General features: G+C 46.4%; 1 protein-coding gene across 1 annotated transcript; it reads right to left on the reverse strand.

The window, feature by feature from the left end:
• Window positions 1-13040: 13040 nt before the first annotated feature.
• TGM3 (transglutaminase 3) lies at window positions 13041-59113 on the reverse strand. Its single transcript, XM_011943363.1, has 13 exons — window positions 59011-59113; window positions 44987-45160; window positions 44394-44633; window positions 43691-43809; window positions 41767-41895; window positions 37570-37747; window positions 37330-37465; window positions 28121-28224; window positions 26016-26261; window positions 22062-22370; window positions 18808-18965; window positions 14133-14266; window positions 13041-13689 (listed from the first exon to the last, which is right to left on the reverse strand). Exons 1-13 carry the CDS (start codon window positions 59015-59017, stop codon window positions 13542-13544), a joined length of 2082 nt encoding a protein of 693 aa, XP_011798753.1. The 5' UTR covers window positions 59018-59113; the 3' UTR covers window positions 13041-13541.
• Window positions 59114-71829: the final 12716 nt, after the last annotated feature.

Below are 71829 nucleotides of genomic sequence, written 5' to 3' on the forward strand. Positions count from 1 at the left end.
TCCCTTAAATCCCTTGATTAATAAGTGTTTTCATCCTTTGCTAAGGGGCTCTGTGTGTGTGTGTTGGGGCACACCTGCATCACTTGGCGGTTCTACAATTTCTGCTTTAGACTTTACTTCCTGCTTGCATAAGACCTCAAGGCCAAATACATGTGAAATAGTGAGGCTTTCTCGAGGCTTCACACAAGCCTGCTGACAAAACAGCCTTCTAGATGCTCAGGAATATGTCAGATCTTTCCAATGTGGATATTTCACTTCTCACATCTTTCTTTAAGTTTTTGGCCAGGCTCTTGTTTGACTAAATTGGTATCACCACTCCAGGCAGCTGTGAGGTTAAACAGGTGCTGCTGATTGTTTTTGAAAAACACTTTGGGGCTAGGACTTTTCCTCCAGGGCAAGTCAGATCATATAAAAACAACACCTTTCCAGGGAACTGCAAGATGGATCAAATAATGACAATGTTCTGGCGATGGGACTACATGAGGAGCTTCAAACCTGATCTGCCCCATCTGGTGGCTGCAAGTTACTGGTTTTTAAAGATACGGGTGATTGTGAGGTTTCTGGGTTATAAAGCTACAGAGAAGAGGGAAGGGGGAGGGAAACAGGTCAAATTACAAAGTCACAGATCCTGGTGTTTTTATTGAGATTTTGCAATTTTTCTTGAATGAATGCTCCTCAGATTATTATAAGTTTGGTTAATTTTGAGTTCTATAAAACTGATTTTGACAATTTTCATCAGCATTTTCATTGCTTTTGAAGAGGTCCTTATTGCTGAATTTCCAACTCCAGAATATGCATTGTATGTATGTATGTGTGTATTTTCTGTTATGGAAAATTTCAAATACATACACAAATAGAATAGGATAATAAAGTCCCATGTACCCATCAAGACAGGTTCAACAAATTTTAACATATGGCTGGTTTTGTTTCATTTTTTTGTAGCCTGCATCCCAAGAAAGCAGAGGCTCAAGTGAAGATGTAGATACTTTATTAAGGAGGGCTTTCCTAGAGAAAGAGCCAATACTAGGGTGTTATTGAGCTAGCCATTGCTAAGTGCAAATTGTTGCCTTTTTTTTTTTTGAGATGGAGTCTCACTCTGTCACCCAGGCTGGAGTGCAGTGGCGTGATCTCGGCTCACTGCAACCTTCGCCTCCCAGGTTCGAGTGATTCTCCTGCCTCAGCCTCCTGAGTATCTGGGACTACAGGCATGCGCCACCACACCTGGCTATTATTATTATTATTATTTGTATTTCTAGTAGAGATAGGGTTTCACCACGTTGGCCAGACTGGTCTCGAACTCCCAACCCCAAGTGATCTACCTGTCTTGACCGCCCAAAGTGCTGAGATTACAGGTGTGAGCCATTGTGCCCAGCCTCCCAACTCATTGCCTTTGAGAAGTCATTATAAGCTGCTTTTCAGGGCTGTGTGCTTCTGTGAAAAAGGTGGAAGAACGTATCCATTGAGCCCTCTTTAATGAAAGGATCATCATGAAGGGTATTAACTCCTCTATACTTCCAGTTTCAAGTGTGTGGATGCTTAGGTGGCTCCTTGGCATCAGAAGGAAAGTCACAGACAGGGAACAAGAGTCCAAAGTACCGGTGCAAAGGGACATGCTGTCACGTGCCAACACCAGTTCCTGCAGCAGCGACTGGCACAAGTGACAGGTGAGGTGAAGAGATTGCAGGGCCTGATACACATCTGTATGTTACCCCAGCTCCCTGTCCCCGCCTCCCATGTTGGATTAGGATCTGCATTTATAACAAGCTTCCCAGCTGCGTTCAATGTACTCTGGAGGGCGCTTATCTCACTCTTGACGCAATTCTTGATGCACGAGGCACGTTGAAATCACTGGGTTCCTGAGTCTGGCATTCACTAGTTGTCAAATTCTGGAGGCTGGTTTGTAGTAACTAGGGCTCCCTCTGCTGGTTACAATTAAGATTTCAGCAGGCTGTCTTCAGCCCACAGCTATCCATGCCTACCCCTGTGATTCTCCAGAAAAGGGGGGGCCTCTGCTGTGCTCTAGGCAGATCCACAGATCCCTCAATCTAAGGATCTCGCTCAGCTCTGACTAGACCACTTCTGACCAAAGAAAAATCCAAATCTCACCTCTTTCAAAAGTCCTCTCAATTACCTCCAGTCAGAATGAATTGTACTCTCAAATCCTGGTGCTGTGGGGTGGCAGTAAGGAACCACTTTGACAGAGATGATGCTTTAGCCAATGCGTGGCCCTTACTGAGCACTTACTATCTGCCAGGTGCTATTCTGAGTGTTCGACATATATTAACTCACTCATCATCATGAGTCTATAAGGTGAGCACCATTATTATCTGTCTTGTACAAATGAGGAAACTGAGGTGCAGAGAGTTTAAGTAATTTCCCCAAAGTCACACAGCCAGTTAAGGGGCAGAGCCAGGATCCCTAGGCTGTCTGGTGCAATAAATATTATTTGTATTATGACTGTGCCCACCGAGGCACTGTTAGGGCCTTGACATCCATGATCACATTTAACTTTGCAGATGAGAAGCTGGGACTCAGAGAAGAAGAGGAAGACATTGCGGCTGACCTGGGTCTGCCTGTGCCCCTGCTCAACAAGTCTGCCCAGTGAGCCTCCTGCATCAGACGCATCTGTATGCCATAAAAATGCATATTCCTCGTGAGTCTCAGCCCGTGAGCTTTGGGAGGAATTGTGAGAATCTGCATGTTAATAAGCACCCCCAGTTGATCCTGATTCACACAGAAGTTTGAGAAACCTTACCACCCTGGCCATCCCCGTCCATTAGAGCACATTCTACCAGTCACCTTAGATAAAAGCTACTCGAGCGTGGATCTCTTTCTCTTTATAATGGTTAAAAATGCCTTCTCTGCAAGTAACAGAATCTTTGACAACAGTGGCTTAAAATCCTAAAGATCTTGGCCGGGTGCGGTGGCTCAAGCCTGTAATCCCAGCACTTTGGGAGGCCGAGACGGGTGGATCACGAGGTCAGGAGATTGAGACGATCCTGGCTAACACGGTGAAACCCCGTCTCTACTAAAAAATACAAAAAACTAGCTGGGTGAGGTGGCGGGTGCCTGTAGTCCCAGCTACTCGGGAGGCTGAGGCAGGAGAATGGTGTAAGCCCAGGAGGCGGAGCTTGCAGTGAGCTGAGATCCAGCCACTGCACTCCGGCCTGGGCAACACAGCGAGACTCTGTCTCAAAAAAAAAAAAAAAAAAAAAATCCTAAAGATCTTTATTTGCTTAGTTCACACAATGTCCAGAATTTGACAGTCTCAAGACTGGTGCAGCAGCTCAGCAATGGTGCCAAAGGGCCTCATTCCTTCAATGTCTGTGTTTCACTATCCTTGACACTTGGCTGTTTTCTGTGCTTGTTGCTTCATTGCCACAAGGTGGTTGCTGCAGATCCAGGCATCTTATCTAAACAGTTACTTCCCCAGATTTTGTTGCAGCGAGGGCATGGTCACGTGACAGGCTTAGCCTAGCAGATGTTCTCACCCGGAATTTTTACCTGGGAGCTGGTGTCAAGAAGAGGGCACAGTGGGGGCTCCATTTTGGGGGACAATGGTGATGGCCCTGGTGGCCAAAATGGATTCTCCTGCCACCTTTTTCTTAGGTCAAGCAATGATGTCGTTACCTGATGGGTTTTGTCATGCAATTTTGGCTGTAGTGCCTGGCTTCATGGTCACTCTTTGCTCCTGCATGTTTTCTAAGCATGATTCCCTAATATTCCCAGCTAGTCTGTGAGTTTCCTGATGTCCTTTCAATATTTTCTCCTCTCCTTGACTCAGCCAGTGAATGTCCATTGTTCCAGACAGACTTACCAGGCTTGGATCTTTCAGGTCTCAGCTGAAACAATTCCACAGAAACGTCCCCAGGGCTCAGAGGAGAGTTGCCTGTTATTCCCGTAACAAAACCTGTGTCTTTCCTTCATCACACTTATCACAGCCTGTCAGTATTTTGTTCGATTACTTGCTTTCTGGCTCCCCACTGGGATAGACGCTCCATGGAGTGATGGACCACTGTCTTCTTGTGTGGATAGCATAGAGCCTGACACACAATAGGTGTTCAAAATGGTTGCGGTTGAGTAGATGAATGGATACATGAATGGCTGAAGAGGGCTTGTTTTGAGATGGGGCTGACCTGGGAGTCACCAGATGGGCAGATAAGCCCCTTGCTTCAGGTCACATTCCTTCTCCAGAGTCACATGGAGACTCCAGTTCTGTTCTTTTGCCATTGTTGATCACAAGAAGGCATCATGAAGAGAAAACCCTATTCTTAAGCAGGGTCACAAGGGTTGTCCCTGCCCTGGGTGGGGAGGGTGCCCGCCACCGCAACAAACACCCACTAGCCAAGCATACCAGGGAATAATAATAAAATAATAATTAGACATAGACTATAACTGGCTCTAATGCTTGTGCATAATGCCTAGTTAGACACTGGTAACCCTGGAAATAACGGGGGGGGGGGCATTAATGATACCAGGGAGTTTTTCACCAGGCTGACCTGTGTTGGGGCTTATTCCAGTTACTGTTGTTGCATAACACACTATCCCTAAATGTAGTGGTGAAGAATATTCATTTATTATTCTTATGGGTGACGATTTCCGGCAAGGGCACAGTGGGGATGGCTTGTCTCTGCTCCACGCTGTCTGGGCCTCAGCTTGAAGACTTGAGGGCTGAGGATAACTGTTAGTGTCTGGCGCTTGTGTTACCTGGAAGCTTAGTTACTCACACGATTGGTAGCTGATTAGCTGATTTGTTGGCTGAATGCCCACATAAGGCATTTCCATGTGATCTGGACTTCCTTATAACATGGTGCCTAGGTTCCAAGGGTGAGCGCTGGTGCAGGTCGGGGCAGGTCGGGGGAGAGAGAGAGAGAGCGCGAGAGAGAGAGGGAGAGAGAGAGGCAGAAGCCATATTGCCTTTATAATTGATCAGAAGTCACATAGGATCGCTGCCACTAAACTCTACCAGTCAAGGCAGTCTCAAAGGACCCATATTCCAAGGGAGAAATTAGACTCCGCCTTTTGATTGAGACAGGAAGAGCGTATAGAATTAGAAATACCACTGTGGCCATTTTGGGAAAATATGATCTGTTACAGACCCCCTGCCCACCCACCCCGCACTGCTCTAACCCACTAAATTGGGATTAATTCCAGCCAGTCGAGGTCAGGCTCTTCCCGATCCCTTCCACCTGCCTCTCAGCCTCATGTCACTCTGGTTCATTAACACATGTTTCCTTCTCATATTTCTCCCCCTGCCTGAATTTGAGGAAATCGTGACGTTCCTCAAGGCCAGCTCTTATGAGAAGTCCTCCCTGATTGTTCCAGCCTCCCAGCTGGGCCTTAGGGCTTCTTTTCCCTCTGAAACCTGCTTTTCCTTCCAGGACTGGTGTGGAGTTCTGAGCACCCGGGACTTTATCAAAGAAGATGCAGCTGTGGCTTTCTGGGCTGAGGCCAGGATTGCAGCACAGTGATTACGGAGTCAGACACAGAGAGGTGACCGAAGAGGGGCCAGAGTGAGCCTGGAGAGGAGGGAAGGAGCTTTCCACATCAGAGTTCCCTAGGGCCCACCTCATGGAGGAAGAGCAACAGAGCTGTGCCCCATGACACCTGGAGTCCCTGAATTGCTCAGGCGAAAAAGCACTGGTGTCAGTTGCATGCTTCCTTCCTTCACAGCCCACAGCCAGTCCCTTATCACATCTTGTGGGCTCTGCCTTCTCCACTTCCCACCCACCCATCGCTACCAACGTGGACCACACCACCGTCATCTCTTACCTGGGTGGTTACAACAACCTCCTCCATGGACTCTCTGCAGCAGCCAGAGGGTTTCCTTTAGAACACAAGTCATATCCTGTCACTTCTTTGCTCAAAACCTTCCTGGCCTTCCCATCTCAATCACAATAGAAGCCCAAGTCCTTACAACGGCTTACAGGGCTCCACAGGATCTGTGTTCCCCTCCAGTTACCCTTACCCTTACTTTTTCACTGCAGGACCACTGCCTCCTTTATCTTCTGCATACATACCAGGGGTACTCCCAACTGGCTTTGCTCCCCTGCTCCAGAATCTGCTCCTTCAGATGTTCACATGGCTGTCCCTCATCATTCATGTCAAATTTCTACCCAAATACCACCTGTCAGAGAGCCTGGCCTGCCCAATCCTGCCCCCGACATACTCCCATCCTGACTTTTATTCATCAGTGTACCAATCATTACTTGAATTTATATTTTAATTTGATTATCCATCTTATCATGTATCTCCCCCTACCTTCTCCCACTTCCATCCCACTGTCCACCTTCCCACCCCCTTGATGATAAACTTTCAGAAAGCACTAATCATCTGTGCTGAATCCCCAGAACCTGGTCACAGGAGGGGCTCATTAATCACCTGTAATTCAATGAAATCTTGGTCATATAATTTAATGGTCTGGTGCCCTTGGGAAGTCACATATTGTAAAATCAGATGAGGTGGGTTGCCAGTGTCAAACACAAGATACCAAAACCTTTTTATACAGTTATCCTACCTACCCCTACATGTATTTCATGATTAAACAGAAAGCTGGTCCTTCAGGCCGAAGCACTGGCCATCAGATGATTTTACAAATACCCGTAATTCCCCCATCTAGCTGTAGGAGGTGCCCTACTCTCATTCCTAAGGGTTAAGAAATATTGGGCGGGGCATACTTCATACTGACAACAGGCATGTCCTCTGGGGGTAGGAGTGAAAGAGGAGTGGGGAAGGGGGAACTGACTATTTTTTCACTCTCTTACTGGCTTACATATTTAAGGAATTTTTATAATGGGAATATATTTGTATAAAAATAGTTTAATGCATCTATATACTTTTAAATTTTTTTAGAGAAAGCAAATTTATGACAGAATGGCCAGAAAGTCTGACTATATAAGTAATATTACTTAATTTTGTTCCAGATTGAACCCCCTTGATTACATCTTCTGAGGCACACTAAAACTGCAGGTTTATTCCATGAAAGAGGCACAGATCATCCAAGGCACTGTGTGAGAATGATGGAGTTGCTGCATAACACTCCACTTTCATTGCAGTTTTGCACAGCACAACCAATTATGCCCTGAGGAGGGACAACACATTGAACTTCTCATGTTAAGGTCACTGAACTTATAATGTATTGTAATGTGACATCAATACATCATTTTATGTGTATTTATGTATATTCCACCTGTAGACTGGCAACCATTGACACATAAACAAATGATTTCAATAAAGTATGGCAAGTGATTATAAAGGTATGTGAAGACTAGTATGAGAGCAAGGAGTGGAGAGAATTTGCTCTAAGCCTCAGCTTCCCCATTGGTACCAGTGTGTAATAATTCCACCTTTGAAGGTTGCTGGGAGGAGAAATGACATAATGTCAGGGGGAGTCCCTGGTACTAACATTCACTGTAATGGGACATGTTGAATTCAGCTCTTTGAGGCTGGCTTCCCCAGGCAAGTGTGATCAAGGTTGGGAGGAGGAGTGGTCTAGAGCAAGAAGTAGGACAGGTGAAGAGGCTGCTTCTGGGAATAGGGATGCTCATCAGCATAGGAATGAGAGAGCCAATAAACTAAGCAGTTGCAGGAAAGGAGGTTGGGAGGAGGTGTCCAAGAATGCCTCCCCAGGGCTGGGTACCACAGCACAGACACACTTCCTTGTTTCTGCTTCATTTTTCCTCTGTATCTCTTTGTAAGCCTGTGATGGGATTTATCAGTGGATACCTCTTTAGAATTTGTGTAGGTAGTACTGCGTAACATACAGATTAGGCACTAGAGCCAGCCTACCTGGGTACGAATCCCAGCTCTGTCATTTATTTACTATTTTGTGATCTAAGTAACTCTCAAAATCTCTGCTTCCTCATTTGTAAAATGGGGATAATATTCGTACTTTCCTCAAAGAGTTGTTGGAAGGATTAAATAGATACTTACGATAACCTTAGAATAGTGACTAGCATATTGTACGCTCTCAATGAATGTTAAATATTAAAATTCAATCAGTCATTTCATTCATTCATTCATTCATTCATTCATTCATTCATTCCCCATTTCATTTAATTTTTGGCTCTTTTATGAATTCTTATGGGTACTTATCTACACCAGGCACTAGGCTAAGTGAGGAGAATGTAGGGCTAAATAAGACATGGTTTTTGCCCGTGAAAAGCACATAGTCTAGGACAGGGGAGGAGAGATGCAGGCCACATGACCTTAAGCCAAAGTGGTCTAGAAAGACATGCGCCAAAGTGGTCCAAAAAGACAATGAAGGGAAGGCATAGAGAGAAAAAAAGAGACCTAGTGTGCTTGGATGCAGCGATGTGGGAGGAAGATGGGGAAGGTTTTGCAGAAGAGGAAACATTTGAACTGAGTGCTGGAGAGTGAATAAACATTTTCATGGAGCTAATTAATATAATATAATACAATAATGAATAATATCCTATGCTGCATAACAAGCCACGTGAAAATGTGGTGACAAAACAGCAACCAGTGCTGTGGCCGGGAATTTGTGTTAGGCTCAGCTGGGGAGTTTTCTACTGAACTACACTCCAAACTTGAATTTTAAAACAGATATGGGGATACTCTGGATATCTATTTCTTCCTCAATGGGTTTTGATAGTTTGTGTCTTTCCAGGAATTTGTTAATTTTATCTAAGTTGTCAAACTTTTTTTTTTTTTTTGAGACCGGGTCTGGTTCTGTTACCCAGGTTAGAGTGCATTGGCCCGATCTCAGCTCACTGCAACTTCTGCCTCCTGGGCTCAAACCATCCTCTCACCTCAGCCTTCCGAATAGCTGGGACTACGGGTGTGTGCCACTGTGCTTGCTATTTTTTTTTTTTTTTTGGTACAGACAAGCCTAGGCCATGTTGCCTAGGCTGGTCTCAAACTCCTGAGCTGAAGTGATCCTCCAGCCTTGGCCTCCCAAGATTACAGGCATGAGCCACCACACCCAGCTAAGTTGTCAATCTTTTTTGCATTAAGTTTGTCCATAATACTTCTAAATTATTCTTCAAATAGCTATTGGGTCTCTTATTCCTGATGTTAGTAATTTGTGTCTTTTTTATTTTTTGCTGATCAGTCTGGCTAGAGACTTATCAATGTTATTCATGTTTCCAAAGAACCTACTTTTAGTTACACTGAATTACTATTTTGTTTCTCTATTTTCTGCTTTATTGATTTATGCTGTTTGGTATTTCCTTTTCCATTTACTTTAGATTTTAGGTCTTCTTTCCCTTCCCTTCCCTTCCCTTCCCTCCCCTCTCCTCCCCTCCCCTCCCTATCTCTCTTTCTCTCTTTTTCTCTCTCTCTTTCTTTTTTTTTGATGGAGTTTTGCTCTTGTTGCCCAGGCTGGAGTGCAATGGCACAATCTTGGCTCACCACAACCTCCGCCTCCTGGGTTCAAACGATTCTCCTGCCTCAGCCTCCCGAGTAGCTGGGATTACAGGCGCCCGCCACCATGCTAAATTTGTATTTGTAAAAATACAAATAATTTTGTATTTTTAGTAGAGATGGGGTTTCTCCATGTTGGTCAGGCTGGTCTCGAACTCCTGACCTCAGGTAATCCGCTGGCCTTGGCCTCCCAAAGTGCTGGGATTACAGGCGTGAGCCACCGCACCCAGCCTGGTTTAATTTCTTCTCTTTTTAGCTGCCTAAGGTGGAAGGTGAGTTCATTGATTTTTTTTCTTTGTTTCTAATATAGACATTTTAGTGCTATAAACTTTCCTTCCACAGCATTTTTATGTGCTGTGTTTTTAGTTTAAAATACTTTGTAATTCTCTTTTAAAATTTCTCCTTTGATCCATAGGTTATTCAGAAGTCTTTTCTTTAGTTTCCAAATGTTTGGAGACTTTCCAGATATATTTATGTTATTGTCATCTAATTTAATTTCTTTGCCTTCAAAGAACATTGACACTATTTATAATTTTTATTCTTGATGGACTGATTCTTTTATCATTCAAAAATATTCTTTATCTTTAGTAACAATCTTTGGCTAGTTTGTTAAATATTTGGATAGCCACTCCAGCTTTGTTATGGTTACCTTTTGTGTGGTATATAACTTGTATTCTTTTACATTTAACCAATTTCAACTCGGTACTCAAATTTGATTTTTTGTAGCAGTATATAGTTGGGTCTTGCTTTTTATCCAATCTGATAATAGTTGCCTTTTAATTGGGTGTTTGGGCAATTTACGTTGAATGTGATTATTAGTATGGTTGGGTTTAATCTACCATATTGCTACTTATTTTAAAATCTGTCTCAACTATTCTTTGTCCCCTTTTCTCCTTTTCTGTCTTCTTTTTCTATTAATTGAGTATTCTTTACTATTACATTGTGTTTACGTTGTTGGTTTATTACTGATAACTGGGTTTTCTTGTTTTCTTTTTTATTTTTTAGATGGGGTCTCACTCTGTTGTTCAGGCTGGAGTGCAGTGATACTATCTCAGCTCACTACACCCTCCATCTTCCATATTCAAGAGATTTTCCCCTCAACCTCCCAAGTAGCTGGGATTACAGGCATGCACCACCACACCCAGCTAATTCTTGTATTTTTAGCAGAGACAGGGTTTTGCCATGTTGGCCAGGCTGGTCTCGAACTCCTGACCTCATGTCCTCCACCTGTTTCAGGCTCCTGAAGTGCTGGGATTACAGACATAAGCCACCATGCCCAGCCTGTTTTCTTTTCTTTTCTTTCTCTTTCTTTTTTGAAACAGGGTCTCACTCTGTCAAACAGGCTGAAGTGCAGTGGCACCATCTCGGCTCAACGCAACTTCTACCTCTCAAGTTCAAGTGATTCCCCTGCCTCAGCCTCCTGAGTAGCTGGGACTACAGGCACATGCCACCATGCCTGACTGATTTTTTTTTTTTTTTTTTGTAGAAATGGGGGTCTCACCATATTGGGCAGGCTGGTCTTGAACTCTTGGCCTCAAGTGATCTACCCATCTTGGCCTCCCAAAGTGCTGGGATTACAGGTGTGAGCCACCGCGCTGGCCTTCTTTTCTTTTACTGGTTTCTTTAGGTTTATAATATAGATTTTTAACTTGTCACAGTCTGTCTTCAATTAATATTTTATTACTTCATGTATTATATAAGAAATTTACATCAATGTATTTTTTTCCTTCCTGGCTATTGTGTTATTCTTTTCATACATTTTACTTCTACAATGTTGCTATTATTTTTGCTTTAAATGTAGAGGATGCCACCACTGAATTTCTTAGTGATGTTGATGCCCCTGTCACTACTCATTTCTGACGGCCTCGGTGAATGGTGGGTGGGTCCTCTGGACCCTCTGAGGGAAATAATCCTTTGGAAGATGTCTCCTAGCCCCTCATAATATGTCAACCTCAGCATGCCCATTTCCCTGAGCCTTTTAATTTTTTCCTCTATCATGCACCATAGCAAATCAGCCCCTTCAACTGTACTTAGCGTAAGTCATCACTTCTTCCAGATGTTTGGAGCCACTAAAGCCAGTTTGCACCAGCTCTTGGTATCCTCACCTGGGTGTTAAATCTTGTATCACAAAAGAATGGCCCCAAGTCAATAAAGTTTTCATTGTTTAGGCTAATGTTACAGCTTCCTTGATAAAGCACCCTCAAATCCACTGCCAGAGTTCTCCCATGATCCTGCTGTCTCATGATGGCTGGTTTTTCAGATCCTTTAGACTACAGTCCCTTTATTTCTTTGTCGGATATGGCACATCCCCAACTGAGTTATGCTGCAACTTAACGGGACTTATCAGCCTGGAGGCCAAGAGAAGAGGCAGAAATAAATCCTGAGTAGGGCTCCTGCTGCAGGGGAGAGATTTCTTCAGTGTCTTCCCATATGGGGCAGGAGGTGGGGAGAGAAGTTACTGGATCTTAATAGGAAGGAGGCCAGGCCTGCCTATGGGCTCTGAAGGTCCAGAGGACTTTGGAAGTCAAAATGTTTGAGGGTATCCACCCAGATGTACCCAATCCATATTGCCTGGGATAATATGGGATGAGGATGGGTTCATGGCAGCCGGATGGTGAGTGATTCAACCCCAAATCCCTAATTTACTGACTGTTTTTTTTTTTTTTTTTAAAAAGAGATGGTGTCTCGCCGTGTCATTCGAGCTGAAGTACAATGACACAACCATAGTTCACTGCAGCCTTGAACTCCTGGCTCAGGCAACAAGCAGTACAGAAAGCCTGCATTTAAACGCCGGCGACACAGAGACCATCACTGGCGGCATTACATCAGCACCAGTGAAACAGACGACTGCCACTTTTCTTCTACTCTCTCTGTTCCAACTCTGAGGGATCAAGCAACTTCCCAGGTCAAGGAAGGAAGGGAAGGAAGGTGAGAGATGGACAGTGCCTCCTCTGCAGGCCTGAGTAAGGCCTGCGCTGCCCCCAGGGGAGAAGCTTTGAGCTGGATGTGAGGTTGAGGTTTCTATTTAGATTCTGCTGGTCTCCTGAGTTCAGAAAATGAGGCAGAGTTGTCAAAATGGTATTAGTCAGCACAAGCGACAGAAAAGCTAATGGGATCTGTTTGAGGTTATTTTAAGGGACAAAGGCTGAGGAACCATCAGAGTGTGTATAAAGGCAGAGAAGGTTCAGGTTGAGTTAACAGCGCTGTGGCTGGCAGAAGGACACATTTGCTCCTGGCTGCAAGGGGAGTGTGGAGCCCCGTGTGAGCAGAGTCTGGGCCACCCCTGGAACCAGCTCTGCCAGAGGGTTCCAGCAAACACTGTGAAGTCCCCTCTCACTCTGATGCATGTAGAGAGATCTGAAAAGTTTGCCCAGCCACACAGAGAATGTTTGAAGCCTTCTGTGACCAGAAGCTACCTCCCAAGGCAGCCTCATCTATTTTTTGACATCATGTTAGAAAGTTTTCTTAAACTGGCTTGAAATGTTTCCCTGTTTTTGCACCTACAGCCTTGCAGATCAAGCCCACTCCCTTTGGACATTGAAACACAGAGAACGTGGCTTCCTCAAGTTTATTCTCTGCTCCAGAAGGTCACGGCCACAGCCTCCTCTCTCCTTCACCACCTTAGGTGCAACAGCAGTCAGGTAGAGTCGCTGCTATGTGATCGCACTTATTCAACATTTATTTTGAGTTAGGGTGTGGGTGCTGGGGCAGCTGGCTAAACCATCCCCTGCCCTCTGTGGTGGCCTGAGAGAGGAGCAGGAATGCCCTGTGCAGGTTGGGGATCAGCAAACAGTCTAGACCAGCTTTTCTCCTGTATCCCATTTGGAGAGTCCCTGGGTCGGGGGGGGGCCAGTCCATCCTGCAGCATTGAAGGGCGTGAGGGATGAGCAGGGCTGTGGGGCCCACAGAGCAGGCAGCCCTGGGGAGAAGTGGCCAGGGAATGTGCAAAAGTAATCAAGTCATGGGACAGGGTGGACCCAGCCTTGGGGAGAGGGGAGAGGGGAAGGGGATGTGCTGGAGCCTGGAGGTCCATGTCTGGCAGCCTTGGGAGACGAGAGCGTTTCCCAGGCTGGACAGCATGGGCAGGGAGTTCATTCCATGGTGAGCTCTCCCTGCTCCGTGTTATCCCAGTTTGTACAGGAGGCCACCAGCGCCCTTCATTCGACTACGTCGACGGACAGTATGGCCTTGATTGCATGGAACTTGTTGCAGGAGAAGTCGGCGAGCAGTTGCTTGGTGCCACTCCGGGTGGGCAGGATCTCAAAACGGACCCGGGACCGCTCCTTGGGACGTAGGGTCGGCACACTGATGGGGAGTGCATGGATCAGCGTTGATATGAGACACACAGACCTTGGGTTGGATGGGCCTTCTGCAACCTCCTGTCCTGTTCTGATGGAGGCTGGGCAAGGCCACTGCTTCTTTAGCTCCCTCTAGCTGTCCTCCGGGTTACGGGGCCCCTCCAGCCCCGGGACACTTCAGCACAGGAAGAGGGAGAGGGGTCCCATGATCTCCCAAATATTCTAAGCCCTGAAGACCAGCTCTTAGCTCTGGTGACCTGGACTTCTCAGGAGTTCAAGTTTGGTGAACCCCCAAACCAAATGCAAACACAGATTCTAGAGTTCCAAGGCCCCCAAAAGAGTAAAGAACCCAAGGTCAGAGGGAGTCTGTCTGTCCCACCCAGAGGATCTGGAGGGTCCCCCCCGCCCCCTCCCACCCTCCTGCACCGGCCACTCAGGCCCAGGACTCACTCAATCTTCAGGTTACCCAACAGCAGGCCGCTTCCCTCCACCATCAGCACACAGTCCCTCACTGGCTCATCCAGTGGATTGGAGAAGAGCATCTGCACGTTCACAGGCTTCTGCACACGAGCCTCATCCAGCACCTACAGAGGAGAGGGACTGCTGAGTCAGGACTCCAGCTGCTCAGCCCCTGCCTGCACCTTGGTGAGGGCTGGGCAGGGTGACTGAGTGAAGGGGGTGATGTCACTGAGGACGAAGGAAGGGGAGACCATTTAGCCCTCCTAGGTGCCAGGCATATTCTGTCTGATGCCCCCTGCCATCCAGTACACAGGGTGGTCCTAGGACATTATCCCATGCTGTGGATGAGAACCTCAGCTTTGAGGAGGAAGGGGCCCTCTGCAGCAGCCAATAGCACTGTGGCTTCCCTGTCCTGACTCCAGTTCAGCCCCTGCTTCCCAGGACAGCCCAACTCCACTGTGGGCTCTGTGAGGGTCAGGACATTTTTCATGCTGAATTTATTTTTTTCAGGGACAGGGTCTTGCTATGTTGCCCAGGCTGGCCTCAAACTCCTGGCCTCAAGCGATCCTCCTGCCTTGGCCTCCCAAAGCACTGGGATTACAGATGTGAGTCACCGTGCCCAGCCACATGCTGGATTTAATATTACTTTCCTTGGTTTTCCTGCTTATGGGTCCTGTTTCTTCCCTTAAAGCTTGAAACTCCCTCCCTGGGAGGCCCCACAGGTGTTGAAAAGGGCAGCCCCAGGCCCTGCAGCTGCTCATACCCTGGCTCACACTGTGATTCCTTAAACTCTTTTCCATGGGTTGGGTTCCCCCAACTCAACCCAGGCTACTGTCCTCTGCTGATGCTCCAGTCTACCAATGTCCTTCTAAACTTCTAGAGCCCAGAGGTTCCCTGTGCACTATTTATAATCTGAGCAGAGTTCTAGTACCACACTGTCCTTGCTCAGGGATCAGAACAGGTGAAGGCTGGGTTTGGGGTCAGAAAAGCAATTTGGACTATTTATTCAGACCAAAAGATGAAAGCTGTTGTGTTTCTGCCAAGAAACAGCCATAATTCATTCTGAGGAGACAAGTCATCTCTTTGGGCCTCAACTTCCTCATCTGGTAAAGAAGGACAATCATTTCTCCCCTCCCAGAAGGGGCCAAATGAGATCAAGGATGGGGAAGAAAGCATTTTGGAAATAGAAATAGAAATTGTATGGCTATGGGATTTCTTCTTCTTTTGAGAATGACTGGAGGTTGCTGGTTTTTTGTTGTTGTTGTTGGGTTTTGTTTTTCTTGTCAGTAATCCTCAGAGCAACCATTTTACAGTGACAGAGCTGAGGTTCGGGCTGATTCAATAACCTGAAAAATTCACACACTAGGAAATAGCAGAGCCCAGCTGGATCTAAAGCCTTTGCTCTTTCTGATAGGTCTGTGACACCTCCCAGTAATTTGTGAATAATTGAAGCATTTTAGACACCATGGTCTACATTATCATCTCTTCCATGAAACTCATTTAAATGTATGACATAATTTGAAGAGTGCAGCATAATTGTATGCTACTGGGTTATAACAAAGCTATACAGATGTTGCCACATTTTTCATGTTGATATTTAATTTGAGATTTCCGTGCATTTTTTTCTTTTTTTAATGCTGCTTACCACTTTCTTGTATTGACCCAAATCTGTAAATGTACCCAGAGGACATGATAAAAGCCACCAAAAACCTCAGTTCGATAGTCACAGATGATGAGTCAATTGGGAGGACATCACCCTTTGGAAACAATGTTCAGATTGTTTTTGGCCTGGTTTCGTGGTCTAAGGTCCTCAATGCTAATTGCCAGCCAGTACCAGGTTAGATAATGGGGTTTTACACAAATTATTATCTTTTCGTACAAATCACCTTCTCCAGTTTAAAAATCTGTGCTCTGCTCTGAGTGAGCTATGCACTGATCATTCAATAGAGACAAGAATGTCTTGATTTTCTGAATGCTTAGGTGGAGGAAAGAATGTGTCTCGAAGAAGGAAGATCAGGAGTCATTTAAAAAGATTAAACTTTTAAAAAGAGTTAGTGATGGCACATTTCTAGCCCATATATATTCTGATTTCCTTTCTAAAGATATTGTAGTATCTTTAAAGATAAGTAGACTTGCCATGGAAATCTGGAGGATGTACAGCAAAAGTGTTGAATAAAAGATGATGCTGGAAGAAGGTTTGAGGACATCGGATAAGGGAATATAATGGGAATACACTGGGGAAAAGCACTATTTTTTTTTTTTTTTGTCTGAGTCTCTCTCTGTCACCCAGGCTGGAGTGCAATGGTGCAATCTCAGCTCACTGCAACCTCTGCCTCTCAGGTTCGAGCAATTCTCCTGCCTCGGCCTCCCAAGTAGCTGGGATTACCGGTGCCTGCCACCATGCCTGGCTAATTTTTTATATTTTTAGTAGAGACGGGGTTTTGCCATGTTGGCCAGGCTGGTCTTGAACTCCTGATCTCAGATGATCCACCCGCCTCGGCCTCCCAAAGTGCTGGGATTACAGGAGTGAGCCACCGTGCCTGGCCAAAAACTAACTTCTTTTAAACACTGATCACTTTAGTACAGAATGTTTTCATAACTGAACTGGCAGCCACCCAGTATCATTTTCTGGACTCAGGAGTTGGAATGGGCACTCTGCTGTCCACCATGTCTAGAGAGATAGGGAGTATTTCTCAGAAATGTCTTGTGAAGCAGGAGAAGCTGTCACACGCAGGGCACAAGCCTGGACTGGCAATGAAACCTCTCGCCTGTGCAGGGAAGAATGCAAGTCCAGAGCCAAGGGGCTCTGTTCCACTCCTGCCCTGAGGAAGGGGCTATTTCTCTTTTACAAATAGTGGCTATCCACTAAGACATTGTGCCAAGGGAGACAGTGATGAACTCAGAACAGAGGTAACGCCTGCCCTTGTGGAGTTTACGGTTGGGTAGGGGTTCACAACCAAATAATTGCACAAAGACAGATAATATTCCAGCTGGGACAAATGCCTTGAAGGTAAAGGACAGAAGGTTCTGAGGGTGTATAACTGAGACCAAGCCTAATTTCGGAGCTCAGGGAAGTCTTCCCTGAGGAAATGACACTCTGCAAAGGAAGTAATTGATTGTCCCAATGACAGTTGGAGCAACTGAGACTCAGATTAAGGGACTTGCTCAGTGTCACCACTGATCAATGGAGGGGTTTAAATACAATGCCAGATCCATTTGGTTACATGGCCCAAGGCCTGAACGACTGCCCCTCTCAGCCCCTAGACTGGCTGCCCAGTCACTGGCTCTCTAGCCCCTAATGTAGGGGACCAACTCCCCCATCCTGAAGCACAGTCCAAAGTAACCAGGACAGTAAAGGGGTGCAATTGCAGGCCAGTTGTGTGGGAGAACCAGGCCCCGCATCAGAGCCAGCATCCTAGATCCCCCTGCCCTCTCTGAGGTCAGGAACCCCTTCGGGCAGCTTACAGCTTAAGGAGGGATGGGCCAGGGCAGCCATGATTATCTGGCTCCTCCTGGTTTCTGGGGCTTGGGAAACCTGTGGCACTGTGATTGTATAGAGAACGGCAATTTCTAGCCAGACGGCAGGGTTTGGGGGGAGCAGATGGTGGGCACAGCAGATGAGAGAGGGCAGGGCCTGGCACATGAGGCTCTTGGTTGGACCCCAAGGGAAACCCTCATGTTCTCTGTCCATTTGTCTGCCTGTCCTTGTCCAGCCTTTTACCCTTCAGACCTATACTGCCTGGCTCCAGCGCTCTCCACCTAGGGCTGGGGGATCAGGCACAGGGGCTCCAGGGTGAGGGACAGGCTTGGAGTCAGCACAGGTGCTCCTGCTGATGCTGAGGAAGAGACAGAGTGGCACGAGGGGCCTCCCACAGACCTGCAAGCCCCACCTTCCTGGGCTCCTGAGAAGGAGCTTGAGGGTGAATGCTGCAAACCAAAGGAAGCCCTATGAGCAGAGAAAGAAAGAGGGGTCTTTGTTCTCAGCCACTTTGAAGATGCTGTTGCTGGCTGGTGATGTATCAGGACAGCTTGGAGGGGCATGGGCTGGGAGTCCCAGGGCCTGAGGCCTAGCCTTGACTCTGGCAGTAGCCAGCTGTTCCCTTCTCTCTGGGCCTTGGTTTACTCGTGTGAAGTGAAAGTGCAGCATGTGACTAGGCTCCTAAGAGTCCATGATTCTGCAACTCCAGGGTCTAGATGGTGGAGAGATGCTGTGGCTCAGGCCTGTTTCTGACAGGGGGCTGGGCTGTGGCCCTGACACATCAGCTGGCTGTGTGCGGGACCCACACCCGTGCCTCTCTGTGATTCCCAAGCCTGGCATGGCCCAGAAAACAGCAGATGCTCAGTAGCTGAGTGAGAGGGGAATGAACTGAAAAGAGTCCCTCCAGACCCCTCCTCAGCTGATGTCCCCAGTGGTTCTGAACTAGAATCCGAGAAGCAGCCAGGCAAATGCACCTGTTTATCCCACCAGACAGGGAGCAGGAACATGGGCCTGAGTGGGAGCTCTTGGCTATTTGGCAGAGGCTGGACCCAAGCTGGGCCCAGTTCTCTGCCCCTCCCAGCAAGAAAAAACTCTCCTTTGCAGTCTGGGAGAACTGTGGCTCACAGGGACGGTGGGGCTCCTGGGAGCTGGGCTGGCTGGGGGCAGAACCCCTTCCCACCCCGTTACCTCCAGGGTCAAGGTGGGGTTGTCCAGGATGATGTCCCGCTCCACCACCACCCCACGTTCATCTGGGACCTTGCACACGGCTGTGATCCGGATCATGTTGTCGGACTTCAGGTACTTTTCATACTGAGAGTACAAGATCTTTACAGGATGCTCTGCCTCTGGAAGGAGAAGTCGGGGATCCAAGTGAGGAGGAGTGGGGATGGCTTCTGAACCTTCCTCAGAACTGACGCCAAGCCAAGGCAGGGTGAGCTGGCAGGAGGATCTGCAGCCCCGGGCTTGACTGAGCCCTCCTTGGGCCAGGTCCTGTGGGAAGCCTCCCCATGGTCAGAGTGGGCTCCAGAGCAGGGGCCAAGGAGGCCCCAGGACTCCGTCTGGCTGGGCAGATTCCCAGGAGGATGGGCTCATAGGGGCTAAAGATACTGCTGCTTCCTCCCCACCCAAAATGTTGGAGGGCAAGTGTCCTTTTTTAATTTTTTTAATTATTTGTAGAGATGGGGTCTCCCTATGTTTTCCGGGCTGGTCTCAAACTCCTGGGCTCAACTGATCCTCCCGCTTTGGCCTCCCAAAGTGTTGGGATTACAGACATGTGCACTGCGCCCAGCCACAAATGTCCTTCTGAGGGGCAGTGGAAGAATACAAATGCCACCTGATTGCCAACAACAGTAGCAATCATGACAGTAACACAATAATAGGTAGGAAGGAAAGCCAGGGTATTGGCTAAACAAACACTTAGGATCCTCCCCGTCATCTAATAACCTGGGGTTCTACTGTCACAGCATCCCTTTCATTCCTCATGCTCTCTCCTGCTTCTAAATCATCCACTCACCAGCCAGACAAAGCTTTAGAAAGCTGTTTTCTGTTTTGTTTTTTTCTAAATCACTATTCTTCCATGTCACATATCACTTCAAAATTTCTCCGTGGCTCCTCATTGCCTTAGATAAAGTTCAGACCCCTCAACCTGGCCCTGAATCACCTGTCCCTGAAAAGAACCTTCCACACTTCTTGTCCTGCAGACAAAACAGGCACCTTTTTGCCCCCATATTTTGACTCACATGGTTCCCTCAGATGGAAATGCCTCCCCTGGCTTCTCTCCATGCATCTGGCTCCTTCCCCATGCTTTAAGTCCTCTCTTCTGACCCCTGTGGGCTGTGGGGCCCTCTTCCTACCCTGACGGGCTTAGGTGCTCCCTTCCCTCAGGCTTTCATGCTGGCTGGCCTGGGGGTGCCCCAGCACCCACAGTGTTACACACTCTTGTAGGTAAGACTGTAAGGAGGAAGTTGCCCCTGCTTTTAGCACTGGAGGAATTTGCCATCCCTGCCCCAAATGTGGAGAGGACAGGCCCTTGCATCAGCTGGTCCAACCCTCACCATCAGTGACCACCGAGGTTCAGAAAAGGAGGGAGACTTAACCAGGGTCATGCAGCAACTACTTGGCAGATGACCAGACTCTAAGACCACTATACCTGCCTTCTCTCTTTTTTCCATTCCATTCTGCAAAACGATTTTTTTAAACCATTTCCATCCTGTGAATTTTTTTTTTTTTTTGACTTCCAAAATTAGCTCTTTTGGCCAGGCATTGTGGCTCATGTCTGTAATCCCAGCACTTTGGAAAGCTAAGGTGGGAAAATTGCTTGAGGCCAGGAGTTTGAGACCAGCCTGGGCAACATAGTGAGATCCTATCTCTACAAAAAGCTTTAAAAGTTAGCTGGGCATAATGGCATGCCTATAGTCCTAGCTACTTGGGACTACAGCTGCTTGGGAGGTTGAGGCAGAAGGATTGCTGGAACCCAGAGTTTGAGGCTGCAGTGAGCTACGATCACTTCAGCCTGGGAGACAGAGCAAGACCCTGTATAAAAACAAAACAGACAAACAAAACAAACAAACAAAAACAAACAAGCAAATAAAAAAAGCCCTTTCTTTGAGTTTCTAAGGTCAATAACAGCCAGGCAGTTCCTTTTGATATTGAAAAGATTTCTGCTAAAATTCTGCGAGAAGATGGATTGCTAGGGGATGCTGCCTTCTGACAAGCGTGTGACACCTCTCAGTTTCTCTGGAGACAGAATTCTTTCAAGATGGGCAGTATAATTAATCAGTTTCTATTAGCTCCTTATGTGAAGCAAATAACTACCCCACCCTGCTAATCTGGTTTGTAAGTCCAAACTTTTCATAACAGCTTGAAGGATTTTACCAATGTGGGCACACCTGCATTCTAATCCTTCCACAGCACAACCTTTATCTGCTCCACCTTGTTCCCTTCCCATCCCTGCTACCCAAGGGCCAGGAGTCACTTCCTCCCAAATGATCAGACTTCTTTTTTTTTTTGAGACGGAGTCTCGCTCTGTCGCCCAGGCTGGAGTGCAGTGGCGCGATCTCAGCTCCGCCTCCCGGGTTCACGCCATTCTCCTGCCTCAGCCTCCTGAGTAGCTGGGACTACAGGCGCCCACCACTGCGCCCGGCTAATTTTTTGTATTTTTAGTAGAGACAGGATTTCACCGTGGTCTCAATCTCCTGACCTTGTGATCTGCCTGCCTTGGCCTCCCAAAGTGGCTGGGATTACAGGCGTGAGCCACCGTGCCCGGCCAATGATCAGACTTCTAAGAAAACCTGTCACTGTTGTCAGGATTCCAGAAGATCCACTCACCCCGTGGCAGCCGTGGGAGAGCCCTGGGCCAAGGTTTAGGGCCCCGTGGTCATTGCCACCCTCCCGAGGTCAAACTAGGAAAGCGATTTGTTGTGGGGGTGGGGGTGGGGGTGAGGTGGGTAACAGCAAAACAACATAGAAAACAGGGGGTGGCTCTGGACTCAGTATCAGGAAACCCAGGACCAAGACCCGGCACTACCGCTACTATCCATGAGACTGTATCTCTGAAGCAAGTCACAGATCTCTCCCAGCCTCACTTTCTGCCTCTATAAGATGGATACTGAAAATCTGCCCTTTTTTAGAAGGTCAAACCGTGTGAGGTGGGTGTATAATTGTAAGGGATATTGTCCATAGCTATGAACTGCCAAAGCCTCCCTCCTTCCTCCCTTGGGGCGTAAAAGGATTTTGGTTGGCATCACCCTGACATTTGGTTGGCATCACTCTGTTCATAGAGACAGCAACTTCCAAAGCATCAAGACATGGCTTAACCAGAGGGGCTGCTCACTACTCCATTCTTAGCTAACTAACCTGGAGCCCAGCAGACACCCGGCAGCCCCAGAAGGCCATTGGCCACCCCGCATTCGTGGATCCCCTCCAACTGCAGGATGCATTACCTTCCTCAGGGTCCAGGGACATTGTGGCAGAGTCCTTCCACACCTCATGTACAAGTGTGCCGTTGTAGACAATGGTCCAGGCTGTCATGTTCACTGTCACTGTCTTCGAATCGCTGCTCAGGTTTTTGAGCAGTAGGACCAGGTTGACTTCTTTGCCCACTGCCAGCATGCCAGTGACCTTGAACTTCCCGCTGATGCTGGACTCCTGTTCCTCTGCTTCCAAACCCATTGAAGACGTTGCGCCAAATGACGCACTGGGTTTAAGTTTCCCCAAAGCCTTTTGGAACACTTGTCTTTCCTGGTCAGAGCCTGTGTGGTGGGAAAAGACAGAAACACGCTAGGGATGTGGTGGCAACCTGGGCAAAGGACAGTGTACTGCCCGGACAGGTGGCCTAGGACTGGTGCTGGCTCCATTGCTGTCCTAGCAGGCATTCGACTTTCACAGGTCTCCAGCTCACCTGTCTTAACCGGAGACTCACAGACCAGTTGGTCTCTGGCGCTTTTCCAATCAGCTCTAAATTTCCCAAAATCTGTAGAAAAGCTGTATCAGCACCTGCACACAATTACTATGTGGCTTGATCATTTGCTTGTGTGAATTAGGTTAGATTTCATTTTTTTCTGATAAAATGTCTTTTGTGAGACTTAAAAAACAGATAATTTCAAAATAAATCATAAGAACTGAGCTGAAAAAGATTAGAATACATTCATAAGCCAAAAAACGAGGTGATGATTTAAACTGACCTCATTAAAAAAATTTTTTTTGGTAAACCATGTTCTTCTGCCTTGTTTCTAAAGGTGCTTTGAGAGTCAAGGAGTGACATTTTGATCTGTGCTGGTTGACAAGGACTTCCCATGGTCGGTATGGTTCCGAGTTATGACTAGTTGAAATTGTCAAGAGATTTCAGTTTTCAAAACTGCAAGGGCTGGATAAAAATATGGGTTTTCTGACTCTGACTCAGGCTATGGGTGCTGCTGAGTGTGATGGCATAAGGAGCCCACAGAGAATGACAGGGATGTACCTGAAAATGGCTCTCAGGGCACACAGAGCTGAGTAACTGACTGCAAGCCTCTGAGCCAGGGCTGACTGAGCAGTTCACAAAAAGCTTGACCTGAAGATAGATCTAGGAGAAGGTGTTGACCTTCCAGGAACACAGGCAGAGGTACACAAGGAAGAGTGACCATGTTGACATCTGCAGACCATACTTATGGTCTCCCACCTTCCCCAACAACCTGTGAAATACTTAAGGTGCTGGATGACTTCCTTTTCTTTTTTTTCTCTTTTCTTTTCTTTCTTTTTCTTTTTCTTTTCTTTTCTTTTCTTTTTTTTTTTTTTTGTGGCAGGGTCTCACTCTGTCACCCAAGCTGTAGTGCAGTGGCATGATCTCAACTCACTGCAGCCTCCACCTCTCCACCTCCTGGGCTCAAGAGATTCTCCTGCCTCAGCCTCCCAAGTAGCTGGGATTACAGGCACTCGCCACCAAGCCCAGCTAATTTTTGCATTTTTGGTAGAGACAGGGTTTCACCATGTTGGCCAGGCTGGTCTCAAACTCCTGACCTCAGGTGATTTGCTCACCTTGGCCTCTCAAAGTGCTGGGATTACAGGCATGAGCCATTCCCCCGGCCAGATGACTTACTGTAAGCATTTTACAATACAGCAAGCCCCCTCCCATAAATTACAAGTGATTTGCAGAGACTTCAGAGGCCAACTCATCCATGCCCATCAAGTTAAGGCCCTAAGAAGAGACACAACTTGTCCAGACCACTCTGAGATGGACTGGGCCAGTCACCTGCAGAGGCAGAGACGGGGCCAGTTCCCTGGTGTCTGGACCTCTGGTCTAAGTTTTCTCCCACACACCCTGCTAAAAAGGAGGCAGGCAGCCAGATTACCTAAGCTGATAGTTTCTGGTGGGCTGGGTTCCTTTTGATGCCTTCCCATCCTCTAGTCCAGTTGTAAGTCCAACCCAGAGCTGAAGGCAGTGCACGGATCTGAGCCTTCTGTGCCTGGGACCTTGAAGCAGGTGTGTTTGCACAATGAGGCCTGGAGCCTCGATGCCTATATAGGTCACCTGCTGGGCTTACTCAAGGCTAAGCTTCCTCCTGTTGTTTTCTCCCTTTGCTGTTGCTGTTGCATCAATACGTAGCAACCTATTTTATGGGCTTTTCCTCCCTGGGGCCCTCAGAGAGAAGCTAGAATCATTGGGTAAGAAGATCTGGGCAACATCAGGCAGGGTGATCTATACCGTCATGTAAGGGCTGAGGCATTGCTAGGAGTCCTGCAGGGACCCCCTCCCCTGCCCCCACAATGGACCTACCCATTCTCCATTGTTTAGGAGGTTTGGCTGAGACAGCCAGAGATCAAGGTGTGGGGGTAAGGTAAGGAACCCCCCAGGATCATACAGTCATGTAAGCAGCACCTGCAAAATAGTCACCTTGGGAAGTCATTGTTCCAGTGAGGCTATAGAGGTTCAAATTGATAAATAGCAGTGGTGCTATGACTAGATGCCAGGCACTGCACTTGGCACTTTGTATACCTTAGCTCATTTAAATCCTGCTAAAGACAGGCATTGCTCTTCTCATTCTTCAGGTGAGGAAGCCAGGGCTCAGAGATCAGAGGAAACTTGCTCGAGGCCACACAATTATGGCTGGTAGGGCTGGAGTTCACCTTCCACCCCCGAGTTTTTACTCCCTGGCCCCCTACGCTTGTTTCTACGTCATAACATTGTTGAAAATACTTGTCCTACATCTCCACACCCCCAGCCCATCTGCAGCGTCCTCTGTTGCATCCCCAAGGCCCAGCATGAAGCAAGCACTCAGTAGGGGCTCAGAATATGTTTATTGACTGAGCGAAGGTCTACCTGAGCTCAATCTTCGGAATGACCTGCAGAGGAAGACTGGGGCCAAATTGAGGCCACCAATCTCATAACCCTAAAATTGTGCCTCCAAATGTTCACAAATACCAGCACCCACTTGGACTTGAAGTCAGACCCCATCGCCTGCGCTCAGCTTTCCTTTTTTGTAAACTCGGCCAACACCAATAGCCAACAGTCACTTAGAGATTCAGGGCTTACTTTAGAGGGTACTGTGTGCACATTTATGAGAATGCTTTTCTTGACCCCTCAGAACGAACTGTGAGGATCAATGGAATGAACCATTTCAAAGCATTTTAGAAAGAGTGAAATGTTGACCCCATTAAGGAGTGACTGTGGCCTGCAAGAGCAAGCACTAAATTACTTTCGGCTGTTTCTAAAAATGAACTTCGTCTTCAAATGCAGAACTTTTATCATCATTGAGAATCCTCCAAGAGATGCGCTGCTGGTTTCAAAAGCAACTCTGGGAAGCAAATGTAATTGAGTCGAGGCAGCCTCGTAGCAACTGGCCTTCCAAGGTGACTTTAGGGGGACCAGCAATGTATGCGTGCCTGAGATTTCAGGAGCCCGGGCATTCATACCATGTAGTCACACCTCATCTGGCCTCTTCGAAGACCTCCAAATGTGCACAATGTCTCTAGGTGTCTTTGTCCATTTCTTTGTTCAGATGGTTTTCTCCCTGAGTTTCTCAGAGGCTAGGGGAGCAGACTGATGGAGAAATCTCTCCCAAAGCCTTTGGGGGCCTTTCACGGGGGCCTTGTCTCTCCTTATGATGCTCAGTCATGGTGCTGTCACCCTAGCTGTGCAGTTGAGACAGGGACACAGCTGGGGATGGGCTGGGTTGGGTTAACAGTCACCCGTGCCCTGCAGCAAACTTCCACTGGCACAGCAGCTGCCCATGATGGTTTTGTTCCCTCTGGAAACAGTGCTGGGAGGTGGGGGTTAGGTGCTAGGGAACAATCCTATCATTCAGGCAGAACTGGCTGCCAGTGCGGGGGAGGGTGAGGCCTTTTCTCCTCTCCACCCTCAGAGCCATCCTCCCACAATAGAACCCCTCGCAGCACTGCCCCACCAGCGTCCCTCCTACCTTCTGGGTACTTGTACTTGTCCGTGACGTCCATGCGAGCGTTACTTCCCACTGCCTTGGTGCTGATGTACCTGCCAATGGTGCGAGTGTCCACGGAATTCTTTGTCTGTTTGCCGGTGGTGCCATCATACAGCCAGGTGATGCGGTCGGCATTCACCTCCGCGAAGATAAAGGGCATGTCGAAGCTCAGGTTCACATCACCCTCTCGAATACCAATGACCGAAGCGGGGCCGCACTGGAACACCCCTGGAGGCCAAGATGCAGAGGCTGGATACATGCCAAGGCCACAGCCTGCCCAGTGCCCGATTCCCCAGGGCCTTCCAGGACTCCTGCAAAGCCCTGCCTCTGCCCCGCCCAAATTCCTTTATCCCTGAGTGTGTGTCCCACTCATTTGGCATTTCGCAGAGACCCTCCTGGGCTATTATTCTCTTGCTGGTCAGACTCAACCTCTACATAAGACTACACAATTCTGCATTCCGGGTGCCTAATCCATGCTGACCCACTGTCCTTGGTCTGTTTCCTAAAGAGGAAAGTCTTGCTGTCTGGTGCTCAGGGTGGCTGCCTCTTTTCTACCTCTGCAAATCGTTCTGACCTAGAAGCTCATCACTTTCCTATTAGAAGACTTCCCTGAACAGGCGGCCTGCAGGGACCTCTTGTTCCTCTGAGTTCCCAAGCCTGACCATTTCTTCCCTCTTCTAGCACTCAGCATAGGAAGCTTAGATAGGTAGATAGATGGATAGATAGATAGATAGACAGATGTCAGTGACTTTCATCTTTTTTCACCACAACCCCTAGAAAGAAATACATTTGACATCTTGGCACACATGTGATACAGAAACAAAAGTTTCACAGGACAATGGTCTTTAGTCTAACTATATCTAATGAGCCTTGATAGTTTATGTTCTTTTCCCCACTTTTCATTCCATTCAATTTCATTTTTCTTTCCTAAAATGATGGCCACAACCCACTAACTAGATTTTATAACCACTAATGGGTCACAATGAAACTTTCAGAAAATAGTGGCCTAGCAAACATCTCAGTTACCTCCAAGTCCCCAAATCTAGTAGCATGCACTGATTCTGGTAGAGGAGCTAGGGATTGGGGGGTGGGGTAAGACTTAATTTTCATTGTTAGTCCTTTTAGAATAGTTTGAATTTTTTTCAACTGCATGCACGTATTACTTCATAAATCACTTTAAAAAAAATTTTTTTTGAGATGGAGTCTTGCTCTGTCTCCCAGGCCGGAGTGCCATGGTGTGATCTCGGCTCACGGCAACCTGTTTCCTGAGTTCCAGCGATTCCCCTTCCTCAGCCTCCCAAGTAGCTGGGATTACAGGCATGTGCCATCATGCCTGGTTAATTTTATATTTTTAGTAGAGACGGGGTTTCACCATGTTGGTCAGGCTGATCCCGAACTCCTGATCTCAAGTGATCCACCCTCCTCAGCCTCCCAAAATGCTGAGATTACAGGTGTGAGCCACCACGCCCAGTCCCATATATCACTTTTTAATGTTTCAAAAAACAATTGAAAATGAGGGTAACAGACAAGACATGCTCTACAGGTCAGAGAAGGGAAGAAGAAAGGCTCCTGGAGAACCTGGGACCCAACCCCTGATGGGGCAGGAGACAGAGGGAGGCCAGAGGAGGAAGCAGAGGCCTGGGATGGGGATGGCAGAGGCGGCCTGCCTAAGGGGGAGCTTCGTGTGCCAGAGGGAGCTGCTGTGGGTGGTGACCAGTGGAGAACATGGAGTAAACCCCAAGGGCAACAGGGAACCACAAATTTTCTGTGCTGGGAAGAAGAGGCTGCTGCAGTTGGTGCAGGAAAATCATTACTGGCAGAGGAAGACTGCTCTCCCTGCTCACCTGGCCTGTGCCAAGGCTCTGTGCAGCAACAGTGGCCACTGTGGGTGCAGGGCAGGCACTCATTTAAACAGCAGCCCGAGTCACACAAAATTAGCAGGGGAGATCTATTTTTAAACTATTTTTGTTTTAATCCCATCATGCACTCCAGAGGGAGAGGGCTTTGGAGTTACTTCCCTATGCTGCTGTCCACGGCTGTAAATAACTGTGAGGCTCACGACTTAGAACCACACCCAGAGAAGTTACCTTGGCTTCTTTCCTGCGGGGTAGCATCCAACACCTGCCATCCACTGTACGAGGGACCCAGGTCAGACCTCACAAACCAGCCTTCATTCCAGACATGGAAATTCCTGCAGATAGAACCAGAGACTGCAGCGCTTGCCCAAGACCACACAGCAGATGAGTGGCAAGACAGCACATCTTCGCCCCGACAGTGCAGCACAACAACGTGCATTGAGTGAGTTTGTCCTGTGACAGCTGTTATGCTAAGCCCTGGTGAGCATCGTCTCATGGAAATCCTCACAGCACTGTGAAATGGGTACCATTTTTATGCCCGTTTTATAAAAAGGGAAACTTGGGCTCAGAGAAGTTAAGCAGCTAACAATGGCAGGGTCAAAATGTGGACCCATGTACGTCTAACTCAAAAGTCAAAGCCTTGACCAGCATGCACCTTTCTTTTCTTTTTTTTTTTTTTTTGAGACGGAGTCTCGCTCTGTGGCCCAGGTTGGAGTGTAGTGGCCGGATCTCAGCTCACTGCAAGCTCTGCCTCCCGGGTTTACGCCATTCTCCTGCCTCAGCCTCCCGAGTAGCTGGGACTACAGGTGCCGCCACCTCACCTGGCTAGTTTTTTGTATTTTTTTTAGTAGAGACGGGGTTTCACCGTGTTAGCCAGGATGGTCTCGATCTCCTGACCTCGTGATCCGCCCGTCTCAGCCTCCCAAAGTGCTGGGATTACAGGCTTGAGCCACCGCGCCTGGCCATGGAGCAGAATGAATACAGAGTGGAGCCAGCCACTCAGGGACAAACCCACACAGCTTTCTCCCTGTGCCTGGCGGGTTATGCTTCTGTGCTCGGTGTGGGCTGAAAATGAATGGGGTTGCTGCAGGAGTGACTGGCCTACCTAAGAGCCACACTGTCTCTTGGCTGGGATCTGAACTGAAGAATGACATCTGCCAGTCCTCAAATGTTCTTCATCTTGTGTCTCAATTTGTAAGCCTCAGTCACCACTCACCCCTCGCCAGGCACAACCAGGTAGCCAAGGTCTTACTCATTCTGTCCCCCAATTCTGCCCTCTTCTCTCCTCTCCACTGCTATGGAAACTACAGTCACACTGGTCTTAGCACTTTTCAGTTCAACATGAAGAAAACATAAGTTCGACATAAATCCAAGTTCTAGTCAACCTGGAAAAAAAAATTCTTTCTTTCTTTTTTTTTTTTGTTGAGATGGAGTCTCGCTCTGTCGCCCAGGCTGGAGTGCGGTGGCACAATCTTGGCTCACTGCAAGCTCCACCTCCTGGGTTCACACCATTCTCCTGCCTCAGCCTCCTGAGTAGCTGGGACGACAGGCGCCCGCCACCGCGCCTGGCTAATTTTTTGTAATTTTAGTGGAGACGGGATTTCACCATGTTAGCCAGGATGGTCTCCAGCTCCTGACCTCATGATCTGCCTGCCTTGACCTTCCAAAGTGCTGGGATTACAGGTGTGAACCACCACACCCGGTCAAAAAAAAAAATATTTCTATACTCATAAGGTGGAAAAGATAGTTCTAAGCAGACCACCCATTTCAGAGGCCATAAAGGAAGAGACTCATATATTTGAGTATGTAAAAATATTGAAATTACATGTAAACAAACAAAAAACCTGTAGTTCTGTTTTTGGTATGGAGGATAAGCTCAAAACAGATGAATCTTTTTGCATATAATGAGAAACTGTGGGGGGAAAAATGAAAAACTAGAAAAGACACCTGAGCATGATCAAAGCACGATGATTTTGGAGAGGAATCAGAACGTGGAGAAGCTGCACTTGGTATGAGTTTGCTCTAAGGAAAGGCCACAGTTGGGGTAAAGTACATGGAGCAAGAACTCGACAGGCAGCCCACAGCTTTCTGACCTGAGGAACCAGGAACAGAGCCTGGACCAAACTGGGTTGCTGGAGAGTGAGGGGGGAATTCTGGAAAGAGTCAAGGAAGCTGCCCAAACCTCTGGGTGACCCTCAGTCATGCATGGATGAGGCAGACCACGAGCCATTCAGCTGGAGATAAAAGTACTGAACTGAGAGCAGAGCCACTGTTTACTGCAGGGGAAACAATTTGCACATTGAGTCACCCAGGATAAGCAGCTAAAACAAGATAACAGAATTCAGACACATGCAACATCTGGCATATGAGCCAAAATTACTCAACAAGCAAAGAACCAGGAAAATGTGGTTTATCCTCAAGGGCAAAGACAATCCACAGAGATCAACCATAAAATAATCCAGATGTTGGAATTGTTGGACGAAGACTAAAGCAGCTACGAGAGCTAGGCTCAATGAAATAAAGGAAAATATGCTCATAACGAATGAAAAGAGATAAACTTTGGGCAGAGAAACAGAAAATATGAAAAAAGAACCAAATGGAAAATTTTTAACTGGAAAAAAGATCAATATCTGAAATTAAATGATAAATAAACTTATTAGCAGGATAGAGATGACAGAGGAAAGAGTCAATACATTTGAAGATAGATGACTAGAAATTATCCAGTTTGAAGGCAGTGAGACAAATGATTGAAAAAAATCAATAAAGCAGAGAAAATATATCCAACATACATGCAAGGGATTTACTGTATCAATATTGTAATGTACTTACAAATTGATAAGAGAAAGCATACTTTCCTTGAACTAAGTGATGAAAAAATAAGAAATAGAAAAAGAAAAACATGCCCATAAATAGCAATGAGCAGGCAATTTTTATAAGAAATACGAATAACCACCGAACATATGAGAATAGTTTTAACCTCAGTACCATTAAAAGAAAATTAAAATGACAAATAGATAATATGACAGAGATACATAGATGACAGCTATTAGACTGACAGAGATTAAAGCATAGGGTGATACTCATTGTGGTGCTCATTCCGGGTGGGAAAACAAGCACTGTCATACCCCACTGGTGGGAGTTTAAATTGCTGTGACCTCTGTGGAAAGCAATTTGGCAACGAGTATAAAAACCTTTAAAAATCTACATACTCACTGAGCCAGCAGGTCCACATCTAGGAATTTCTCCCATGGAAAAACTCACGTAAGTGCACATAGATGTGTATCTAAAGGTGTCCACCAAGGCATTGTTTGTAATAGCAAAAGTGTTGGAGCAAAAGTTCAGCAACAAGGGAATTGGCAGACAAATGGTGGCAGAGCCATGGAATGGGATATCAAACGGCTGTCAAAAAGAACAAGCAAAATCAATCTAGTACTTACATGGAGAGATGTCTAAGAGATATCATGAAATAAGAAAATCAGTGTGACCAAACATCGTATGTTCTCACTCATAAGTCGAGCTAAGCTACGAGGATGCAAAGGCATGAGAATGACGCAATGGACTTTGGGGACTCAGAGAGAAAAGATGGGAAGGGGGTGAGAGATAAAAGACTACAAATTGGGTTCAGTGTATACTGCTCGGGAGATGGGTGCACCAAAATCTTACAAATCGCCACTAAAGAACTTATGTAACCAAATACCACCTGTTCCCCAAAATCCTACAGAAATAAAAAAGGAAAAAGAAAAAACACCTATGTGTATATATGTAGATGTATGATAAATCCACTTGTTAAAAAATTATACATAAAACATTGGAGAAAATTAGTCTCCAATAATTCTATTTTCTTAGATATCCACCATGAACAGTTTGGTGTATGTATCATATATATAGTGCATACAAACTAAGTTTTATGTTACTTATTTCTGTAATGTTTTTATTTTCTATCATGTGAATTACTCATTACTTCTATAATTAGAAAATATACATAAGTTGTATGATCATAGCTAACACAGTGTTAACACAGAAAGTTGTGTTCTAACTGCGTTATTGCATATATTAACTTACAACACCTTAAAAGACAGAAATAATGATTATTCCCCACTCAACAACTCTGGAAACCGAGGTTCAGAGAAGTTAAGTGACTTGAGAGGTCTTACAGTGAGTAATTAAGCAGAGTGGGATTTGAATCCAGGCAGATGGGGTTAAAAAAGGGAAACAGGTTAACGGTAGGTTCCATTTTATGTAACTTGATTTTACATCGGTTCCATTCCATATAACAGAATATGATGCATTTCTGATGTATTTGAAATGATCTTATTTTTGAAGATTTTTTAATGACGTGGGGGAATGCTCATGATATAATGTTTAGTGAAAAAAACATGACTAAAACTACAGGTCAAGTGGTTGGTTTTGAGGTGTGGGAAAACATGGGATGTATCTATTATATGCTCTGCCTTCTACTCATGCCTTGTAAAATGTATCATCCCAGTTCTATAAATAATAATAACTCATACAGAAAAGATGAATGGAAAACTACCAAGTGTTGAAGATATGTGAATAAGATCATAAATGATTTTTATTTCTTTATGTATTTTGAATTTTTCTATAATTATTTTTAAAAGGGCATCATAAAAATGATCTCCAGGACCCAGGAAGTCTTTTTGGACAGGCCTTCATGGTCAGTTAGAACTCACCAAGGAGAAGGCAAGGGAAGAAGTGTGGGAAGATGGTCCTAGGTGGGTGAAAGGGGCAAGGGAGGGATGAGAAAGTAAGTGAGAACACCAAGTTTCATACTCAGTTTGCTCCTGGCAGAGCAACTAAGGGGAAGCGCAGGTTGGTTAAAAAAAAGAAAAAGTGATAAGTAGCTGTATTTTAATACTTGCTTGCAAGGCAGGAATTTAAGGCAGAGCAGATAACAACTACATCCTGGTTCCTCCCTCATGCAAAAGTCAGCCACTTCAGTTACACAGAAATATTTGGGATGTGCATCTTTCTGATGCTCAGTGGCGCCATGTGGAAATTCCAGTGTGAGTTTCTGGTTATGTGCCACACTCTCTCCCACCCCTCAACCTCGGGCTCCACTCCTTTCCTGAGGGTTTCAGGAGCAGGAGCTCAGGAGAGGACAGACTGTGGGCATCAGAACTACCCGAGGCATTTATTAAAAAGTGCAGATTTCTGCTGCTCTCATCTTTCCCCACCCATATTAATTCTGATGCAGTCTTTGACGTTTATAAACCACTGCTCTACAGACACCAACTATGCTATGCTTACCTCTGAATTCACAGAGTTAGGAGACCTTGCCTAGAAAGTGGCCCCAAACCCCACCCTCTGTAGGTAAACTCCCATTTGTCCTCCCAAATTTTGTTCAGATACTACCTCTGCCAAAAAAGCCTTTCCTGACACGCCAAGAGAGTGCCAACCATACCTCTGTGCTGTCTCTGAATCTTGCAAGTAATTCATTGATTTCATTGCAACTCCATAATTGTCAAGCTTTTAATGCAGCTGTAAACTCCTCTATTCAGTCTCTAAGGCCCAGTTATAAAACAAAACAAATAAACGAAAACCCTCCTCCAGCACATCTTGTTCCTCTTGGTGCCCAGAGTCCAGTGCAGGTGTGCATGGAATCACGTTTGCTGAATTGAATTGTTTCTGGGCTGAAAGCACTCTCTGTCCCTTCCTCACTAAGGGCCTAGGAGCCAGTTCAGGACTAGTGGAAGCAGGTATTCAGAGACAGAGGCCGTGGAGAGATGGCATGAGGAGCCAGGGGCTTGGCTGAGGTGTAGGTGCTGACAGCTGGGGGCACTGCCCGACTCCACCTCCTTGGCAGGGCTGGGCAATCTCTAGGTGCCTTCTACCTCAGAGTTCCGCAAAGTCTACAGGTAGAGTCAGATCTATGACTCTAGAAATTGGGGGATCAAGTCAAATGAATGAAGAAAACAAGCCAGAAAATTCAAGATAATTTGACTAGACTGTTCTAAATCATTCGGCTGCTGCTCAGGGGCTGAATAGGCTTCAGAGACCTCCTGTGCAGTGGCCCCGAAGGAGGACATCTCAAAGAAGCATCCCAAACTAAGCTCCCCCGAAAAGTGTCCTGACTCGGAAGACAGTGACTACTCCGGAGCTGTGTGCCTCTTAAGCCAAACCACTAGCATGAGCAAAGTGGCTTAGAAAAAAATTTACCCCACTGGCTGCTGTGAATCTGATTAAAAGAAAGCCCTAGAAAATGTCACTGAGGTCCCCTGATCTGGCCCTTTGTTTTACAAGTGGGAAATTGAGGTGTAGCAAAGGCAAGGAACTTACATAATGTTATGCGCTTAAGAGTGTCTACATGTCTCCAAGTGTTTAATCTTAGACAGCTTACTTCTCTCAGGGCCTTTGTTTTCTCATCCATAAAAAATAAATTGGGGATGAAAATAACAATGCCTACATCATTTGTGAAGACGGAATGTAAGCAATTAGAACAGTACCTGGCACACAACAATTGCTCAACAAATTATTAGTTGCTGCTGTTACTATTACTAAGCACTTCTATGCTTAACCTCCCTTGATTCTCACATCCTATTACTTTAGGCAAATCTGGGCACGGTTCCAAAGCATTCAACACTTTTTGGTAACGTACAAAGATTCATATCAGAGGTTTTCTGTCCAAACTCCAGTTGCCCTTATAATAACAGCTTAGTAATTTCACTCCAGGCAGAAACTGGCTCTTGGTTTAGCTCTCTCCTGCATGGGATTTAATGGGGAAGGAACAGTAGGGCTCCCTTGGTTGGGAGGGCTAGCTCTCTTATAGAAAGTGGAATGGGCTGAAACTCCAGAGAATTTAAAAGTTTAAGCTGGCAAAGGACTTAAGAAATCATCTAGTCCTAGGCCGACCCTTATATTTCACATATGAAGAAACTTGGGACCAGAAGGATAAATTGCCTTGCACAAGCCTCATAGCAATTTGGTAGTAGGGCTGGAGCTAGTGCTTGGGACTCCTTGTCGTCATGCCCTCCAGGGCTGGCTCCCCCAACCATCAGCTGTAGGGAATGGTGTAGGGAGTAACTATCAGCTCCCTTGGCTTTCTGAGAAGGTTCAGAAAAGGGGAGAGGAAGGGAGGAGTGACAAGATCCTCAGGAACAGTCAGAGCTTCTACACCTGGCCCCCTCCCATGAGGCCACAGAAGTTACCAGGGAGCCATCCTGGAATGTCTCCATCAGCTCCTACTTGTTCCAAAGGTGATGTTAAGCTGATGTGGGGGGCAGTGTGAATCACTAACCAGGAGACCTGGGTTCTAATTCTAAATTTAGCTTAAAAGCCTCACTTTCCCACTTCCAGGACGCCTTCCTTGAGGATTTCCTCCAAGTTCCCAGTATCCTTGTCTTAATCACTTGTCTGGGCATCACACATCATGCTGTGTAGCAATTAGCCTCTACTAGTGGCTTCCCCACCCCTCATCTCCTAACAGCACCATAAATGCTTTCAGTGGAGGAACTGAGACTTAAGCTTTCCATGTCCCTGCAGTTCCTAGTGTACAGGATAATCACAGAAAGGACATGCTGAGGGGACCCCCAACTTGTCTGACCAACCATCTCCTTTTGTAGAAGAAACTAAAGTTAGGAATGGTATAGGCCCAACTATTGGAGCTGGTTGTGATGGGATTTTGGACACAAGAACAAAGAAAAGCCCAGGGAAAAGAAAAGACACTCATTCATGAGAAGTTGGAAAACAAAGTCTGGCCACAAGTAAGCAATATCATTAGAGAGAAAGTTGTATATGTGCAGATCAAGAAAGAAACTCCTTAAATAAGCTTTCTCTCCCCTAGTAAAACCCCGGAATCCATTGACCCTGGGGTGAGTTACATAATCCTCACTCTCCTTCAGAAGGGAAGGGATGCTTTTATTACTCAATTCGGTTGTTGGCATGGAGTTGTTATTTATTTGTTTTAACAGTGTTTTCCATTATTAGCTATTTTCCTTTCATTTTATACCCTTAGTTATATTAGGTACATTTCAGATAAGTTAGATATATTTATTCTGGTAATGATAAGTAATACAAATATGTTATGCAGACTATCTTAAAATTGAACATCTGAAAATAAGATGACATCTGTCATATGATTATCTAGCCATATACATGCATGTGAGCAACTATGTGTGTGTGTAGCCTTTGAAATGGATTAAAAGAATAGATAGAGGGGTACTTTATATAGACACATAGATATCTATGTGTATATACAGATATAAACATCATTGCCAATTGCCATCCAGTAATAACCTAGTATATGATGTAACCTTAAACAGTTGTAACAATATCTATTTTTATCTATATAAGATCTATCTATCTAGTGCTCTATGCAGTTACAGATATATGTCTACACATTTCATATAATCTACTTCCTGTGGCATCTATCATTAAATTACGTGTGTGTGTGTGTATTGATAGTGTGCACATGGCATATTTATGGTTAAGAATATAAGTGCCCAAATATATATACAACATTTTGGCCAGGTGCAGTGGCTCACGCCCGTAATCCCAGCACTTTGGGAAGCTGAGGCGGGTGTATGGCCTGAGGTCAGGAGTTCAAGACCAACCTGACCAACATGGTGAAACCCCGTCTCTACTAAAATACAAAAATTAGCCAGGCATGGTGGTGCATGCCTGTAATCTCAGCTACTTGGGAGGCTGAGGCAGGAGAATCACTTGAACCTGAGAACATGAGGGTGCAGTGAGCCAAGATTGTACCATTGTGCCCCAGCCTGGGCAACAAGAATGAAACTCCATCTCAAAAAAAAACTAATTGTTTTCATCCAGAATCCAGAATAAACTCTGAACTTTTGATGTCAACCAAGGTGTATAATAGCTCTCACTATATATATGCTAAGAGAAGATGTGTTGCTTTTCTTATTCTCTTTAAGAAAGTTTAACCCTGTCTCTACTCAAAATACAAAAAAATTAGCCAGGCGTGGTGGTGGGCACCTGTAGTCCCTGCTACTTGGGAGACTGAGGCAGGAGAATGGCGTGAACCCGGGAGGCGGAGGTTGCAGTGAGCCGAGATCACGCCACTGTAGTCCAGCCTGGGTGACAGAGCAAGACTCCATCTCAAAAAAAAAGAAAAGAAAGTTTACAAGTCGTATGGATTTTTATCTTCTAAAGTAGTATAAGGTCCAATGGATCCCATAAATTCAGAGTGAATTTAGGAGCCCTGTCTTTCACTGGGATCAGACCCTTCGTCTGACGGCGGCAAGACAGACCAGGCTAGCAGACCGCAGAGCACCGAGAAGAGGTGTCTTGGGTGCTGCTAAGTGTGTAATCAGCATTGCCAGCATTTCCATTCTACACGCTGTGATGACATGTTACTTGCCTTGCAACTCCTATTTGGACCTGGGTCCCAGGAGGATGGCGAGAGCGAGAAGCCACTCAAATGTGGTGCTCGAGGTTCGGGCAAAAGGTGAGACACTTACCATACACTATCACTACTCCTGTCCAGGGGGTTTCCCATGGCGTCGTAGTACACATCCACACTGAGATTTCGGTCTGTGTCATGAGCTGAGCTGAAGTTGGTGATCACCCGGGAAGGAATCCCCAAAGACCGCAGCGCTGCAAGTCAGGGTGGGCGTGAGGACTCAGGTGGTGGAGACGGTACCTTGGCATAGCCCACTGCCACCCACTGACCCAGCCAAGGCACACCACACCCAAGGTACCTGTGTTGAGGGTCCCAGCAAAGACCCAGCACTGGCCATATCGGACTGGGCTGAAGCCAGATTTTTTCCAGTCCTTGAGGATCTCCACGCTGCCGTTCCAGTTCCTTGGGTCACGACCACCCGTGTAAGTGCCGCTCCAATTCCCAGCAAGCACACCATTGTCATCATTGCTATTGATCTGGGCAGAAACCAGCCCCCAAAATGAGTCAGCACTAATGCCTTTCCTAGGGAGACTGACATGCAGAATTCAGAGGACAAGGTGGGGAGATGAGGAAGGAAGCCAAGGACCATGATTGAACTTTTCTTTGTCTTTCTACGTGACTTGGGGATGATCATTGTAACACTTAACCCCTAGGGGTATGGAGTGGTTTATGAGTTTAGAGGTGCTTTCCCAAACAGGCCATGTTTGATTGTCCTTGATCCATACGTCATTCCTGTGCGGCAACCTGACATGGGAAACAGACAGCACAGCTTGTCTGTGGCAAGGCAGGGCACAAATCCAGCTTGCAGAGGACTTCTGGTAGGAAAGAATTCACAGGCTATCACTGTTATCTGTCTGCCTGGGAGTCCATGGTTTGAAACTCTTTTTTGGTATGTGGTCTTACAAAAAGATCACTTTATTTATTTATTTTTTATTATTTTCTGATACGGAGTCTCTCTCTCTCACCCAGGCTGGAGTGCAGTGGCATGATCTTGGCTCACTGCAAGCTTCGCCTTCGAGGTTCAAGCAATTCTCCTGGCTCAGCCTCCTGAGTAACTGGTATTATGCGTGCCACCATGCCCGGCTAGTTTTTGTATTTTTGGTAGAGATGGGGTTTCACGATGTTGGTCAGGCTGATCTCAAGTGATCTGCCCACGTCGGCTCCCAAAGTGCTGGGATTATAGGCGTGAGCCACCGCACCCTGCCAAAAAGTCACTTTAGAACTTCAGCAACTAACTTCTTCTTGGAAAGAATAAAGATAGAGTATTTCTTTTCTTTCATTCATTCAGCTATTTGTTCATTTGTTAGTTTACTCATTCATTTATTCAATTTAAGGCAAGGTTCTTATCTAAGTGACACAACCAAGAGGCAGCCTGAAAAGATCACTGGACTAGAAATCAAGAGACCTGAGTTCTATTGTCTTTTAGGGACACACTTGGAAATATTTACAGGTGAAATGATGACAAATGTGCAATGTCTAAGATTTATCAAATCATCTGTGAAAGAGAGGGTCGGAGATGAAATGACACCGGCCTTGAAGAGGTAACTGTTGAAGCTTGAGATGCATACACAGGAGTTCTTTATGCTTTTCTCTCTACTTTTATATAGGTCTGAACTTTTCCATAATAAAAGTTAAAAGAGAAAAGGAGACAGTGAGGTTACAAGCCCCACCTTGCCACTTGCCAACTTGATGATTGCACAAAGGTCTGTTCACCTCTCCAGGCCTTAGTTCTTCACCTTCCAATAAGGAAGAGAATTTTCAAGGGAAAGTTAGGACAAAGGCGCTCGGAGGTGTCTTCTGTAGTCAAGGGTCAGGGTTTATGAAACTTTGGCTGTCGTTTATCTAAACTGTGCAATGAGAGGCTGGACCAGGATCTCCGAGGGCTCCTCCAGCCTGTGTGTCTTACCCCCTCTCCTTGGAGTGCCTGTAAGGGGCAAGGCCTATGAGAATGGACAGTCTGGACACAAAAGGATCCCTGCCCAGGACAGGTCATGGCCAGCCTTGCCACCGCTCAGTGCAGTGGTGAGTTCTGCACCCCTTCAAGGAGGGCCTGGGCTGTCATGGCAGAGTCAGGCAAGACACAGCCTCCTTCGAGACAGAAGGTTGTGCAGTCCTTCCCCATCTCCTGAGTCACTGGTGCTCCAGCCTCCAAAGTGGCTATCAGCACGGTCATCTCTGGCTGAAAGCTGAGCATTTCAAAGCTCTGCACAGGCCATAATTAGTTCATGGCCCAGCCCAGCTGGGAGGTCTGAACGGAGCATCTGGGAGGTGCAGCTGAGGAAACTGGCTCCACGATAAAGTGGTTTGGCCCTGGGGTGCGAGTGAGTCAGCGGCTGCAGGAGCCTCTGGCCTCACCCACTCTCTCCTAGGACAAAGAGGCTCAGCATTCTAAGTCGCCAGGGCTTTAATCAAACCTCTTCCAGGCCATTTGGTTTCAAGACTCTGCTCCAGGCTCACTTCCTCTCCATACCCTCCCTCGGCTACTCAGGTCCTCGTTCATCTCCTTAGAGCCTCTGAGTTCCCCGGGCCACCTTACTCCTTTCCTGCCAGGCTCAGTCTAAGACTCAGCTCTTTCCAAAAGCCCTCTCAGAGGCACTCCAGATATTTATCATGCAGCTGAGAAGTTGTTCCCATTTCTAACCAAGTAACTAGCTCATTAGCATGAACATATCCAACTCAAAAGTCAAGAGCTCAAGAAAGGCCTAAACCATGAACCATAGAAATAAATAAATAAAGGTTACAGAATTTCTGGGCAATTACTTAGTTTAAGAGGGTTAAAGTAAAGAATTCACTTTGACTTTTCACCTTTTTTTTTTTTTTTTTTGAGACAGGTTCTTACTCTGTCACCAAGGCTGGAGTACAGTAGTGCAATCATAGCTCACTGCAGCCTGCGACTAATGGACTCATGCAATCCTCCTAGCTCAGTCTCCCAAGTAGCTGGGACTACAGGCATGTGCCACAATGCCTGGCTCCTTGTGTGTGTGTGTAGATGAGGTCTCACTATGTTGCCCAGGCTGGTCTCAAACTCCTGGGCTCAAGTGATTCCCTGCCTCAGCCTCCCAAAGTCCTGGGATTACAGGTGTGAACCACTGCGCCTGATCATGACTTTCTGCTTTTTAACTTACAACTTTTGAGCAGGTTGATCTAGGTTTAGATATTTTGGATGAAAATTTTTGGAAACAGGGTCTTACTCTATAACCCAGGCCTGAGTGCAGTGGTGCCATCATAGCTGACTGTAACCTCAAGCTCCTGGGTTCAAGTAGTCCTCTTGCCTCAGCCTCCTGAGTAGCTGGACTACAGGTATGTGCCACCATGCTTGGTTAATTTTTGTCTGTTTGAGATAGGGTCTTACTCTGTCACCCAGACTGGAGCACAGTGGCATGATCTTGGCTCTCCACAATTTCTACCTCCTGGGCTCAAGTGATCCTTCCACCTCAGCCTCCCAAGTAGCTGGGACTACAGGGACATGCTACCATGTCCTGCTAATTTTTTTTTTTTTTTTTTGTAGAGACAGGGTTTGCCATGCTGTCCAGGCTAGTCTTGAACTCCTGGGCTCAAGTCATCCACCTGCCAAAGTGCTGGAATTACAGGTGTGAGCCACTGTGTCTGCCTATGCCTGGCTAGGTTTTTTTTTTTTTTTTTTTTTTTTTTAAATTTCTGTAGAGATGAGATCTCACTGTGTTACCCAGGCTGGCAGCAAACTCCTGGGCTCAAGCCATCTTCCCACCTCCATCTCCCAAAGCACTGGGATTAGAGGCATGAGCCACCACGCCCAGACTAGATGGAGACATTCTCTATGCAATGAGTGCAGAGCCATAGATGCCTCCTAGGGGATCTAACTGTGTGTGTGTGAGTGTGTGAGAGAGAGAGATTGTGAGTGTGTGAGTGTGTGTGTGTATGTGTGTATGTTGTAGGGGCACAGGCCTTTCCCATGAAGGCCTTGTTCTGGTCTGACTTGCATGCTGTGTGCCTTAAACAAGCCACTTCAGCTCTCCAAGCTTGTTTCCCCATCTAGATCCTGAATGAGGCAGCCTACCATCTGACACCCTGGGCTGTGCTCTGGGCTGCGGAAGAGATGAGTTAGGCAAAGGAGGTCACCACCTCCAGCTCAGTAGGGGTCTCGTTTCCTTTCCCAGGAGGCCTAGTGATGGAGCAGAGCCCTAGATTTGCATTCTCCCATCTTTGGCAGGCACCCAAAGAGCAAGTTCCCTTTTCCTCTGAGAAAGGCTTCATGATGTGGTGGAAAGGGCTTTGAAGCTGGCTGGACCTGTGTCTGGCTCTGCCTCTGCCGCATACTCACTGTGTGCCTCAGGCAAGCCCTATAACTTAGAGGGACCTTGTGCTCCAAGTTGGTAAAATGTGTATGATTCTAACCACCAGCTGTAATTGGTGAGGCTTTAATGAGATGACATATATAAAGAGTGCGCGTGCCTAGCCCATAGGTGGTGTTCAATATATGATGACAACTAGTTGTGATCATTTTCCTGTTACTCACCATGGCACTCAGCACCCGGCCAACGTATTTGGGGTCATTTCTGCGGGCCACATCAGTAGCAGGGTCACGGCGGAAATTCAGACTCCTATCCAAGATTGAGAGGCAGATGCTCAGAATGTCTTCTTCAAACTGTTCAGAGTGAGACCATACATTACAATGAAAGAAATGACAAGGAGAGTTGGCTCAAGAAGGGAACTACACTGGTGAGAACCACAGGAACTGTCAGATCCTTTGACTCTGTGGCCTCTGGAACTGAGAGCTACTGAGGACAGCCACCACGCCCAGCCCTCAACCCCGCAAACTCATCCAGAGCACTCATTACACACAAGACCCTGTGTATTTCCTCAAAGGCAGCTTTTGAAACAAAAAAACAAAAAAGAGAGGAAAGGATAATAAATAAAAAAATTATAAAAAAGAAAAAAGCTAAGACCTTGTGCAAACTCTCCTAAAGTGAATGCATGGGAGGTGGCCTGGTCTAGCCGATGCCCTGGCTGCCACAAACCTCAGGAGCAAGCCGTTTAGCCTGTCTGGCCTTGATTTCTCCATCTGTATAATCAGGCCAAACTCATCTCAGAGTTTTCTTCTATCTCTGACTCCCATCCTTTTTGTTTTTTTTTTTGAGACGGAGTCTTGCTCTGTCACCCAGGCTGGAATGCAGTGGCTCAATCTTGGCTCATTGTGACCTCCACCTCCTGGGTTCCTCCTGGGTTCGAGTGATTTTCCTGCCTCAGTCTCCCAAGTAGCTGGGATTGCAGGCCCACGCCACCACACCCAGCTAATTTTTGTATTTTTAGTAGAGACAAGGTTTCGCCATTTTGGCCAGGCTGGTCTTGAACTCCTGACCTCAGGTGATCCATCCGCCTCAATCTCCCAAAGTGCTGGGATTACAGGCGTGAGTCACCGCACGTGGCCTGCCTACAATCTTGAACGTGTTATTGAGACTCCTGGGGAACTAGTTATAAAAATAAAATCTCTTGTTAAGTATATGTATTTGAAGCGTTTTGCACAAAATAAGACTTAATTGAAGTCATTGCTTCTCAAACTGAGAAGGCTGAGATCCTCTTGACTTGGGTCTTTGCATTTGCTTTTCCTTCTGCCTGATGCTGTTTCCCAGGATCTCTGTCTGGTGCCCTCATCTCCTTCAGGTTCCTGATCAAAGGCTCCTTTCTAAGTGAGGCCCTCCCTGACCATGCCATCAAAAAAAAAAAAGAAAATAGCCTCTCTTCCACTCCTAGGTGCACTCTATTCACTATCCTTCTCTTTTTTCCTTCCTCCCAATAAAGGAGATAGCCAACTTGCTCCAGTTGACTACAGACAGGGTCTGTAGATGGTCCAAGCACACATCCTTCTGATATCCAAGGCACCCCGCCCGAGGTGCTTTATTCTAATGCCTTTGTCTGGTGGATAAAAGAAAAGGTGGAGGGCATCCCTGAAAATTTTCTAAACTGACAAAATCTGAGAACTCTGTAGACTCAAATGGGGATCACTATAATAAAGGACCAAGAAGGTGTAGCTTGGAAAGGCTGAGTGGGCACACTAAAGAAGTTTCATCACATTTTTACATGGAATGAAAAACAGAAGCTACATCACTGTCCCCAGTGTCTCTAGGGGGCCTTATATCTATGTGTGCACCCTGGCACCAATACTACTTCATTGCGTCAATTGAGTTATGTGTATGTTCTATCTTGCCCACTAGATTGCCACCCCTTCAAAGATGGATCTGTCTTACTCATCTCCTGTATCCTTAGTGTGGATCCTGGGGTCTGACACATAATAGGTGGCCAATGAAAGTCTTCTGAATGCATGAACAAATAGAAGGGCAGGCAGATGGACAGATGTGGACTTCCCATTGATTTGTGGGGCAAGCTGCTGAGCTTCTTGGGTAAAAGGGACATTACCCTCAGCCTCCTTATGACCCTTTTACCTGTCCAAAGTTCCAGCCAATCATGCTAATTCGATTTGTGCTTCCCACATAGATGATGCCGGCATCTTCCTGAACATACTCTTCTCTCTCAGCATGGTTACCCATAAAGACGCTATCCGCTGTTTGATACAAAAAGCAGACACCAAGGACTAGAATCCTAGGAGGACTGTAGGGATCATTCCTCCTCTCCTCCAACTCCTGAACTGGCCTGGGGGTGGGAGCAAGCCCCACCTTTTGCCCTCCCCTGACCCTTGGGCTGAAATTCTTCCAACTCCAATTGTGGGAACTATGAGCTGGAAAGAGAAGCTAGGATGACTTGAGGGTCTGAAAATGAGACCCTGGGGATGAGACACCTGCTCTTTCTGGCAGGAAGTTATCTCCATGCTGTGGAATTATACTGTGGTATTGTCCCTTAAAATGAACCGTGCTATGCAGTTTGTAAAAGTTCAATGTGATCTCGACAATATTCCCAGAAGAAACAGCAGGATGTCCATTTAATGGTGAGGACTTGGAGAGATAGAGGGACTGCCTAGACTCAGACGCTGCTGAAGTGTCAGAGCTCCTCATTTCTAGCTTCTGCACCCTTTACACAGCCCATGGACTTTCCCTAATCAAACCTGAGCCTGTGAAGATTATTTCCCCCATCCCCTTTCTCTTTTCTAGCTTAGACCAGGGCTGAGAGTGTGGGTGGTTAGACACCTACCGTTCAGCCAGGGGTTAAAAAGCAGTATGAACGTCCCAAGTTTCACAGAGGAGACGCCGCCCTGGGAGGAGATCTGGAGGGCCATTGTGTACTGTCCTATGGGTGCGCTGGCAGGACTGGAAATGCTAATAGTCAGAGTATTGCCATTGCTTGCCTGAAGCACCGCACTCCAGCCACCGCTACTGCCATTGGAGAGTGGAAACACAGCCTTCGTCATGGCCGACTCGGAGGGGTAAGGCCCTGTCAAAAAAGACAGAGGTTGAGAAAAACCAACAAGCACTGGTCAGACTGTGGAAAGACCAGGTTCCAATAACAACCCCCGTCTGGGGGACATGAGCCAATGAAGCATCATATTTTGCCACTGGAAGTAACTGGAATGAACATATAGGCCAGATCCCTCTTGATTTGAGGATGGTGACTCTCAGTCAGGCTCAGAGATGGACAGCAACTTGCCCAAGGCCACAATGAATCAATGACAGAGCAAGGCTAGAGCCCAATGCCAGTGGTCCCAGTGTGGTCCCCATCACTCCTTGAATGCACAAGGGCTACTCAGGTATGTGTGTGTTTGGGCAGGAAGGGGAATGCGCAGGTACCTGTGGAGACAATGAACTCCAGTCTTTCGCTAGAGCCAAGGCCTTTGTTCATGAGCATTAAGACCTGGAAGTTTTGGCCTCTCCGCAAGATGAGCTCCTGGCTGGAGAACTTGTGTGTGTGATGCGCTTGTCGGTTGAAGGCCGTCTGCCAGTTGATACTCTGGAGTCCTAGAGCTGTGAGGCAGAAAAGAGAACCTGAAGTCCTAGGAAGCAAGGAATGGTGGTATGGGGGAAGGGTATAAGTTACCAAAGAGCAGCTTTGGGGTGAGGCTCATCGAGGGCAGAGCCAAATTCCTGGAAAGAATCACGTTAAAATCCAAAGACCTTGATCTTGCATAGCAAGAACGTCACAACCTATTCCCATTCAGTCTTTCCAGTCTCAGTTATGCCAGCTCCCAGGATGTAAGATCACAGAAAATGCTCTGCCCTTTCAGACAGCTGAACCTCTGTGCATCCTGTTCCCACAGCTAAGAGTGTCTTTTCCCCTCCATCTGCTGAACTGTCACTCGGCCCTTAGGGAACAGGCCAAATGTTCAGTGGAACTCCATCCAATCAATGAGAAGAACTATGTCACCAGAGCGCCTACATTCTGTCTGCTTTCAGCATTTCTCATTGCTTTGTGGATGGGGGCTCCAACAGAACTGAAGGGAGGTGCCGGGCATGGTGGCTCACGCCTGTAATCCCAGTACTTTGTGTGGCTGAGGCAGGTGGATCACCTGAGGTCAGGAGTTTGAGACCAGTCTGGCCAACATGGTGAAACCCCGTCTCTACTAAAAATACAAAGAATTAGCTGGGTGTGGTGATGCACACCTGTAATCCCAGCTACTCAAGAGGCTGAAGCAGGCTGAAGCAGGAGAATCACTTGAATCTGGGAGGTGGAGGTTGCAGTGAGCCAAGGTCACAACCATTGCATTCCAGCCTGGGAGACAAGAGCAAAACTCTGTCTCAAAAAGAACTGAAGGGAGGATACTTATTTCACACCCATCACCCTGGTTTGGCTTCTTTGTTGTCCCCTTGTGTGTCCAGACGCCAAGCATGTTTCGCCCCTCCAGCATCCAGCAATGTTTACTTTTGCATCTTTTACCTTCCCTGTATTTGCAACGCCTTGGTGTTGGCCTGGGCCTCTGATGCTAGGGAGGCTGGCGGAGACTCTGAGCAGTGTTTCTAGGCCTAGTGATTGGGGAATCCTTGGCCCAGAGGGGAATTGCAAATGCTCACTGGCAAGAGCTGTTTATAGGAGCAGGTCAAAGGCCATGAATGACCTGGATAGGACCCGAAGACAAACATCTCAAAATCCACCCTCCTGATTTCTTCTCATATGATTGTGAAGATGACGGAGCTAAACTGAGAAGGGTTTATGAGAGATGCCACGATGTACCAGATGTTCACTGATATAAACTTTTTGGGAAATCTTCCTATGAGTTATGTTTAAGAGGTTACATCACCCATTCTTCTGCAAACCAAATTGGTCTCTGTCTTTACAAAGAGGCCACAGCTCTGATGAGAGTGTAAGGGTGCATTCCAGTGCCAGACACAGCTCTTTTTCATATGTGTCCATCTCTCTGCATCAGAACATCCCTTTTTAATCTTTTATTCTATTTTATTTTTGAGGCAGGATCTGGCTCTGTTGCCTCAGGCTGGATTGCAGTGGTGTGATCTTGGCTCACTGCAACCTCTGGCTCCTGAGCTCAAGGGATTTTCCCACCTCAGCCTCCCCATTAGCTGGGACTACAGGCATGAGCCACCACTCCCAGCTAACTTCTGTATTTTCTGTAGAGACAGAGTTTTGTCATGTTGCCCAAGTTGGCCTCAAACTCCTGGGCTCAAGTGATCTTCACGCCTTGGCATTCCAAAGTGCTGCGATTACAGGCATGAGCCACTGCACCCAGCGCCCTCTTGATCTTTCTATTCTGATGCCTAGCACACTGCTTGACTGTATTAGGATAATTAGATAAATAAATGGATGAAGGAATAAATGAACAAAGAAAAGACTAATGTCATGAGATGATCATCATGACAACAGCTCAAAATTTAGTCTACAAGGAAAAGTGAATATGAAGTATTCATTCAATAAAAATATTAGAGCAACTATTATTCATAGGACATTGTGTGAGGCACAATGTTGGGAGTGTAAACGTGTATGAAGTATAGTTGTAACTCTCCAAGAGCTTCAGCAGTAGATAAGACAAGCATAAGTGATCATGAATGATGGAATGGGGTAAATCCAGGAAAGGTGTATGAGAGATGCAGGCAGGAAAAAAAAAATCACTTTCAGTTGTAGGGATCAGGAAAAGCTACACTGAAAATGCTGGGCCTTGAAAGGAGAAAAAATTTTGTCAGGTGCCCATAGAGCAGCCTGCATTCTAGATGGTGGGAAGGAGAGGCTCAAAGGCACAAGAGAAGGAGTGATGTTATTTGTCTAGAGCATCGGCCCTTCGTGGAGAAGAGAGAAAGGTGAGACAGGAGTGAGTGGGGGCCAGAGCAGGACTGGGGAGGGGCTTCCACTCAAAAGCACTGGAGATGGGGTGGAGGGTCACCATAGGTACCCTCTCCAGTAAAATGCAGGCTCCCTGGGATGGTGAGCCAACCTGCCGTTGGAGAGAGGGGACTCAAGAGATGAGCTTACTCCTAGTTCAGGGTGCTAAATTCATTCATTCAAACATCCACTCACTCATTCATTTAACAAATATTCATTGAAAGAATAAATTAATAGATGTTTGCATAAATTCAGGGAAACTAAGACATTCATGCAATCAACAAGGATCTGTTGAATGAAGGGAAGAAATAAGGGAGGACAGAAAGGACAGAGGGAGCAGGGGGAAAATGAGCATTCCTGTACCTGAGTAGCCAACAGAGACAGCCCAGAACTCAGACACTGGCAAACACTGAGCCCTAGATGGCTGTGTACAGCTGATAGACGCCAGATCTCTCTAGGAAAACGGCCCCCAAATTTCTCCCCTCTCCTCCTGCCAATCTTGCTCACTACTTTCTGTGCATCCCAGCCAGTTGCGATTTGGTAGAGCTTTACTCGCTTTAGAAAAAAGAATGGCTGGCAGGGTGCAGTGACTTACACCTATAATCCCAGCTCTTTGGGAGGCCTAGGTGGGTAGATCATTTGAGGTCAGGAATTCGAGACCAGCCTGGCCAACATGGCAAAACCCCATCTCTACTAAAAATTAAAAAATTAGCCTGGCATGGTAGCGCATGCCTGTAGTCCCAGCTACTCAGGAGGTTGAGGCAGGAGAATCACTTGAACCTGAGAAGTGGAGCTTGCAGTGAGTTGAGATCATGCCACCGCACTCCAGCCTGGGTGACAGAGCAAGAGTCCATCTCAAAATTTAAAAAAAAAAAAAAGAAAGAAAGAAAAGAAAAGGAAAACAAAAAAGAAGAGCTCTCAAATAAGAACCTCTGGAAATATATGTTTTTAAGAAACAAGAACTCTATGGAACATGTGGTTTCAGACCACTTGAGCCTTCCTAGAGATTTTTCACCCCACCCCCAAATCCCAAAGGATGCATGTCCTTTTCCAGATAAAGCTCACTCTAGACCACGAGTTCTTTGAAAGTAGAAAGTCTGTCTCCAGATGGCTTTGTCCAGCACAGGGGTAAGGAAAGAGGGGCAGGGTACTCAGCATCACTTGCTGACACCTGCCTCTCCCAACAGGCCCACATCCTTCCTTGTTCCACCAAAGCTCATGCATTGTTTGCTGCGGGTGTGTCAATAGTAGAGGCCCCTCCCATTCATCCCAGAGACCAATGTCTTGTCCTTAGAGAGGATGAAAAAGAAAAGATTGAGCTCCAGGGTGCCTCCCAACAGGGAAACCTGCAGAAAGAACATGAGGGGAACTTTGCATGCCCCACCAGGTCAGACCTGGGGTGACTGTGGTGGTGGTGATCATACTATTAGCTGAAGTTTACTGGGCATTTATGTGCCAGCCATCTTTCAAAGTGTTTATGTGCATTAGTTCATTAACTGTATGAGGCAGGTGCTTGTAGACGTCCTGTTTTACAGACAAGGAAGCCAAGGTGTACAGAAACCAGGTACCTTGGTCACGGTCACCCCACTCCACAGTGGAGGACTGCAGGATCCAGAGCCCACACTCATCCTCTCTGCCTTTTCTGACACCAAGCATGAGCCCGGGCAGCACCATCAAGCCTTGCTCTCTGTTAGGATGGCTGTGGGATGTGCGAGACTGCTCCAAGCTGGAGGAGGAGGAAAAGTGGGGCTCACTTTTGTCATCAGCCTTCTTTATGCCAACTGCTATGCCCAGTCCACAGAACACGTTATGTATGTGCTCAATGATATCTTACAATGAAAAACCAAGGCTCAGAGACCAGGTAGCTTATCTGAGGTCACATACCTGGAAATTGGCAGAGCCAGGATTCTGAACCCAGGTGTGGCATAATGAGAAATATATATTTGATCTCTGCTTTCTCTTGGCACAAAGTTCCTGAAACCCTTGGAACCTCCAAAATGATGAATGACTTTCTGTATGCTAATGAGATGACTGGTACTGGCAGCTCCTGGATAGCCTCAGGATGGGAGCTGGTTGCCAGGGGAGCCAACCAGTGATTAGAGACTTGGGACTTTCAACCTCTTGCCCACTACCCACTTCCACAAAGGGGAGAGGGACTTGGAGGTTGATTTCATCACCAATGATTGATGACTTAATGAATCATGCCTAAGAATGAAGCCTTCATAAAAACCCAAACCCCAAAGGATGGGGCCTGAGGAGCCTCCAGGCTGAACTCATGGAAGTGCTGGAAGGGGGGCGTGGGGGCTGTGCGCCCCTCCCCACACCTTATCCCAGGGATCTTTTCCATCTGGCTGCTTCTGAGTTGTATCCTTTTATCATAAACCGGTCGTCTGTTTTCCTGAGTTCTGTGAGCTATTCTAGCAAATCTTCAAACCTGAGAAGGGGCTGGTGGGAACTCCCGATTTAAATCTGGTCGGTCAGAAGCACAGGTGACAACTTCTGAAGCACTGGCATCTGAAGTGGGGCAGTCTGGTGGGACTGAGGGGTGTGTGCACACCCTGTGGGCTGTGTGCTAACTCCCAACAGTGTGAGAACTGAGTTGAGTTGTAGGACACCCAGTGGTGTCCACTGAGAATCGCTTGGTATGAGAACAAACCCCACACATTTGGCGGCTAGGAAGTATTAAGAGTAGTCTGGAAGAAAAAATGGTGTTTCCTTTTCACCAGGCCTTACTGACTCTACCCTGTCGCTGTGGTCCTGAAACCTTTTGGAAGAGGGTCTCATGCAGGATTTTGAGTCCAGAAGGTGCCCTAGATGGTAAGGGGCCCTCATGCTGCATTGTACACCTGCTAGCATTTGGATTCTGACAGAGGAGAGACACCGAGCTCCTGGAAGGAAAACATCTCTTCCAAAAGAACTGCCTTCAGGGGAGATAGACAAAGGGGACAGCCCGCCCTGCATCCCTGAGTAGGGGCTGCCAGCTGAGAGCGTGCTCATCAAGCTTCTGGTGTGATTCTGAACCGTTCACCAGCTGCCTCCCTCAGTCATCATCCTGTCCCTTAACCCTAAGATTGCTCTGCCAGCTCCCAAATCAAGGATCCAATGATCCTGTCTCCCCAACCCCAAAGCCTTTGACATGGCACTCATCACAGCCCACCCTGTCAGAATGTGTAGGAAAAGAGAGGAGGGAAAGGTATTCAGCCATCTAAGGTTCTCAAGTTTACCGCTTTATGTATATTTATGAGCCTCAGGGCTGTCTTCTGCACCAGTCTGGGTGAAGGGAGGAGAAGAAGAGACAGGAGTCGCATGATTCTTATAACTGACTCATCAATGTACACACTTAAAAGACATCAGTGGGAAAAGAAACCTCAGAGACCAATCACATACTCCTAACCCTGATTCCAGACGTGAGCACACGGAGGCCGGAGAGGTGGTTTGCCCACAGTGTGACATCTCCAAACTCTGATTCCTTGCCATCTCCCTGAGTTAATGCTTAACTCCAGTGTCAGGCCTGGGGCAATTTCTCAGATTTTTTTTCCTGAGAACATCAGTGCCAGCAGCAATTCTAATGTGGTGGACTGCCAGATAAATATCTATCCTGATGTTCACTTGCTCCTTCTTTCCTGGTAATGAAATCCCCCATATGTACAGGCACTGCTTTCCCAGGCTCCACTCTGGCTCGCTGGCCATGAGGGTAAATTTGGGCCAAAAGCTTATAGGCAGAAGTTATAGGTATTAACTTCCAGGAAATCTCTCTTTTAAAAAATTGAGGTAAAATTCACAACATAAAAAATGCCATTTAAACCATTTTAAAATGTACAATACAGGGGCATTTAGTATATTCACAATATGCAATTATCTCCACTATCTAGTGGCAGAACTTTCTCATCACTCCCCAAAGAATCCCCCAATCCATTAGGAGGAACTCCCCATTTCCTCCTATCCCCAGCCCCTGCCAACCCCAGCTCTTTCTGTCTCTATGGATTTGCCTATCCTGGGCATTTCTTTTTCTTTTTGTTTCTTTTCTTTTCTTTTCTTTTTTTGAGACGGAATCTCCCTCTGTCACCCAGGCTGGAGTGCAGTGGTATGGTCTTGGCCTCACTGCAACCACCGCCTCCCGGGTTCAAGTGATTCTCCTGCCTCAGCCTCCTGAGTAGCTGGGATTACAGGCGGGTGCTACCACGCCTGGATAATTTTTTTGTATTTTTGATAGAGACGGGGTTTCACCATGTTGGCCATCCTGGTGTCGAACTCCCAACCTCAAATTGTCCACCCACCCAGCCTCCCAAAGTGCTGGGATTACAGTCATGAGCCACCTCACCTGGCCCTATTCTGGGCATTTCATAAATTAACAAATGGAATCACACAATATGTGATTTGGGTCTGACTTATTTTACTTAGCGTAATGTTTTCAAGGCTCGGTCATGTTGGAGGATGTATCAGTAGTTCACTCTTTTCTTACGGCTGAATGATAGTCTATTACATGAATATTCCATGTTTTGTTGATGCATTCATCAGCTGATGGACATCTGGGTTGTCCCTACCTTTCAGCTACTCTGAGTAGTGCTGCTATGAAAGTGTACTTGGTAATATTTGTTTGAACACCTGTTTTCAATTTTTATTTTATTTTATTTTTTTTTAGAAAACCTCTTTTTATAAACAGTTGGCAAATGCCCTTTTCCTGTTTTCTTCCTCTTGTTCCATCCTGCTATCTGGACATGGACAAGGTTCTAGCGGCCGTCTCAGACCATGCAGAGCCATATGTACCCTAGCAATGGTGGAGAGGAGACTGGACAGAGCTGGGCCCTGAGAATGGTGCCACCACCTGGCCTGCCCAGAACTGCCTGCATACAGGCTGCTCATGCAAGGAAGAAAGAAACTTCTGTCTTATTTTCCTAAGCTATTTTTTTTGGGTGGGGGGACATTCACCATCAATCACAGCCAAACATAATCACAAGTATGTTAATGTAACCCCTGCCCATTTATTCTGTGGTCCCTCTTTGGCAGAGGTCATGTGAAAAGCACAGAGAAAGACTCCAGATGTGAAAGGGAAGTTGCTATTGCGCCATCTCAATCCTTGTCAGCCTGGCTCTGCAATTGAATCACCTGCAGTAGACGAGTGAGAATGACTTGGTCGTCGGGTATGTGATGGGGCTCTCATCTCCTATTCCAGGGAGGACCACCCCACAGAGGGGCTGACAGGGGGCCCAATATGGAGTGATGCTACTCTAGTGACTGGGACTATCCCTAGCCCCCACCCAGACTCTACTTCCCATATCTTTTCTCTAGACATAGATGCATTTTTATTTTACAGAAGTCTAGAGTTAATGAGGGCTGATAGAAATGCTAAAAAGTGGCCGAGCATGGTGGCTCACACTTGTAATCCCAACGCTTTGGAAGGCCGAGGCAGGAAGATCACCTGAGGTCAGGAGTTCAAGACCAGCCTGGCCATCATGGCGAAACCCCATCACCACTAAAAATACAAAAATTAGCTGAATGTGGTGATGTATGCCTGTAGTTCCAGCTACTTGGGAGGCTGAGGCAGGAGAATGGCTTGAACCCGGAGGTGGAGGCTGCAGTGAGCTGAGATCTCACCATTGTGCTCCTGCCATTCCTGCCTGGGTGACAGAGGGAGACACTGTCTCAAAAAAAAAAAAAAAAAAAAACTACAAAGTATCTAGCTGAGTGGTTTTCGAGCTCTATTGAAAGAGGCCAAATCAAGAAATCTAATAGTCTTTACATACATGGATCTGGAAATGACACGAAGTTTCACAGGGCTAAAGCTTACTATGTATCAGGGTACTCTGATATTTTCTCTTTGGCTTTTTCTTTTTCTTAATGGCTGGTCACAGTCCACTAAACTGATTTTACAACCTGCTAATGGATGGCAACTGGCAGCTTGAAAAACAGTGATGTAATCTAGAATGCCCACATGACAGGTCAGAAAGCTGAGGCCCTGAAAGGGGAAGCCATCTGCGGAGGTCACAGAGTTGAAGCAGATCTTAGCCCAGAAGCCAGGTCTCAGATCCTGGTCACCGACAGGCTGTGAGTCATCCCTTTCCCACCCCTAGACACTGGGAACATCTTTAGCCCCTGGCCAGCCCTCCTCTGGCTCCAAGGACACAGGTGCTTTCCTCCTCAGCACCCATCTCTCTCTCCTTTCTCTCTTTCTAGCCCGTGCCATTTCCTTTTAACTTCTGCCACATATTCTGACATTTGCAAGCCCTGTGCAGCACAGGTGGCACAATTTCTTGGCATTCAGGCAGAGTAAGAGTCTGGTAAGGATGAAGAGAAATGAGCCCTGGATTGGTGCCTGGACCGGTGAGAGGCCCTGAGCAAGGGTCTCAATGTCTCTGAATTGTACTTTTCTCATCTGTAGAAGAGGGACAGTGAGACCTGAACATCTTCCCTCTTAGGGTTATTGTTGGGATTCAACATATACCCATCACTAGCACCAGGACCCCCAGAGATTGGGGGAAACAAATGCCTTGGGATCTCATATATAATGGCAAAAACAAGTATTTTAATGGGCTTTTAATGGGCTGCTATTGAGGACCTCTTATGTGTCAGACACTGAGCTAAGCATTTCACCTGCGTTATGTCTTTTAATAGTCACAAAATATTGACTATTAAAAAGATGTTGCTATCCCTATTTCACAGATGAGGGATTTGGAAGTCCAGTCAGGTGAAGTCACTTACTCAATATCACACGCTCAGGCAGAGGCTGGACTCAAGCCCAGACTGAAAGCCAATTTTGCCTGAGCAGATATGACCCCAAGCTGCTGCCCTGCAGCCAACCAAGGCAGCAGTGACTTAGACACAGGTCCTGGAGGGGCCATCCACAGCCTACTCTCTGCCTAGACACCCTATGGTCAGGGCAAAACAAGAGGACAGAAGGACTTCTCTTCCTAAGCGAGAGTTTAGAATCTCTGAGACCAGAGGCTGTCAACCCTAGCTGCCCAGAAGAATCACCTGGAGAATGTTCTATTGCTCTGAGACCCATCCTAGGCAAATTCAATTAGAATCTTTGGATAGGGATGACGCTGGCATTTCTTGTCTTTTCTTTTCTTTTTTCTTTCTTTCTTTCTTTCTTTGTTTGTTTGTTTCTTTCTTTCTTTCTTTTTCTTTCTTTCTCTTTCTTTCTTTCTTTCTTTCTTTCTTTCTTTCTTTCTTTTTCTTTCTTTCTCTTTCTTTCTTTCTTTCTTTCTTTCTTTCTTTCTTTCTTTCTCTATCTCTTTTTTCTCTCTTTCTTTTCCTTCCTTCCTTCCTTTCTTCCCTCCCTCTCTCCCTTCTTTCCTTTATTTCTTCCTTCTTCTTTTTTTTTTTTTTTAACAGAGTCTCTCTCTGTTGCCCAAGCTGGAGTGTAGTGGTGTCTCTAGGCAAATTCAATTAGAATCTTTGGGTAGGGATGACACTGGCATTTCCTTCTTTCTTTCTTTCCTTCCTTCCTTCCTTCTTTCCATCCTTTCTTCCCTCCCTCCCTCCCTCCTTCCCTCCCTTCTTTCCTTTCTTTCTTTCTTCCTTCCTTTCTTTCTTTCTTTCTTTTTTTTTTTACCGGAGTCTCTCTCTGTTGCCCAAGCTGGAGTATAGTGGTGTGATCTCAGCTCACTGCAACCTCTGCCTCCCGGGTTCAAGCGATTCTCTTGCCTCACTGTAACCTCAGCCTCCCAAGTAGTTGGGACTATAAGCGCACACCAGCGTGCCCCACTAATTTTTGCATTTTTAGTAGATGAGATTTTGCCATATTGGTTAGGCTGGTCTCAAACTCCTCACCTCAGATGATCTGCCCACCTTGGCCTCCCAATGTGCTGAGATTACAGGCGTGAGCCACTGCACCTGGCCAGCATTTTCTTTAAAGCTCTCTTGGTGATTCTAATGTGCAGCAAGGACTGAGACTCACTACCTTAAGCCTATTTATCGTCTACACTTATCAAATCTCCTTCACATGAATTATCTGACCAGAGCCACCCGGCAGCTATAGCAAGGAGGCAGGGGAGGAGTCACTGTCCTCTTTTTACAAATAAAGAAAATCAGGCTGAGGGAGGGTAAGGCTGACTCCTTCCTACTCCATCTCTCAGCCCCTACCAAGATCCTGGGCCTTGTGCCCTCCACTACTAAGCGAGATTTCCTAACTTCAGCACACACCCCAGCCTGGCACGTGGGCCCTGGGGAGAAGAATGATTGCTCCATCTGGGGCGGAGCCAGCATGAAGTTATTTGAGGTGAACAAGACGAGTGCACAAGCACGAGGACTTTGGACTTGGGAATGGATGATGGGGGAGCAGGGAGAACTTGTGCTAAAAGGTGCTTAATGGAGAGGGTCCCCTGGGAATCGCCCCGATTGGAAAATGTAATTCATCTCATAGGGTTTTTCTTAAATCCCCCAAGACAAGGAGAAAACAGGCTCATGAAAAAAGTTTCCAGGTAATCATAAGCACCCATGAGGTGGATACTGCAATAACCCCATTTTGGAGATGAGGAAACTGAGACACACAAGTTAAGTGACCTGCCCAAGACCACTCATCTTGTAAGGGGCAGAGTGGAGACTTGATCCAGAGAGCACCTCCGAACCTTCACTCTTAACCCGTCAGCTATCCTGTAAGGAATCCTACAGGAACAAATGCTGAAATACGGGCAGCTGCCATTCCCGGTGGAATGAAGCTGCTCATGGGCTGTCTCTAAGGAACAGGGAGTAGCCACTGTCCCAAGTGGAAGAAGGTCACGGAGCCAGGGAGAGAGGACGCAGCTGGTCCTCATTTCAAACACTGAGCAGCTGGAGTCACAAGACTCTGAGCCCAGAGGGGTGATCTCCTTTTCAGCGAGAGGGTGGATATTGCCTTGGTCCCAGTGCCGGATACAAAAATGTGAGGAGGGCCCAGGAAGCGCCTAGATTTACAGAAGAGAAGGAGGCCGGAACCCATGAGCAATTCCTGACTGCTTCCATGGGAGGGAGGGCAACTGGTGTCCCAGCTCCAAGGAGAATGGTTTCATGGCAGACCCCGATGCTGGGAATGTTACAGGTCCTTTGGGAGTGGAGGAAATGAGGCCTCAAGATGGGAAGTCCCTGAAGCCAAGGCCAGTGCTCTGCCCAGAAAAGTAGTTGGCAAGAAAGCTCGCTGCCCCAGAGGGACAGAGCCATTAGTCCCCAAAACAAAGCTTCTGGTCTTTTGCAGGCAGAAGCCTGTGGTTCAGGTGTGTACCCTGAGGACTCTGCCACTCACCCAGGGCTTCCAAGTGGCTTTGGGGATGGGGAACCTTGCCTCCTCCCCTCCACACTGGGGCCCTCATCTGTGCTCACAAGCTGCTCTCCCATCCACTCTGGGGATGCCAGGCCACTTGGTGCAGACCACTGCCAGGCCTCCCTCCACTACCTTCATTTCTAGCCACAGCCCAGGCTGCCTTCTCCACCAAGGGGCGGAATAATGGAATCCCTTCTGATTGCAACAAGAACCTTAAATTAGGAGCTGGACACAGAGCCCTCTCAAAGCAGCACATATGTGATCCTGATAATCCCCTGGGTTACACCTGCTCACACTGACATTTATTTTCCTGTTCCCTCTGCCCTGCAAAACCTCTCCAGATCAAGTCCAACTCATTGTCCGTGACCAAGTACCATTCATTTCTCAGAGTCTTCCCTATCCCAGATTCCAGATGAGACTAGTCTCTTTCTCTTGTTGGTCCCCGTAGCACTTGCTTTGTATTTGTCATGCAGCTTAATAACAGTCTGCCTTGCATGCTACTTACCTACAAAACTGGTGTTACCAAAAAATATCAGACTAAAAGCTACCAAGGGCAGAAACCACATCTCATTCACCTCCATATTTCCCACTGCTCCTGGCACAGCTCTTCTCCCTTAGGTGTTCAGTGAATAAATTCATTAATCCAAGAAACATTGACTGGGAACTTCCTGGCTGAGTGACTTGGAGCTGAGCTAGGAACTGCATGTGGGACAAATTTAAGGGACTGAATGTATTCACCTGTCTCTCCACCACCTTTTCAAAATTGATTTTCTCCCAACCAGCCTCATTCTGTCGTGACCTTAGAACATCTCTGGTTGTTCACAGAGACATTTCGTCACGGCTCACAGCGGGCAGGCCATTCCTGGGAGTCCACGGGAGGTCCTGCACAGGGATGGGAGTGCACATTCCCGGGGGCTAGGCACATGCCTGTCCACTCCCTGGCCCCGGTTTCTTTTTGTGGAGAAAGAGAAGTTAGTACTGGAAGGAACTTCAAAATGCATTCATTTCAAATCTTTCATCCTGAAAACCTGAGACTCAGGGGTGGCAGAGAACACACAAGCAGTTGGTCACAAAGCTCAAATGAGAAGCCAGGTTCAGAATTGCTTTTCTGTGTTCCGGATATTACGTGCACTTATGTAGGAGCTCAGCTCTGGCAGCAGGACATGGTGGAAAGGGCATTGCTGAGACCTAGCCGGCTCTGTGATGGATTAACTGTGTGTTAGTCCATCCACCCCTTCCTGGGCCTCAGCCACCTCTGGAGGGAGGGAGATGGGCTAGATGACATCTGACCTCCCCTCTTGCTACAGTCTGTAGGGTTCAGAGCTCCTCTTCTTAGCATCCCAGCCATGCCATCCATTACAGCAAGGAATGGGAGACAGGGGAGGGGACCCAATGTGCAATCACCTTTCCCAGTTTTTGTGGCTTCCGAAGTAGCCAGCATTTGCCTGTTGCATCTGGCTCAGTGATTTCTTCGGCCAATCTTCCAGCAGCCCTAACTGCCATTCACGATATTTTACAGGTTTGATTCATATCTTGTTTGGATTTGGCGTCCCTGTCAACCCACTAGGCTGAGCACACAAGACAGATAATAATTAGCATGCTGCTTAGCAGGAGTGCTGATTAACAAAGGCCCAAATCCTCGACAGTAACCACAGAGCTGGGGAACCTGCACTTCCTGTTGTTCTTTGTAACCCCTCCTGGTGCTCTCCTGTGAACCAGGACATCTTGTGGCACAGCTGCTCCTGCTACGGGGATGCTTCAGCTCATCAAGTCACTTACACAGAGTCTGTCTGGTGCTTCCGAACGTGTAGTTTGCTCCTAAGTAAGTTGATTTGAAATAAACTGGCTTCTTTCAAATCAACTTACATATTGCCACTCTCGCTCCCTGGTAGCTCTGAGATGTGCTTCTTTGCTGACACTGCTGACAGCTGGATACAGCTACACTGAGAAACATGAGACCCGAATCCTGCCTGCTTTGGTTTTACGGGTAGTGACGGATGTGTAAAAGAAACACAAACAAGGCAAAGCTTGTCCTCTGCCTAAGGAGATGCGACCTCCAGCTGCACTGAACACCCTGCCCATTACTCAGAGCTACATTCTAATGATGTTCTACCCCGAGAATATGCTAGAGGTACCCAACCACCACTGAGAAAGAGCCGCCTCTCGCTAGCACCCTAAAATGCGAAGTCCGGCCTTCAGAGCCCCCAAGGCAGGCAGCTGTCCTGGCTGGACACTCTTGCTTCGCAGGCTGGCCCAGGGGAAGCACAGGCTTCTGGCAAGGACCTGATGGAGAAGATGCCGGGCACTCACCAGCCATGTTTCGCCCTCCTCTGCCTCTTCTCAGGCTCCTCTGGGAATGGCACGGACAGTGCTGACAGATAGGCTGCCAAGGATTGCCTTACCATTTATAGAAGTCTCTCCTACACACCCCAATTAGAATTCTAATGAGGTGGGCGAGGCACCAGGTCATTCCTGTAGTGCCTGTAAACGTTTCACTTACGACAGACTTGTCACCCAATGGACGTGCATCATGTTTGTACAAGACCAGCTTGGGGAGAAGGGGGCAGATAATAAAGAAACTCAAATAGTTCGCTTTTATAATTTTATAAAATGACAGACTGTTTCCTGGATGGTAGGGTTTAGGAACTGATGACATGCTTTTCTTGTTGATCCTGGGAAGTTCTCTCTGAATCAAAGAAATGTCTCAGCAGAACCCAGAAGCAGAAAATTGTGAGGTCCTTTCTCATGATACATATATTAGCATCTTCCACTTGCATAGGGAAGTGAGACACAACACAGTTCATTTGTTTAGGGTTGTAGTGTGGCATAAACCATTTGATTTGGAATTAGAAGCCGTTGGTTCTGATGCTGGCCGAACCCTCAGCAGTTTCCAACCCTTGAAGCCTGGAAGCCTTGCTTGTGGTTGGGGATAATCACTCCCACCCATCTCAACTCACAAAGCTGTGAACACGATCACATGAGATGGTGCACCTGGGAAGTGTCACATGGGAAGTGCATGCATGTGTACCACGACGGGTTAAACTGAGATCATGCCTGGCATTGAATGTCAATTTCAGTCCAGATTTGGGGGAAAATTGTTGTTTTTAATGAGGCAGCAGGAACAGCCTCTAACCTTATGCTTCTGCCATGTCTTTCTCAGACTGCAGGGTTCGTCACTGACCCTCACTGGGCCCACCTTGACATCGGTTTAAAGGATGGGTATGGAGTGGGGAGAAGCTCTGACATTCTACATGTTTTTGTTTGCTTGATTGTTTCTAAGGGGATATGTTTTTTCAAAGTTCCTATTATCGATATTTACAAATATAAAGGTTTACAATGGACAAAGGAGTGAGTATACATTCTTTTAAAGTAATGCTTCAAGGATTCACGAGAGAACAGAAATGTCCCAAGGTTTCCCCCAGCATAGCAGTGGGGAAGGAAGACTGAGCACCATGATAGCAAGGTTGGATCTTTAGGGAGAAGTGAGAATGTTTGATCTCGAGAAAGATAAGACTGAATAGACAGGTGGCTTGGAAAACTGAAGAAGAGAAATCAGTGTCCTTTCTCTGTCCTTTAGGCCCCTGCAGCCTTTTGTACATCTTAGGACCTCTATTACCGTATGTATCCACTCCACTGGAACTATCTGTTTATATCTGTCCCCATCTCCAGACTGAGCTCCTTGAAGGCACAGGTTGCATATTATTCAAATCTTTTTCTCAGAATCTAGCACAGGGCTTGACATGTGGCTAGAACATGCACATTCTTGATAAGTGAATCAATATCACTGTAAAGATGGGAATCATAACTACCGATTTAGTGCTTACTAATAATAGCTAATTGATTTAGTGTTTACTGTGGACAGGCACTGGCTAAACACTTTACGTGTATTAACTTTTCTCACCTTCATAGCAACCCTACACAAAGGGGCTATTATTATTTCCATCTTATGGGGGACAGAGAGCTTAACCTGGTCTCCAGCCATGAGTTTCATACCCATCTGTAAATGGTTCTAGAGTCTTTGTTTGCTTAACCTGGGAGGTCAGCGCCTAAACAAGGCAGCCTTTCCCAGGCCTCTGGGTCTCTAAGACAGCTGGCTCTACACCCATGCCAGGCAGAATGGGATGTACTGTTGGCTCTGGCAGATGACTAAGAAAAGAGCAGAGGGTGGAGAGGGATATGGAAAGAGCCTGGACCCAAGAGGAGACTCATGTGTGGTCTTGGCCCCTACCCAGGGCACTAGCTGTGACACTGGGCGAGGCCTCATGACACCAAGTTCATCCTGCCAGAAAGCTGGAGGACAGCTCCATGAACGGCATGGGATGAATAGGTGTGAAAGTGCTGTGTATGCTTCTGAGTGTGGTCTAAAGGAAAGGAGGGGTTTTGCTTATTATTGTGGTTGTTGCTGTTGGCCTGGGAGCCAGGGAAAATCAGACCCCGGGCACTCCTTTCAATGAGCTGACAAAGAAAGCTGCAGCGGTGACAGGGAGGTGGTACTCCCCTTACAAGGGAACCTGAAGACACACAGTCTTGGCTCTACCAAGTGTCCTCACCTATCGAAGCCATTGTTTCCTCAACTGTAAAACTGAGTGGAATTGCTCTGAGAATCAAAGGAGATGGTGAGTGTGAAAGGCTCAGCACAGCGTTGGGCACAGCCCAGTGTAAGAAGTTAGTATTAATAATATTATATTATTAGCCCGGCTGGGTGCCGTGGCTCGTGTCTGTAATCCCAGCACTTTGGGAGGCTGAGGCGGGAGGATCACTGTCAGGAGTTCGAGACCAGCCTGGGGAACACGGTAAAACCCAGTCTCTACTAAAAATACAAAAATTAGCCAGGCATGGTGGTGCATGCCTATAATCCCAGCTACTTGGGAGTCCGAGGCACTGGAATCACTTGAATCCGGGAGGTGGAGGTTGCAGTGAGCTGAAATCACACCACTGCACTCCAGCCTGGGTGGCAGAGTGAGACCTTGTCTCAAAAAAAAAAAAAAAAAAATTATATTATTAGCCTCAAAGTCCCTGAGTGCCACAGGTTTTGCAAGGGGTCCCACAGGTTTGGACAGTGGTGTCTGACCACTGACCACTTGGTCTTCTCTAGAAGGGTCTGTAGCTGGTCAGTCTCGATCCCAGAGTAATGTAGTAAAAAAGACCCCTGAGTTGGAGTCAAAAGACCTGGATTCAAAGCCAGGCTTTGGAACTTGTCCACTGTGTGATGTTGGCTGAATTCTTTTACTTCTTTGGCCCTTGGTATCCTCATCAGCATGATCCACGCACCTTCCAGGGCTGTCATGAGGCTCAAAGCCATGGTGACATTGCGGGTGTGATGCTTCTCTGTAGACAGGCTAGTGTGACACAGCCAGCTTGCCTTCTCCCCTCCACAGCTCCTCCAGCCAGGCTGCCTGAAGTCTTTGCAACTGACCAGCAGTAGGGCCCTGGTAAGAGTCTGCCCTGCGTTACTTAATGTTGGGTACTGGAGGATTGCGCCATGCCGCAGCCGCAGCCCCAACCTGCAGGCAGACTGTAATTTGCAGCTGTGTCACAATTTCAGCTAAATGATTTTCAATTCATGGGTGGAGCCACCCAGCCACACACAGGATGAAATTCCTGCTTGGCCACACTCCGCGCCTCAGACTGCAGTGAAGACGAAGCATGCAGACACGGGCTTTTAAAAGCAGCCAGTTGATCATTTGCCTTTTCTCTCCCTCTAATTAAGGGATTTAGGATTGTTGAAGATTTCACAACACATGTAGAGAGACACAGAATCTTCTGAGAAGTCATCCAGCCCTTTCTAGCATGACACATGTCTCTCGACAACTCCTAGGATGGGGGCTTTTTATTTCTTATTTTATTTTGAGTCGGGAGTTTCACTCTTCTTGACCAGGCTGGAGTGCAATGGTGTGGTCTCAGCTCACTGCAACCTTCACCTCCTGGATTCAAGTGATTCTCCTGCCTCACCCTCCCAAGTAACTGGGATTACATGCACCTGCCACCACGCCTGGCTAATTTTTGTGTTTTTAGTAGAGATGGGGTTTCACCATGTTGACCAGGCTGCTCTCCCTTGGCCTCCCAAAGTGCTGGGATTACAGATATAAGCCACTGCACCTGGCTGGATTTTACACTTCTCAAAGCAGCCTATACTTGTACTTCAAAAGCTCTGTCTATAACATTAATTTCTAGGGTGGTTCTGTTTAAGGCCTATCTTCCCCCCATTTCATATGAGCTCCAGGAGGCAGGGATTTTGTCTGTACCAGTCCCTGTTTCCTTCCAGTGCTTCGCAGGTGGGCTCTCACAAAACTCAGGTTTGGCCAGGTGCAGAGGCTCACCCCTGTGATCCCAACACTTTGGGAGGCTAAGGCGAGAGCATCATTTGAGGCCAGGAGTTTGAGACTAGCCTGGGCACCATAGTAAGACCTCATATTTACAAAAAACAAACAAATAAATGAATTTAAAAACTTGAGTTAAAGTGCACTGAAAGTACCAGAAAGGTCTTCATTATCTGAACTGAACATTTATGTCCCTAGAGCTTTCGCCCACTGACCCTCACTGCTCCCCAGGATGCTCACAGAGACCACATAAAACAAAGCTGTCTTTTCCTTGGTCCAACAATGATTCTACTCTCCCCCAAGTCTGGCAAATACACCTTCCCTCCCAAAAGTCTTCTCTTTTATAGGTCAAACATTCAGTTTCTTCAGCCATTCCTAGTGAGTAAGGTTTGGAAGCCACCATGTTGTCCTCACTATCTGTTGCCCTGTGAATTGTACCATGTCCTTCCTCTGGGAAGGGAGCTTCAGTGGCTTCTCATGGCCTAATATAGCCCTAGTTCCTTAGTTTGGCAGTGGAGACCTTTCAGAATATGTTCAATCTTAATTCCATTATTTTATACTACTTTTTTTTTTCTTTTTTTGAGAGTCTCGCTCTGTCGCCCAAGCTAGAGTGCAATGGTGTGATCTCGGCTCACTGCAACCTCCTTCTCCTGGGTTCAAGAGATTCTCCTGCCTCAGCATCCTGAGTAGCTGGGATTACAGGTGCCCACCACCACACCCTGCTAATTTTTGTATTTTCAGTAGAGACAGGGTTTCACCATGTTGGTCAGGCTTGTCTCGAACTCCTGACTTCAGGTGATCCACCTGCCTCAGCCTCCCAAAGTTCTGGGATTACAGGCAGAAGCCACCACACCCAGCCATTTTCTGCTACTCTTACATGAACTCCCCTACTCAGTGACACATGTCTAATTCTTTCTCCCAGAGCCTGACATGATGCTCCCTCACTCTACACCTGTTTGTAAAATGTGCCTGCCTGGGACAGCCACCCTATTCCTTATGTATGCAGGTCTCGTTGTCACCAAGTCCCAGAGCAAAGTTCCACTCCTCTTGAGTATCCCAGTGTGTTGTTGTGGAAAGAGGAGTGGTAGCAAAACAAGCAAACCCAGGTTTAAGTCTCAGGGACACAGTCTAGCGGTATGAACCACCTCACTGGGCCAGGCACTCAACCTTTCTGAGCCTAAGGTTTCTCCTCTGAAAAATGGGCATGATGATACCTGCCCTGCCCAGCCTGTACAGTGCCATGTGGAATCATGAGATGACACAGGTAAAAGCCCCTTGTAAAAGACAAAATGCATTGACTTCTTGCTCCGAGTCTGTCAAACATGCCTGTGCCACTTGTCAGGTATCTAACTCCATTAGTGCCATTTCTAGGAACACCCTCAGAGTATAAGCTGCTCCGGGGGGGTGAGTACACGTGTCCGTGTGGTGGGCCACCATTCCTGAAGCCATGCTCTGTGCTAAGAGCTCCACATCGGTCAATGTGAAGCCATCTTAGGGTATAGGTATTAGCATTCCATTTTCTACATAAGAAACCAGAGGCTTAGAGAGGCTAAGAAACTTGTAACACAGCCTACCAGTGGCCACAACAGGATCTGAACCCAGTTCTTTCTGACAGCAGAGGCCCTGGTCTTAACTACTATGCCTCACTATCTTTAATGAATCCTTCAATTCACTGAAACCTGTGCCTCTGGGAGGCTCACAATTGGGTTTTTTGTTTAGGAGACTGTTGTTACAGATCCTGGTGATGATGATATTCAAAATTTAGGGCTGAACAGGGAGGCAGGGCCCCTTGGGGACTAATAGCAAAGCCTCAACTTTAATGTGTTTATGCCTAAATTTTCCACTTAGACCCAAACAAATAAAACAAAATAAAACCCTGAAGGAAGAATAGATGCCTACAAGTCCCTTATAAATCACGGCAGTGCTCGTTTCGTGGAATGCCTGCTAGTATGAGGCACCGGATACATTAACAGACACCCAGCCCTTGACAGACAAGAAGCAAGCGAGCTTAAAAGACAAACTGATAATATCTAAAAATAGGTGCATACCACTTGTGAAAAGAATTCAGAGGAGAGATTGATGGTGATTTTGGAGATAAGGAAGGGCTGTTTATTGAGGAGGAGGCATTTCAGGTAAAGATCATAGGAGGCATCCCAGGCAGGAGGAAGAGTGAGGGAGGAGCGCATGGAGCCCTTCCTGGGGAAAGACTGCCAATGAGTTTATCTGGAGTAGTCGGTGCCTGAGGACAGCGAGGAAAAAGCTGCATAGGTCTGGCTCCACCTTTAAACATGTGGGGGACATCAATCCTCAGGAACCAGGAAGGTATAGCCGTGTGCAACCCTGGCTCACCACCTAAGGCCTCTTAATGGAAGGATTGGTTTCACTGCCAAGTCGCCACTAGCCCATTTGTGAGCATGCAGCCGAAAAACCAAACAGAGAGAAGAAAAGCCACAGCCTATTGTCTGTGGTCTCTGAGGCCGCATCCTGGAGGGCCAAGTTGTGGCTTGCATAAGAGCACATCAGAGGACCGGGTGCGGTGGCTTACGCCTGTAATCCCAGCACTTTGGGAGGCTGAGAGGCATGGATCACTTGAGGCCAAGAGTTCAAGACGGGCCTGGCCAATGTGGTGAAACCCCGTCTCTACTAAAAGTACAAAAATTAGCCGGGCATGGTGGCACATGCCTGTAATCCCAGCTACTCAGGAGGCTGAGGCATGAAAATTGCTTGAACCCAGGAGATGGAAGTTGCAGTGAGCCGAGATGACACCACTGCACTCCAGCCTGGGCAACAGACTGAGACACTGTGTCAAAAAAAAAAAAAAAAAGAAAAAAAAAGTACATCAAAGAGCAGCAATGACCATGGGCAGGCCATTGGGATTGTGTAAATTCTCAGAAAGGAAATGGATCAGAGAAGTCATCCAACCCAACCTCTTCATTTGACTAACGAGGAAACTCAGGTCTGCAAATAAATAATTTGCCTAAGTTTACAGAATAACTCACCCGGATCCCAGAGCCAGAAGAGACTGTAGGGGTCATTTTGTCCAACTTCCTCCTTTTACCCATAAAAACACTAATGTCCAAATCGTCTGGAACCAGAATGCAGACTTTCCAGCTCTCTGAATATGGTTCCTTCTGCTATGTCATTTTAGTCACTTCCTTTCTTTCATTTGAGAAACACATCTTAGAAAGTCCTATGAGGCCAGGCATGCAAGATTAGGGAAATATTTTTCAACATGATCAATAACAGCAAATGTTGTTGTTAACATAGTTAAGCATTTGTACAATAAATACAAAACTTACTTTATAGTCACTGTCTTATCTTTATTTTTTTTTTATTTTATTTTATTATTATTTTTTTTTGAGACGGAGTCTCGCTCTGTCACCCAGGCTGGAGTGCAGTGGCCGGATCTCAGCTCACTGCAAGCTCTGCCTCCTGGGTTTACGCCATTCTCCTGCCTCAGCCTCCCGAGTAGCTGGGACTATAGGCGCCCGCCACCTAGCCCGGTTAATTTTTTTGTATTTTTTTTTAGTAGAGACGGGGTTTCACCGTGTTAGCCAGGATGGTCTCGATCTCCTGACCTCATGATCCGCCCGTCTCGGCCTCCCAAAGTGCTGGGATTACAGGCTTGAGCCACCGCGCCCGGCCTTATCTGATCTTTATAAGGCTCCCAGGAAGCAGATATGAATACACCTGCCATTTTACAGGGGAGAAAGTATATGACCAGATAGGTTGTCAGCTCTTTAAAGACAATGTCTTATTTTATTAACACTTGTTTGGAAAAAGAAAAAGAAAGCTTTCTTTTCCTTCTTGTTATGTCACTTACGCATATTCATTATAGATACTACAAAACAGAGCAAAACAAAATCATAGCATTCAAACCATTTGTATTTTGTTGTATGGCATGCTAGGGGTTTAAAATTCTTAGACTCAAATCTAAACTTTCGGATTCCAAATTTCATGTTCCTTCTCCTTCACCTCCTATTAGACACTAACAATTATAAATTTTAGTTGCAGAGGGAAATGATGAAACCACATGTGTGCTGCATGCTTTACAGGAACTTGCACATATCGCACTTTGCTTTGTTTTTGCCATCAGAAATAGTATAAGCTGCTTGAGTATAAACGTGATTTATTAAGAAATCGAAAGGTTTGGGAAGGGGTGAAGGGCTGTCCAGGGGAGTGTGGTGGATTAATGGGAGTCTGACAGTCTCAGAATCCCTCTCTAACCCACGCCCTGTGACTCACCCACTGGTAGATTCAGAACAAGTGCTTCCTGTGCGGGCCATTTTCTCAGTTTACTAAAGTGACAAGAGAACTGAAGGCTGAGCATGGTGGCTGGCTGGGCGCAGTGACTCGTGCCTGTAATCCCAGCACTTTGGGAGGCTGAGGCGGGCAAATCACGAGGTCAGGAGATGGAGACCACCCTGGCGAACACTATGAAACTCCATCTCTACTAAAAATACAAAAAAAAAAAAAAAATTAGCTGGGTGTGGTGGTGGGCGCCTATAGTCCCTGCTACTGGGAAGGCTGAGGCAGGAGAATGGCTTGAACCCGGGAGGCTGGAGCTTGCAGTGAGCGGAGATCGCACCACTGCACTCCAGCCTGGGTGACAGAGCGAGACTCTGTCAAAAACAAACAAACAAACAAAAACAAAAACACCAAAAAAGCAGTTAGTTTACCCAGGCCATACCTCTAGTGGCTCCTCTCCCAAGGTACCTGATAAGTAAACAGATTTTCCACTGATATCTCAAAGCAAAAAGTAGGAGAGGAAAATTATTTATTCTGGAGTCCATTTTGGAGTCCATTCATCCTACTACCCTATGTTTATTATGTCATTATAGGCTAAAGCTGTCTTTAGACATTTGGCGAAATTTAAAACAACACATTTTATGGAAAGCAATTTGTATTAAATCCTGGAAAGTGTAAATCTACCAATGCATATACTAGGATGATCCATAACATTTGTTAAAGAAGTATTTTAGAAAAATGTAAGCAACAATAATAGAAAATTTATTAAAGTGTGACAGATCCACATATAATCTATGCCGATACTTTAAAAAGATACAGATATCTTAATTATTTGACACTGAAAGATGTTCACAATATCTTTGTGCAAGAAACTTCATGTATAAATGAAGATATTTAAATAAATATATATTGATGTGATATATACACACACCTGCTCCCCAGGAAAAAATATGAAAGGTTATTTACTAGAATATGAACAGTGGTCTATGTCGTGTGATTAAGACATAATTTGTATTCAATTCTGTATGCAATTCTACATTTCTTCTCATTTTTTTATGATGGGTACATGTTTTTATAATCAGAGAAAAAACATATTTCCATTTTTAAAAACACGATCATGTTAACACAAAGTTAATAATATGTTGTAATATAAAAAGTAGATTTAAAAAGTTTATTTGTAGTGTGATCCAATTTTGATATATCTTTATGACAAACGTAGGCATTTTAAAAGCCTAGAATGTTGTACAACAAAATACAAATGATTTGTATTCCCTGATTTTGTTTTGCTATATTTTCTAGTGGTTTATAATAAATATGCATAAGTTATGTAACAAGAAAGAAAAGTAAACTTTCTCTTTCTTTTTCTAAACAACTATTAATAAAATGAGGTTCGTGCCAAAAATAAAGATATAAAATAAGATAAATACAGTCTTGCCTTTAAACAGTTGACAACTGAAAAGAAGAGATCAAAGCAAAATGTATGCAACTAAAATATACAAGAAGACTCAGTAGGTTTACCTACTGAATTGATAAAAGATTCATGAAAGAGATGACATTTGGGACAGGCTTTAACAGATAGATGTGAATAAACAAAAATTGGAGGAGGCCAGGTGCAGTGACTCATTTTGGCAGGCCAAGGTGGGAAGATTGCTTGAGGCCAGGAGTTTGAGACAGCCTGAGCAACATAGCAAGACCCTGCCTCTGCAAAAAGACAGAGGAGAGTGAGTGATGGCTCATACCTATAATCCCAGCACTTTGGGAGGCCAAAGTGGGTGGATTACTTGACGTCAGGAGTTCAAGACCAACCTGGCCAACATGGTGAAACTCCATCTCTACTAAAAATACAGAAATCAGCCGGGTGCAGTGGCACACACCTGTAATTCCAGTTACTCGAAAGGCTGAGGCAAGAGAAATGCTTGAACCCGGGAAGTGGAGGTTGCAGTGAGCCGAGGCCATGCCACTATACTTCAGCCTGAGTTGTGACAGAGCGAGACTCCATCTCAAAAAAAAAAAAAAAAAAAAAAAATTAGCCACACATGGTGGCTTGAGCCTGTGGTCCCAGCTTCTCGGGAAGCTGAGGGAGGAAGATTGCTTGAGTCCAGGAGTTCAAGGCTGCGCTAAGCTATGATAGTGACACTGCACTGCAGCCTAGGCCATAGAGTGAGACCTCATCTCTAAAAAAGAAATTGGAGGAAAGGGCATTCGTATCAGAGAAAAGGCAGGAAGCAGCAATGTGAGTATGTCCAGGGAGCAGCATACACAAGGGGCTTGGTGGTACATCGCCACCTCCCCAGTTTGCTTCCTGCCGCACCTACCTACTGTCATGCTTAGTCACCAAGCTCTTCCATAACTTTTCAAATAAGGCAGCTACGAAAAAGTGCAAAGTATGCATTTTCCATTCTGATTTTATCTGATTACATACTGAATTAGGTAAATAAAAATGGATTCAGCACTAAAGGACTTTAGTGAATTATTTAATAGTTTGAGAATATATTGGCTATTGGCTGGATTTAATTAGAAATTTTTGTCTTCACCAAATGGATCCAACACTAAAGGCGCTTTAAGTCTCAAGGACAAAGTTGGAATTTCCCATGCAGTAAATTTAGATCTTCGTTTCATGCATCCATAAAGAGAGCTATAAAATTCAGAGGCCCAAGGCTTGTCCCAGCATAACATGGGCCTTCACAGCAAGTAAATAAATAACTTGAAACTGGAAGGGTGACTTCAGATGCTGCTGCCACCCTCTCTACCAGAAGACAGTGTGGACACAACAGGAAGTCGAGACGTCTGGGAAACGTCTTTGGTCACCTCTTTGGAACGTAAAAGTCTGGAAAGCCCAAACAGGGTTTGCTCTTAGAGATATGGCAATATTTAAAGGACTCGTACCCAGGAAACATGAAAGGAAATGGAATTATTCGTTTATGGTCATTACAACATGAGACCAGATAAGTTCCTAGCCACTCTCTACTTTCAACAGGCCCCAAGCACTTGGTCTCTCTTGACCTTCTACCCTGCAGCAAAGTGGCTGGGAGGACTTCCTCTGGCTCAGAATCTCTGTCCTCAACAATTACATCTTGGTAAAACTGGGGCAGTAAGTTAGATACCTGAGAACTTAAGAGTCTAGCTAGGCTAGATTCTTGGGTCTGTCACTAACTCACTTGGAGATCTTGAGAAATGGTTTGGTCTAAGTCAGTAGGTCTCAGTCTTTGCTTCAACCTTCACATTATCTCATGTTCTATATGTGCTCACCAAAAACACCTCTCAGGCCAGATGCTGTGGCTCATGCCTGTAATCCTAATGCTTTGGGAGGCCTAGGTGGGAGCATCACTTGAGCCCAGGAGTTTGAGGCTGCAGTGAGCTATGTTCATGCCATTGCACTTCAGCTTGGTCAACAGAATGAGACCCTGTCTATAAGACAAAACAAAACAAAAACATTTTTCATTAGACATAGATTGTCAATGAGTGTGGCTGCCTCCACGCATTTTCTGATCCTCTGAGATCTCTGAACAAGATGATCTTAGTGTGTTTCACACATCCCCCTCCTTGCACTTTTGAGTCTTAGGATTCTAGATGTAAATTCTCATCAAAAGAGCCTTGAAAAAAATAGGCTCCTACACAATTATGTTTGCGTATACTTAGAAAGAAAGATTTAAAAGAAGATGTTAACAGCGGTTTTCTCTAGGAAAGGAACCTAGGGGCCTAATTGTTAAGGAAATAAAGAGACTGACTCTTCACCGTATACTATTTTATTTTATCTATTTTTTATTTTATTTTATTTTGTTTTAGTTTATTTTATTTAGAAAGGGTCTGGGTCTGTCACACAGGCTGGAGCGCCGTGGTATGATCTCAGCTCACTGCAACCTGCACCTCCTGGGCTTAAGCAATCCTCCCATCTCAGTCTCCCAAGTAGCTGGGACTACAGGCACACGCCATCATGCCTGGCTAATCTAGTAGAGAAAAATAGAATAAAATAAAATAAAAAATATTTTAAAAAAGAAAAAACAAAAAGGGAACCTTTGGAAGAAGACGAGTAGGGTTGAAGTGGACCTACAGGCTAAGCAGGTAGACAAATAAGCAGGTCTGTTTCCTCCCTTATTTCCTCCCTTCCTTTCCTAACCCTCTTGACTTTCTTGGAAATGACCTTCAGTGCCTGCCGCGAACCAGCCACCATGATTGGATGGGTATTAATTCAGAGTTTCCTGTACTTCAGTCATTCACACAGCACTTCCTTGAGTTTTGCCACATCTGCCCACCAGCTGTATCATAATTAACTTAAAGTTTTTCTTTAAATTAACTCCCTTTCCCTTTTTTCTTTGACTTACCGGCCAGGCATGGTAGCTCACACCTGTAATCCTAGCACTTTGGGAGATTGATGCGGGCAGATCACCTGGGATCAGGGGTTAGAGACTACCTGGGTCAACATGGCAAAACCCTGTCTCTACTAAAAATACAAAAATTAGCCAGGCGAGGTGGTGGGTGCCTATAATCCCAGCTACTTGGGAGGCTGAGGCAGAAGCATCACTTGAATCCGGGGGACAGAGGTTGCAATGAGCTGAGATTG

This window comes from Colobus angolensis, unplaced genomic scaffold (assembly GCF_000951035.1).
Source record: "Colobus angolensis palliatus isolate OR3802 unplaced genomic scaffold, Cang.pa_1.0 Scaffold219, whole genome shotgun sequence".
Lineage (NCBI taxonomy): Eukaryota > Metazoa > Chordata > Mammalia > Primates > Cercopithecidae > Colobus > Colobus angolensis.

Excerpts from the sequence above, each read along its gene's own strand:
- TGM3 (XM_011943363.1), bottom strand. Across the intron at positions 44,634-44,986 it reads GGAGTTCATTGTCTCCACAG|GGCCTTACCCCTCCGAGTCG; the intron begins GTACCTGCGCAT and ends CTTTTTTGACAG. Across the intron at positions 43,810-44,393 it reads TTTTAACCCCTGGCTGAACG|CGGATAGCGTCTTTATGGGT; the intron begins GTAGGTGTCTAA and ends TGTATCAAACAG.